The sequence below is a fragment of the Capricornis sumatraensis genome, chromosome 20 (genome assembly GCF_032405125.1).
Source record: "Capricornis sumatraensis isolate serow.1 chromosome 20, serow.2, whole genome shotgun sequence".
Taxonomy (NCBI): domain Eukaryota; kingdom Metazoa; phylum Chordata; class Mammalia; order Artiodactyla; family Bovidae; genus Capricornis; species Capricornis sumatraensis.
In genome coordinates, this window is record NC_091088.1 from 31,253,782 (window position 1) to 31,323,859 (window position 70,078).

General features: G+C 51.9%; 2 protein-coding genes across 2 annotated transcripts; one reads left to right on the forward strand and one right to left on the reverse strand.

Moving 5' to 3' along the window:
• Positions 1-3,629: 3,629 nt before the first annotated feature.
• Positions 3,630-24,996, reverse strand: CCDC102A (coiled-coil domain containing 102A). Its single transcript, XM_068992923.1, has 9 exons — positions 24,973-24,996; positions 16,772-17,535; positions 13,973-14,196; positions 12,157-12,265; positions 9,713-9,829; positions 9,201-9,410; positions 7,438-7,608; positions 6,326-6,429; positions 3,630-3,940 (listed from the first exon to the last, which is right to left on the reverse strand). Exons 2-9 carry the CDS (start codon positions 17,372-17,374, stop codon positions 3,811-3,813), a joined length of 1,668 nt encoding a protein of 555 aa, XP_068849024.1. The 5' UTR covers positions 17,375-17,535; positions 24,973-24,996; the 3' UTR covers positions 3,630-3,810.
• A 21,040-nt stretch (positions 24,997-46,036) lies between these two features.
• Positions 46,037-56,508, forward strand: ADGRG5 (adhesion G protein-coupled receptor G5). Its single transcript, XM_068993319.1, has 11 exons — positions 46,037-46,100; positions 46,316-46,394; positions 47,032-47,188; positions 47,967-48,083; positions 48,768-48,884; positions 50,511-50,663; positions 51,375-51,496; positions 51,774-52,042; positions 52,860-52,977; positions 55,754-56,031; positions 56,408-56,508. Exons 1-11 carry the CDS (start codon positions 46,037-46,039, stop codon positions 56,506-56,508), a joined length of 1,575 nt encoding a protein of 524 aa, XP_068849420.1.
• Positions 56,509-70,078: the final 13,570 nt, after the last annotated feature.

The following is a 70,078-nucleotide window of genomic DNA, read 5'->3' on the forward strand; positions in this document are numbered from 1 at the left end:
GGGCCCCCAGCCTCACGCTGCAGGGGGAGGAGGGGCCGGGCGGGACTGTCTGGCCCATCAGGTTCTGCAGCCTGTCCGGGCACTCCAGGTCTGTGAGAAGAGGCCCTGGCACTGCTGCTCCCAGGTTGCTGCAGCTTTCAGTGACGGGGAGACTTCTCAGCTGACCAGTAGAAAGTCATCTAGGACCGGTCCTGCAAGTATCGCAATGAAGCTGGAGTCAGAGTCGAGGGTGGGGAGCGGTGGTGGTGGCTCTGGCTTCAACCTTCTACCATCTCATTCATCCAGCCATCAATCCTTCCTTCTTTCCCTCTTTTAAAGATGCTCACTAGGCCCAGGGCACTGTGCTCACTGCTGGAAGGTTTCTCTGCCCTCCACAAGCATCTGGTGGGGCGGAAGCAGACAAATACACGGCCCAAATGAACGAAGTAGACTGAGCTTTGAAAGGCTGGTGGGACTTTGATGGGGAAGGGGGTTCAACATGGCTTGAGCTGCAGGGTCTGTGGAGTGGGGTGGGGCTGCAGAGAGCAAGGCCTGTACCACGTGGGGCCTGGCCTTGGAGGGGTGGGGGAAGGGGGTCATCATCAGGAGTGTGGGCGCTTGCCTCAGACTGCCTGACCTGGAATGCCAGGGTCACCACTAAGTAGCTGTGTGGCTTTGGGATAATTCCTATTTCTTTTTTAAAAATAATTTCTAAAATTTTTTATTTTTTGGCTGTGCTGGGTCTTCATTGCTGCATGAGGTTTTCTCTGGCTGCAGCAAGCGAGGGCTGCTCTTTGTTACTGCACAGGCTTCTCATTGCTGGGGCTTCTCTTGTTGCAGAGCACGGGCTCCAGGGCACACGAGCTTCAGTAGTTGCGACATGTGGGTGCAGTAGTTGCAGTTCCTGGGCTCTGCAGTGTGGGCTCATGGTTGTGGTGCACGGGTTTAGTTGCTCAGCAGCATGTGGAATCTTCCCAGACCAGGGATCGAACTTGTGTCTACTGCATTGGCAGGTGGATGCTTTACCACTGAGCCACTAGGGAAGCCCCCGGCTTTGCGATTGTTACTTGCTCCCTCTGAGTCCCTGCATCCTTGGTGTAGTGAGATGACACTGGGACGCCCTGCCTCACAGGGTCGTGAATCACACGGTGTGGCTCAATATACGTTAACTGCTCTTGGCACTCCTGCCATGGTGACAAGGAGCCTGCAGGAGTTCTGAGAGGGAGAGTGACATGTGAATGTGGCCTGGCTGTGCCTCAGTCTTCAGCCACCATCCCCGCTCGGTCACTCACTTTCCTCACTTGTTCAAATGCTTCTGGGGACCAGGCGGTGATAGAGGCAAGGAGGGTGCAGGTGAGGCTGCAAGGAGTGGTGGGGACTGTGGTTCGTGGGTGCCTGTGCGCCCCTCCAGGGAGCACCTACCTCTCACCTCCACAGCTGCAGCCATGCAGGTGTGAGCCCAGTGTGGTCTGATGTGCTGAGGTCTCAAGATGGGGAAACCCACTATTTATGAGGAAAATTCCCATTATTAATATCAGCAATGCATTAAAAATCATTTTTTAAGCACGATGTGAGACAAGTTGATGCTTCTTTTTGGCAGATGTTGCTGCCACGACCTCCAGGATGCAAGGGCTCTGAGCAACCCCTTGCTTAGAGACAGCACGAGTTCCAGGGCCAGAGAACCTTCCAGCCCTGTGTCTGTGGCTGTGCTTCCCTCCCAAGACTTCCTGGCTCCCTTGTACATGCGAGGTGGGAGGCCAGACCCTCTCCTTTCTGAGGTTCTCAGGAGCGGCCCCGCCTGCAGACAGGGGCTGTAATGGGGCCCCTGCTCCACGCTATCTCTCCAGAGGTGCCGGGGAGTCTGGGGGAGCCCGTCGGGCTGGACGGTCTGCTCTGTGTCTGGGAATGGCAGGTCCGCCTGGGTGCCTGGGGAGGCGGCTCTCGGGGCTGCTGTCTGTGAGCGCCTGGCTCCTGGCTCCCAGGGGTCAAAAGGCAGCGCTTTCAGCCTTTTCTGGGGCCCACTTCCTGTTTGGGAGAGAAAACAGCAAGACCCCCCACAAGAAATGTTCCTCTTCCCGCAGAGCCTTTTCACATTTCTGCTGGCTCTGGCTTGTGGGGAAAGGCCCATGTAGGGGGATCCATGTGGGGTTTCTCACACTCCTCTCTCTCCCCCTTGGAGCCCAGGAGGGGACCTGGGGCATGACAGCAAACCCCACCTTGCCAGCATGGTCAGTTCTGGCTTGCCAACAGGGGACCTATTGATTATCCCCTGCGGGACTCCTGGCCTGCTTGGTGCCTCCTATCAGCCCCCCAGGGCCTGTGGCAGCCGTGGGTCCTAGCACCATAGCCCCAAGGGTCCTCTAGACTGGGCCACAACAAGAGAGAAGTCCTTAACTGCAGCTGCCCACCCCAAGGCAGAGAGCCCCACCAGCTCGATCAATTGAATCTAACTTCTCTTAGGTGCCAGGCCCTTGCTCTGAGCCCAGCCTCTCCGTGCTCACCTCTGAACACAGGGAACTCGCTATGGCCTCTGGGCTAGGACAGTTCTGAGTGCCTGCTCCTGCAGAAAGCAGGCCCTGATGCCAGGAGTTCATGTCAAACTCTCATCAAGGGCAGGTGACTCAAACGCCACCTCAACTTGCGAAGATTCAACAACGTGTGCTACCATGATTTGAATAACCTTTCCTACCAGATTTAATATACACTGGCTGGTTATAGGTTTAGGAATTAAGAATCAAGAGATAAAATCTATAATGTCACTACGTAGAGCAGGGCTAGGAGAATGATGAAAGGGTTATAGGTTGTGTTCATATCCAGCTCTGGGTAAACGCCCACCAGTCAGTTGCCTGAATGTCATCCCTTACGGCCGAACCCAGCTGGCAAATCCCTCCTCTCCAGGGCATACCTTCAAGTATTTCAATTATAATTCACCTTTACTGAGCTCCAGGTGAACTCATCTAATTCTCCTGATGACTCTATGAGACAGTTTACAGATGGAGAAACTGAGGCTCAGAGAGGACAAGTAACTTCCCCAAGGTTGTACAGCCAGTAAGGGCCAGAGCAGATATCTGAATTCATCTGGAGTCAGAACTGAAGTCTCCTGCAGATTAAACATGCACCATCTCTTCTCATTCTCCTCACAGCAGCTGGATTCCAGACCATTCATCAGTCCCACTGTTCATTAATTCATTCTTTCTCACATTCATTCATTTATTAAGTCACTCAGGTGACTTCATATTGATATTCCCGAGCTCAGGTTTGGTGCAGGGCAAGCTGATCCTATCTGTCCCCCACATGCGTGCCTGCATCTGCCACACACTCAGGACTCCACCTGAGAACATGAACTCCATTTATTACAAAAGATAGGGTTATCACATTGTACTATGAACAGCCACAGCCCCTGCCAGACCTCCAAGGTCCAGAGAGGCAGCCTGGATGGAGGCCCCTAACAGCTCTCCTTTGACACCCCCTCCCCCAGCAAGAAAGTCCTGGGTGGGTGGGGGCACCTGACTGGGCCTTGGAGTGGTCCTGTGTCTATAAAACCAAATAAGTCCAAGGACCCCAGGCATATATACTAATATATATATGACATATATATATATATATATATAAATATATATATATAAAATGTAGGCCACGGCTTCCCTTCCATGGAGTGTCGCTAAAGTGGGACCACCAATGCCCACGGTGGGAGAGAAGGAAGTTGTCTGTGGCAGGGACTGGGGTCTGCTCCCAGAGTCAGCACACACAGCTGCATCAGTTCGAGTGGCTGGTCAGCCTGGGCACCCAGGGTTGGGGGGTGGCGCCCAGTCCTGCCTAGCCCTGGCAGCTCTAAGCCACCTGGATCTGCAGGTCCTCATCCTCGTCCAGGTCACTGGCTCCGTCCCCCGCCTCCTCGGCACCAAAGCGAGCGCTGCGGATCTTCCCAAAGAGGGGGGCATTCTGCTGCTGTCGGCGGAGCCTGTGGGATGGGGTGACAGGCGGGTCAGAGACAAGCCTGATCCGCTGGTGCTGACAGCAGCTAAGCCTCCCCTAGAGCTTCCCACTGCCAGGCACCAGACTGAGCCTTCCACAAACATTACCTCGTCTCACTTCATCCTTCCAGAAGCCCCCGAAGTGAGGGAGGTGCTCCTGTCACTCCCATTTTACAGATAGGGAAACTGAGGCACTAAGCCCCACAGACAGCAGCGGGCAGGGGCTGGGCTCTGAACTGGGTGGCTGGCTCTGGAGTAGGTAGGGGTGTAGGGGGGATGGCTTGAAGAGGTGAAGCAGCCGGCTCAAGGTAAAGCGGCTGGGATTTGAACCCAAGCCAGGCTCCAAAGCCCATAGGAAGAGAGTCCAGGGGTGGGGGTTCTGAGTCCCCTACATCCCTAATGTCAGGAGAAAGCCCTCCACCCTTGTTCTTCCCCACATTAAAATTCCTAAAGCCAAAATTTACGAGGCAGACTTGCCTCTAAGAAGAGCCAGTGGAGGAAATGCCCAACCCCCCTCCTCCCCGGCTCCTCGCGCCCACCCCCAGCGGAGTAGCCGCCTGGCTGCATCTTACTGGAAGACATGAATTATTAACACGGCGGGGAGGGGCGCGGGCGGGGGCCTCCATTACTGCATGGTGATTTAGTGAGCTGTCCCCGGAACATTAAAGCACAAAAAGTTGGGAAATAAGATGAGGCAGCGGTCCTGGGCAGCCCAGCCCTTCCCATGGAAGCACTTGAGAGCCTGGGCAGAGCCAGCCTGCCTGCCCATTTTGGGAGTTTATGGCTCCCAAAGAATGTGGCCAAGACTGCGGGAAGGCCCTGAGGCTAGGCGGCCTTGTGAGGGGCCCATGTGCTGGAGTGGGGGGGCGGGGTGGGGGGAGACGGGGACGGGGTGGGGGGGTGGAGTGGGCAGAGCTGGCCAGACACTGAGCTTGACTTGCACTCATGACTGGGCTCCTTGACGACACTTCATAGGCAACATCCCAAGCATCTGGGGAAACTGAGCCTTGGCTCCCCAGGTCACACAGCTATCAGGTCTGGCTCCACGGTCTGTGCTCTTAGCCACAGACACTCAGCACATAGATAACAGTACATGCTCTGTAAATAAGGGCTCCGGTGGCAGATGGCCGGGAAGGCAATCTGACCTGACCACCCGCCGCCTGTGCGGTGGTGAAAGGACTTAACCCTCTTGTGCCTTAGTTTCCTCGTTTGCCAGCCCCCTGGGGGTAGAAAAAAAATTTTCCTTCCTGTCTCTCCTAGGAGCGTGGTTCTTAAAGCACAATGTTGTTGACCAGTCGCTAAGTCATTTCTGACTCTTTGCGACCCCATGGACTGCAGCATGCCAGCCTTCCCAGTCCTTCACTCTCTATCAGAGTTTGCTTAAACTCGTGTCCATTGAGTTGGTGATGCTATCCAACCATGGCACAGTATCTGACCCCAATACTAAAGCTCTACTACTATTTGGCATTTATCACGGGCCTGGTCCTTTTATAAGCACAGATCGGCTCATTTAATTCCCACAATCAAGAAGTAATAAAAACTGTTATCAACCCCATGTTACAGATGAGGAAACTCTGAAAAAAAAAAAAAAAAGAGTTTAAGTAAGTGGCCCAAAATAACACAGCTACTTAGTGTCGAGCCAGAGTTCCCACCACCCAATCTTAGCAGCAGAGACTGGGCGCTGTCTATTCCATGAAATAAGAGGATGGAAGTAAGGGCCTGGCCTGGCACAGGAAATCAGTCTCAGGTGGAAGCTTGCGAAATGGGGCGGGGCTTGGACTAGACATACCCCAGCTCTAAGGGGAGTCCTGGGGAGAGAGCCACTCTCGGGGTGTTGGGATGGAGTGGGAGGCAGAGCATGCTGGGTGGGCCCCCAGACCTCCTGGTCCTCCCTCACTGAGGCGGATGGGTCCTGTCTGCAGCTGAGGGGTCCGGGCTGCCATCAGGGCCGAGATCCCACAGACCCCAGCTGGTCCAGAGTCACCCCAGCCGGAGGACCTTGCGGGCTGCTTGTCCTTCTCATCAGAGACTGCCCAGATCCACCCGCCCTCCCTGCTGCCCCACGTTGGGCCTGACCTCTTTGGCTGCTCTCTCTATATCCGCTGGCTGCAGGACACAACTCCAAGGCTCCCAGCTGGTCTTACTTCCTGCACTCCCTTCCCTGGTTTCCGAGCCCTGGCCCTTCCTGCTTGAAGGGGACAGGATTCTGGCCCCAGGACATCCGGATCTCTTCCTTCCCTGTCTTCCCCTCTAGGCGCATTCGGCTGGAGCCCCGACCCCGACCCTGGGCCTCCCTGGGCTAGAAGCGCCCCTGCTCTGTTTGTGCGTCCCAGCTGGGAGTCCTTGCCCCGGGGGCGGCACGCTGGGCCCACCTGGACTGCACATGTTCCAGCTGCACTTGCAGGTTCTCACTCTGCTCCGTCTGCTCATCCAGCGACCGCTGCAGCTTCCGCGCCTGGTTATGGGCCTCGTCCAACTGTGGGGGTGAACGGGGCCGAGAGCATAGGAGTCACCTTGGGTTGGGCCAGCCTGCCCTGCCGTCTGCTGAGGACCAGCCACTCCTGCTGTTCCTCTGTGAGAATGATCCTCCTCGAAAGCAATTCCTGTCTCTCCTTTGAGGCCTTTCAAATGCTATCATCTGAGGCCCAGCTCCTCCAGGAGAACATCCTTTTTTTGCCTCTTCTTGTGGCAAAAGAAGAGGGATCCTGTTGCCTCTCCCTTCCAAATCTACCCATCCTCCAACGCCCCAAGCTACTGATCCATCCATCAACCCATCTACCCGTATATTCCCATGAATCTGTCCATCTGACCATTCATCCATGGAAATATCCATCTGCCTATGGAGACATCCACCAACCCACTTACCATCCATTGATCTACTCAGCCACCCATTCATACTACCCTTGTGTCCTTCCACTCTTCCAAACCCATCTTCCCATCTACCCATCCTTCTGCCCTTCTTTCCTTCGGTCCAGTCACTCCTCCACCCACTGACAGTCAGCTGTCTCTCTACCTTTCCACTATCCACTCAGTCATCCATCTTTCCACATATCCATTCATCCACCCATCTATCTACCTACCCCTTCATCCATCCATCCATCCAACCACCCATCAGACATCTGTTGTTACATCCCATCCATCTCTCCTCTCTCCCAACCATCTGTCCATCTATCCCCTCATCCATCTGTTCATCCATCCATGGAGTTATCCTTCTGTCCGTTTAACCAACTCCACATCCACCCACTCATCCATTCATTAATCTACTCAACCACTCATCTACGTTATCTGTCCATTTCTCTTCCCATCTTCCTACCCACACACCACCTGTCACCCACCCACTCTCTCCTGAGTGCCTCCCGAGAGTCAGGCTTGTACCAGGCACTGGGGACCCAGCACGGAGCAACACGGGAGGGCCCTGCAGCTCCACCCCCACCGAGCCCAGCCGAGGTCTGCAGGCTGCATGCTGGGCCCTGCAGGTGCTCACCTCGTCCTCAGCCTGGGCCAGCTCCTTCTTGAGCTCTTCCACCCGCAGCCGCAGCTTCTTCACCTCGGCCTCGTGCTGCTCCACCCGCCGGTTGGCATGAGCCAGCTCCGCCACCTTCTCCTGGAACTGCTTCTTCAGTTTGCCGTGCACGTGCTTCAGGTCGGCCAGCTCCTGCAGGAGAGCGGAGATGGAGGAGGGCTCATGATGGGAAGTCCACGAGGTCAAGTGGTTCTGGGGGTACTGGAGTCCCTTCTCCCTGGAACCTCTCTGAAATGCCAGCAGTAGAGTTGGGGGAGGAGCTGGAGGCTAGAGGTGCCATCTAGTGAGGTGAGAAGGCCTGGGGGTGATGAGGGGGAGGTGGGTGGAGTGCTGGCTCCGTTCTGGACTTGGAACTCTGGGGTGCCTGCTGGAGACGACGTGAGGTGTGCAGTAGGCTACTTGAGCTGAGTCTCGTTTTCTGGGGAGGGACAAAGTCAGGGCTCTTTGATGTATAAATGGCATTAAAGCTCTGGGTCAGCTGAGGAGTGTGTTTCGGAAGCAAAGAGATCTGAAGCCAGAGTGGCTGGGAAGAAGATGAGCAGCCAGGAGAGGAGCTGTCCACACCTGAGCTCTGGGAGCTCTCTGAGCCCTCAGTCTTCATATCTGTGAAATGGCCTCTTGAATCCATTCTCTGTTCCATTTCCACCAACCTCAGCCTGGTCCTGGCCTCTATCATTTCCTGCTGCCCCCAGGAAATGGCCCAGACTCCCCATTCGCTTGCCTTCTTATCCGTCTTCTACCCAGCAGCCAGTGAGCGCTCAGAGCCACAACTTGCTTGCACCTACCTCTCACTTTTCAAAGGTGGCTCAGGCCTCCTGCCTCACCTACCACATCCCTCTTGTCTGCTCCCCTCCAACCACACCAGCCTCTCTTGTTCCTCCAAAGCTCCAGGTCCCTGTCACCATGGGACATTCATTCACATCATTTTCCAAATCTCCTCCTGGAATCAGCCCACTGTCAATGTCTGCTCTCCCCGGAGACCTGGGCTTAAACGCCACTGCCTCAGGAAAGCCTCCCCAGGACCTGGGCCTCAGCCAGGTGGCCGGGCATCCCCTTTTCTCTCTCCCTGCCAGAGCCACGGAGCTGTGTGACCAGCATAAGCGTGTGACGGAGTGAGCAACGTCTATATCCCCCTCAGCTATCAGCTCTACGAGGGGAGGCCACGTCCCTCCTGTCTGTTCACGGCTGTGTCCCCACCACCTAGAACAAGGCCTACGCGCAGCTGGAGCTCAATGAACATTTGTTGGACCAATGAAAGGGCTGTTGAAAGGATTAACTGATGTTGTTGTGTTTAGTTGCTCAGTTGTGTCTGACTCTTTGTGATCCCATGGACTGTACCCTGCCAGGCTCCTCTGTCCATGGGATTTCCTAGGCAAGAATACAGGAGTGGGTTGCCTTTCCTTTTTCCAGGGGATCTTCCTGACCCAAGGATCGAACCTGCATCTCCTGGTTGGCAGGTGGATTCTTTACCACTACGGCGCCAAGTATTCTCCATAACATGGGCAAAAAGCACCAGCCCGGAGCCTGGCCTACAGTGGTATCCCACAAACCCAGCTATAATGGTGGTATCACTGAGCCTGGCTTATGGCAGGTGCTGCCGCCAGGCAATCACCTCCTTGGTCTGTAGTTGTTACCTCAAGGGTCTCTGGCCCCCTGCGGTCTGGAGCTGGATGCCCAGGAGGTGGTCTGCCCCAGCCCTGGCTGCAGCCCCCTCACTACCCCACCTTGTTCTTCTCGAAGAGTGCAGCCTGGCTGGCCCGCAGGTCGCAGTCTAGCGCGCTGGCCGTCTGCCGCCGTCGTCGGGCCAGCGCCTCCTCCAGGTCCCCAACCTGCGCCCGCAGCTTCTTGTTCTCCCGCTCCAGGCCCAGTTTCTCCGTCTCCAGCCGCTCCCGGCGACCCCACTCAGCGGCGTTCTCCGCCTGCAGCCGCTCCATCTGCAGCAGGGCAGGACAGTGGGAGGGGTCCACAGGGAGGGGCCTGGCACGGCCGAGCGGGAGGTTCCCCCTCACCACCTCCTCCAGCAGTTGTTTTGGCTCCAGGAAGCAAGTCCAGCTGCAGCAGCTATAATTAACCCGGGCTTATTTGACACGCACAGGGTGTGAGCCACAGAGGCCCACCCCTTGCAGACTGGAGCACCCAGGGCTGTGGCTGGTTCCTGTCCTCCTGTGAGTGAATGACTGATGGAGGCAGGGCCCCCCGGGCGCCCCCAGACCCTGGGCCCTGCCGGTGGCCTCACCTCACCCCTCAGCTCCGCCATCTTCCTGTCCATGCTGGAACGCGCACCCAGCTCATCCTCCAAGTCTTCGGACATGCGGCCCAGCTCGTCCTGGTGGGCCTCCTTCAGTATGCTGAGCTGTGTGATACAGCACAGGCTGGTTAGGTGAGGACCACCAGCTCCAGGGAGGGGTGGGCGCTGGTGCCGGAGGGCTCAGCAAGGAGCCTCAGGTGGTGCCCAAATGGGCCACAGGGTATTCAGAACAGACTCTGAATCTGAACGCATCTGCCTCCTCCGACATCTCTCACCTCCCTGATTACCATCCAGCCTCCCAGTGTCCATTCTTGGGTGCCCTCCTCCTGCCCCCTGACTTTCTCTCGTCAACCCATTTTCCACAACAGTAGCCCTTTTATCTTAAAAAAAAAAAAAAAAAAAAGATAAACCCAGGGGAATTCCCTGGTGGTGCAGTGGTTAGGACTCTGAGCTTCCACTGCAGGGGGCACACGTTCCATCCCTGGTTGGGGAACTAAGATCCTATAAGTAAGCCAGTCTGTGTGGCCAAAAAATAAACTGATTAATTGAAAAGAGACACAGCCAATCATATCCCAACCCCAGGTTCCCTAAGAACTGACCTTTCCCTATGGTCCCACAAAGCCATCTCCGCTCAACCGCATCGCCCATCCCCCCTCCCCAGAGCTCTCTGAGCCTCCTCTCTAGTCCTCAAATTCGCAAGCTCCTGTCCATTGCAGGCTTCACACTTGTGCTTCCCTCTGCTTGCTGCCCTCTTTCCGAGGTATCTTGAAGGGCTGACTTTTCTCACTCTCAGGCCTTGGCCTAAATGCCCTCTCCTCAGGGAGGCCTCTCCTGTCCTCCCTGCCTAGAAGGGGTGCTTCTCCAGCCCCCCACCTCCCCAAGAACGTGAGCCTGGGAGACAGCATGTCTGTCTGCCCGCCTTCGTATCCGTGTATGGCCTGGGCACCCTCAGCGAACACTGGCTGAACACACCCAGGGGATCTGAATGCAGGTCTGCCTGTGGGTGTGAGGCTGGTCACATCAGAATTGTCTGGGGTGATGTGAAATAGTACAGAGTCCCTGTTGTAGAGCAGAGAAAATTGTCAGAGGAATGCTCATTGCAATGGCATGAATGAACCTTAAATATGCAATGTTGATGGAAAAAAAAAACCCAGATACCAATGAGAATCTTTATAGTTATGTATCTGTAAAATTGCACAATTGGGTCTCACAAATTCTTCAAATGATTACACGATTTGAAAAGATTAAAAAGGTTCCTGGACCTAAGCCCCAAAGATGCTGATTCAGGAGAGTGAGGGCAGGGTCTGGGAAGCTTTTTTTCAGGAGACTCCTTAAAGAGATTCTACTTAAAGACCAATCTTCCAGGGCAGTTTCAGGCTCGGGTCTGTGAGCTGCCCACCTTTTGGAAAAGCAGGGTGGCTGCGCCCCCTGGTGGCCATCAGGGTCTGCACAGGGAAGCAGTAAGGAAAGCCCAGTCTGACCCCAGCATGCTGCTGCTGCTGCTGCTGCGTCGCTTCAGTCGTGTCCGACTCTGTGCGACCCCATAGACAGCAGCCCACCAGGCTCCTCCGTCCCTGGGATTCTCCAGGCAAGAACACTGGAATGGGTTGCCGTTTCCTCCTCCAATGCATGAAAGTGAAAAGTCAAAGTGAAGTCGCTCAGTCATGTCTGACTCAGCGACCCCATGGACTGTATAGCCCACCAGGCTCCTCCATTAATGGGATTTTCCAGGCAAGAGTACTGGAGTGGGGTGCCATTGCCTTCTCCAGACCCCAGCATGCAGGAGTTTCCAAACTGCAGGGGTGGAATTTCCTCTCTGCCACCTAGAGTCTCAGTTTCCTCATCTGTAAGATGGGGACACCAAGTGTGTTCCCTTGACTGCTGTGAGGCTCTAGCAAGATCTCATACCCACTATGTGCCCAGTGAACATCCAGACTCCTTCCCTTTGTCTTGGTCTACAAGGCTGGTGGGATCCCCTTACAATCTCATCTCTCACTAACTACCCTCCAGCCACACTGGCCTCTATTTCTTGAACCCACTAGGCTTGTCCTGGCCTCAGGACATTTGCATTTGCTGTGCCCTCTGCCAGGAACTCTGCCTCCATCTCTTCTCAGCGGTGGCTTCTTCTAATCACTTTAGGTCTTGCCTTGAATGTAACCCTCTTAGAGAGACCTTTCTATGACCCACCACCTCATCTCTCTGATTGTGTTTTGAATTTCACAGTTTCTGAATTTATCTACCTGGTTACTGTTGGTGTTCTCCCCACAACCCCTCCTCCACCTCCTGCCCCAGTCCACAGATCACCACATGGCATAGGGCTGGTGCTTGACAGTGAATGATTGAATTCCCCTCTTTCTCCCATTCCCACTGCTGAAATTCAATGACACAGTACTGCTTTCTCCAGGAAGCCCACCCTGGTCTCCGAGACTCACTTGCTTGAGCATCTCCTGCTTGGTCTTGCTCAGTTCCTCGTACTTGATCTTCCACTGGCTGAGCTCTCCCTCCAGCTTCTCGATGTTCCTGCTCAGTGCCATTTTATCCCTGGGGAGGGGAGACGTGGGGGTGAGCCCACTGGGGCCCTCTGCTGAGTCCTCCAGTCCCTTCCAAGTCCAAGACCAAGGTGTCGTGAGAGGTAATCTGTTCTATGCCGCTTCCCTGGCTTCTGGTGGTTTGCTGCATACCCCAGGCCTTGGCACCCCTTTCCCCTGGCTTCCAGTGGTTTGCTGCATACCCCAGGCCTTGGCACCCCACTCTGTGGCAGGCAACCTGGTTGTGCAATCTCCTGGAGCTGCACCCTCCACACAGCTGTGGGAGTCCAGCCCCTGCTGTGGAGAGTGTCTGGTTCTCCAGGGCACCGGGCCCTGGGCTCATCCATCAAATAATATCCCCACTCCCCTCTATCTGTTTTATGCTGACTTGGTGTGAACACACAGCTCTGCAGTCGGAAAAGCTGGAAAGCACTTTCCAGTGACTCTCTGAAGGAGGAGTCCCTTCTTGTCACCATCACTGGGTGGGAGTCCCTTAAACTGCTCTCACGCCCCTCACCCTTCACTCTGCCCTGAATGTGCAGGAGGTGCAGTGGCTATTTGGCCACATGCAGTGTTTCATGACCAACCCCCACACCACGCTGGCCTCCCATTCTGAGAGTTTAGCATTACTTTACATTTCAGTTAGTACAACAGGTTGATTTTTGTTCACTGTGCTTAAACAGAAATGCAGCGTCTCAGTTCTGGAGGCTCCAAGTCCAAGACCGAGGTGTTGGTTCCACGGGAGGGCTGTGAGAGGGCATCTGTTCTATACCTCTTCCCTGGCTTCTGGTGGCAATATCTGGCGCTCCTTGGCTTGCAGGAGCATGGCCGTGATCTCTGCTTCTACCTTCACAAGGGCACTGTGTTGATTTTTAAAAGATTAATGTGTGTAGTTATCTTATGCCATCTTTGTGTTTAATTTCTGGATGGAAAAGGGGGTGTTACTATTCTCCATGATCAGGCAAAAATGACCAGTCAAGGTCACTGGTGACCTCCGAGCCCTAAACCCACTGGTCAGAGCTCAGTCCTCTTCTGACTTGACCAGCTGACTGCTCCCTCATCCACGAAACGGCTCCTCCTGCTTCCTCTTCCCCCTCACTGGCTCCCTTCTCCTGTATCCTTTGCTGCCTCCCTCTTCCTCTGATTCTATAGCTGGTGGGCTCCAGGGCCCCATCCTTTGACCTCTGCCCTATCCACTCTCAACCCCAGCTCATGGTTTTCAGCATCATCTATTCGCTGATGACTCCTGAATTTCTACTTCCAGCCCAGACCTGTCTTGTGAACTCTATAGACTCATTCACGTCCCCAAATGCCTTCCTGCTGAATCAAGCTCAACACGTCCAAAACCAAACTCCCAGCTTCCACCCCTCAGTCCCTGTATCCCTCCTTCCCTGCTAAGAATTTTTGCCCATGGCACTCTCCCTGCATGAAGGCAGGGATTGCTGGTCTCATGGATAACTGTATCCTCACCGAGCACAGTGCCTGACCCAGATCCCTGACACATATTAATTGAATTAATTTTAAAAAGCCCTCATGTTGGGTCCTTGGGTACAGTACCACTGTTCTCAAGTCCCGAGAATCAATGGGACTCAAAGGGAAAGTCCCATTCCCTTTCATTGAGTCTCAACTTCTGTGACACGGACTTTCATTCTGTGATTCCGAGGAGGCCCTGGTATGGCCTGGCCCACCCCCTAGCCCCTGCCTGCCTCCCGGGACTCACTCTCGTTCCTTGAGCAGCACCTTCTGGGACTCATCCAGCCGTAGCCGCAAAGCAGTCAGCTTCGAGGCATCTTCCTCGACGGTGGTGTCCTCCCAGGGCAGGCGGCTGCGCTCCTGGCGGCCTGAGCTGCCCCGTGGGGTCCCAGCCCCTGCACTGCGCACCTCCCAGCAGCCCTCAGGCTCCTCTGGTCTGCTCTTCAGCAGGCTCTCCACCAGCTCCAGCTCCTGTGGGGACCCAGGCAGAGGTTGGACTAATGATCGCTGAGCCCTCACCCTCTTGGCCTTCATCATAGCCTCTCCCAGGTCCAGGGTCTGGCATCAGCTTGGTGGGTAACTGTGGGCAAGTCACACAGTCCTCTGGACCCCCGTTTCCTCTTCTGCTGCCTGCCTCTCCACCCCTGGAGAGGGAGGGCCACACCCTCCCCCTTCGCTGCTTAGAACTGCACAGAGTCAGCCACTCAGATTCCCTGAATCCTGGAAGATCCCCCAGAAGAGGTGGTAAGCTCTCTGCTGCTGGAAGTATGCAAATATTTGGTGGGACACTGATGAATGCAGAAGCAGGGATTCCTACAAGGAATAAGGACTAGATTCCCTCAAAAGGGATTCCTGCTCAAAGATCCCACTTTTCAGTGGGATCACCTGAAACATGATAAGTGACGTGGTAAAAGATGCATGGACTTCCCTGGTGGCTCAGTGGCAAAGAATTTGCCTGCCAGTGCAAGAGACTCAGGTTCAATCCCTGGACTGGGAAGATCCCCTGGAAAAGGCAATGGCAACCGACTCCAGTATTCTTGCCTAGGAAATCCCATGGACAAGAAGCCTGGCGGGCTACAAGCCATGGGGTCACGAAAGAGTCAGACACCACTGAGCGACTATGCCACAACAGTGAAAGATGAACAGGAAGGCGGCCTCTGGCGCAGAACCAGCTCCCAGACAGAAAGCGGTGAGGGTCGGTTAACTCAGCCCTGAGCCCTCTTCCTCCCTGCCAGCCTCCTCTTCCCCGCTGCCCTTGTCTGCCCCCTGGCCTGCCTCTGACCACAGACCCAAGATGCCCATGGCCTCTGTCCCAGCCTGGCTTCTCCCACAGTCATTCCAGATGAGTTTGGGCTGGTCCCTTCCTCGACTGACCTTCAGTTTCCCTATCCAGACTAGGACAGTGGGCCTGAGGAGTGAAATTCTACTCCTCTTCTATCTCAGACTGTCTGGGTGGGGGCCTCTGAGGCCATCTGGTCCAAAGCTCCAACTCCCAACTGAGGAACCAGGGAGGGAAGAAGGGGATTGCTGGAGGGTCACAGAGCACAGACATGGCTGGGCTGGAGAACAAACTCAGGCTGCATCCTCCGAGCTCCTGCTGCGGTACCTGCCACCTCCTGGGGTGCCTCATAACCGAACACGGAGAGGACAGGAACAGTGTCCGAGGCTGGCTGATATACAGAGGCTCATCCTCTGCCCCAAAGAAGAGCAAGAAATGTCACCTGCAAGCACCAGTCAGGCCCTGGGGAAGAGGGCTTCAGCCACCAGGAGGCAGCAGTGCCCACTCTAGCCCACAGGTAGGAGAGGGGAGGGGGCATTGAAGAATCTTAGGAGCTGGCGTGACTGGGGATGGAGCTAGGAGCAACCTGAGCCTGGATTCGGTCCCTAGACGGCCTTCAGGTGAGTCTTGCTTGTTCAGGGGAGGCTGCCCTCCTCACATATGATTAATGTTCCGGATAGCCTAATTATTATCACCATGGGCTGAGAAGCTCATCTGGGGTCAACCCCCAGCGACTCCAGTCACCAGCTGGGAGCCACTGGTAATTGACGTCTCAGTGCCTCAGTGTCTTCATTTGTAAAGCCAGTATTTCCTGGGTTGCCCTGAGAATTAACTAGGTAGTGTGTATGCAGAGCCTAGCATTTTGTAAGGGTGCCCATGGAACGACGGAGGCTTTGCCCAGATTTACCAAGCACTCCCAGCCTCTCGCTATTTGCACAGAATTTCCATCACCTGTAATGCATTCCTGCACTTTTCACCATCAATTTCTCCTATCTCAGCTCAAACAGGACCGCTTCTAGAAAAGCTGCAGTGAAGCTCCCTCCTCAGAGCCTGGCTCAGGGACCTCCTTCTGTGCTCCCGTTGCCCTGACACCCGCCCCTCCCTCAGCTTTGATAGACACCTGTTAAAATGTTTACTCCTTTCTCTAAACTGACTAAATGAACGGATTCAGCTCTGGGACTAATGGATGCCTTTGAGGTAAGTTCTTACAACCTGCTCCTGCTCAGAGAGGATGATTTGTTGGTTTTGTTGATTACTCAGGTATGGGACGGAGAAGGCAACGGCACCCCACTCCAGTACTCTTGCCTGGGAAATCCCATGGATGGAGGAGCCTGGTAGGCTGCAGTCCATGGGGTCGCTAAAAGTGGGACACAACTGAGAGACTTCCCTTTCACTTTTCACTTTCATGCATTGGAGAAGGAAATGGCAACCCACTCCAGTGTTCTTGCCTGGAGAATCCCAGGGACGGGGGAGCCTGGTGGACTGCCGTCTATGGGGTCGCACACGATTGAAGTGACTTAGCAGCAGCGGCAGGACCACCATAATCAGGGACACTCTGCCCTTGGGGTCTGTGGGAGGAAGGTAACCTGGGGCCCTGCAGGGCAGAGCCTGAATCCCAGAAGGTGTGATACCTACCCACGTGCCAGGGGCCCTTACTTCCCTTTCTGAGACCTACAGCTACCGCTCCCGCCCGGGTCAATCGGCCCCTCCCACTTCCGGACCCCAGCGCGAAGCCCCCGCCCAGAAGCCCCGCCCCTCGCCGCGCACCTGGCTGCCCTGTGGTCTCTCGCATCCGGATCCGACGTCGCGCACCGGCACCGGCTCCTGTTCTCTTTCTGGCTCCGTCTCGGGCCCATCGGGAGTCCTGTCCGCGGTCCCCCGGGCGCCCCGCAGCCGCGCCAGCTCGCGACCCCGCGCTTCGCACTCGCCCTGCGCCTCTTGGCGCTCGCGCCGAGCGCCCGCCAGCTCCTTGGTGAGCGCGTCGAGGCGCTGGCGCAGCTGGCGCACCTCCTCGCGCGCTCGGTTGCGCTCGGCGCGCACCTTGCTCCACTTCTCGCGCCAGTTGGCGGTGCAGTCCGACCACCAGCGCATGGTCTTCTCCATCTGCGCCGCCCGCGCGCGCGCCTCCTCCAGCTCCCGCAGCCGCAGCTCCTCGCGGCTCTCCCAGTCCCCGTCGGCCAGCAGCGCGGGCGCCGGCGGCATGGGCAGCGCAGGCGGCGGCCCTGGCGAGGGCGTGCCGCTGGGAGGAGTCGGTGGAAGCGAGTCGGCTGGCCCCATGCGCTCGGGCGACGGGCTGCCCAGGATGGTCAGGAGGCTGCCCTTGGACAGCTGCGGGGACTCGGCCAGCCGGGGGCTTGGCCCGTGGCTCATGGCGTGGCCGCGGGGGGCGGGCAGGCTCGTGGGCGCTGGGCTGGAAGTCCCGGACTCAGAGGCGGCGCGGGGGACACGTGGCAGACGCGATATCACTGTGCATGATGGCCACTGCTACTGGGTGCTCTCCGGGCTACGGGGAGGGGGACGCTCCCTCTGACCTGTGGGAGAACACAACCATTATTTGGAGGTGGCCACCAACCGCCCATATCCTTAAGCTCAGCCACGGGAAGCAAAGGGAACGGCATCACCGGTAGAAGGAACAGCATGGCAAAGGGGGAAGGAGTGCAATTGGTCGCCTCCAGGAGCCCCAGGGAGGCTGGAATGGTGAGCCAGGGCCTGCAGCTGCTTCCTCACTGGCCTCCAGATAACCCCCTTGAGTCCCTTCACCCTGGAGCAGCCACCGCTGATCTGAAACCTTAATCTGCTGTCCCTGACCTTCAGGTCCCATCTCTCACATTGAATAGCTTATACTGCTCTCCACCTGGAATGCCCTGCTGCCACGAGTCCCCTCCCAGCCTCTTCCTGTGGTGGGCTGACTCTTCCCATCCTTAAAACTTAGGTGAAATAGTGTCTTCTCCAAGAGGTTTTCCGGGACCCTTCAGGCCAGGTGGTCAGCCCCTGCCCAGGTCTCCACCAGCCAGCCTCACTGTACTATTTTTCTGTGTCCCTGTGAGCAGCCCATCTTCACCCCAGGCTGTGAGTTTGCTGAGGGCAGGGGATGGCTGGCTCTTGGTCTTTGTCCCAGCACATGATGACAATAATAATGACATTTATGGAGGGCCAACTACAGGCCATGCCTATGTGAGCTATCCTCTCAACAGACTCGAGGGCAGCTATAGACATTTACTGAAGAGGAAAGGGAGACTCAGCAAAAGTAAGCCTTGGAGTTGATCCAGATACACCATCCAGAAGTCCAAACACTGGCGTGGGTCTGGTGAATACATGCACGCACTGGTGGTATGATGGAAGTAAGCTGGGGTTTAGATGGGGGAGCCGTGCAGTGTGGTGAGGTGTCCCCCCATGCCAACCACTGAGCTCTGCTGTTCATTGGCCACATCTCTTTTAAAATAAGTGAGACACATGCCCTGCTCTGTCCCCAGCCTGCCACACTCTCCCTCAGAGTGGCTTCATGCTGACCACTGACAGCTCCTTGGGCTATCTCATACTTCCTTCCCCATTCAGCTGGGCCTGACCCTCAGAGCCTCACTGCAGCCCCTAAGACCTGCCCTGATCGTTATTCCTTCCTTTTCTGGGTGACCCATCAGGGCACTGCTGGTGGGACTCTCAGCATCCTGGAAGAGTGTCCCAGTACTGTCTGGCTGTGTCCCTTCATCAGTCTTTTCCAGCCTCTAAGCCTCCCACTTGGCAGCACATCTAATGTCACAGTTTATGGTAAAAAGAGGAGCTGTCAGGCTGGCACTCCCTCCTTGTCCTGCCTTTAGCCCCACAGCCCCCTCCTCTCTGCCCTGAAGAGGATGGGGGGCTCTCCCCTCCTTGGGTCAAAGGCCTCCCCATCCAGCTTCTCCCACCCCAACCAATGATTCCCCTCCAAGGAGCCTGCTCCCTGCTGAAGTCTCTCCTGGCACTTTCACCTCCCTTCTCTGTCTCCTTCCTTTCCAGGCCCATCCAGAGTGGGCCACACTTGCTGTCTGCCCCCCCCCCCCCGACCCCCCGTGCACCTCCTTCACCCTCTCTCATCAAGCCTTACCAGCCTGGCCTCCAGCCCCCCTGCCCTACCCTCTGGGCATGTCTCAACTCTTGCATGTATGCCCTCTCTAGCTCTGGGCACCTTCCAGTCCTCCTTTCTTGCACCTCTCCTTCCCAGGATGTTCTCTGGGTTTTCCTCCTATTCTCCAGTGGTCCCCCATTAGCCTCCCTAGTTGGCAACCTGGGCTCATCCCTGCAGTGCTGGCATCACCCCAGTCCTGGCCGCCTTCTTTCTGGCTGCCCCTGCCTAAGCCACCTCTCCACGTCCGCAGTAACCCCCAGTCTCTCTCCCAGCCTGGGCTGCTCTCCAGAACCACTCACATGTCCCTCAGAGAACTCAGACTCAGCTTGGTCGAATGGGACGCCCTGTCTCCACTCCCTGCCCCCCGCCCCCAACTGGAGCCTCCTTCTGGATGCCCCCTCTGGGAGAAGGGTGCTTCTTTACTTCTTCACCTTGTGGGGAATATCCTGGAATTGGCTTTCTCTCCACCTCCAAGTCCTGCCAGTCCGTCTGCCACACATCACAGGGATCCACCTACCTTCCTCCTCAACCGCTAACCTGTCAAGGCCACCATCACTTCCCACTGGGGAGACGGCAGCCACCACTCTCCCTGTCCCATCCCCCTGTCCCCTTTTGCCTCCTTCAAATCCATCCTCAAGAGCAGCAGCCAGAGTGAGGTTTTAAAAACACAAACCGGATCGTGCCAGTGGCCACCACCTTTGTCATTACCAGTAGCTGTGACCCCTCCCCTCCCTACAGTCAATTCCAAACTCACTCTCTCAAAGGCTCCAACACCAAAAACGCATCGATTCCCCCACTTGTTCACTGTTCCCACTGCCCACCCTGTCCCTTCTCTCCTTGCTACACCCACCCAAACGCCCTCAGTGTTCCAGCTACCTCACTCGTTCTTGTCTCTCCAGGCAGAGCCGTCTCTGGTTGCTTTCACTGCTCTGCCTGCTCTTGCCTTCACCCGTATAACCAGGCATCACAGGTTTTCCACCACTGTGGACCAGTGTTCATTTAAATTAATGACTATTGCAGTCACAGTTCCTTAGCATGGTTCAGTGATCCTACTATTGGACTGGCCAAAAAGTTTACTTCAGTTTTTTCCCCTAAGATGTTATGGAAAAACCAGAACAAGACTTTTGGCCATTCCAATATATTTCTCCAGTGCGTTTGCCCTTAGTTTATCCTCTGTCTTCCTTCACCAGGCACCAGCTCTAGTCTCTGCTCTGTCATCAATCTCATGTAAACCACTGCCCCATACGGGGCCTCAGTTTCCCCCCTGGTAGAACTGCAGTGAGGGGTGAGGGAGGCCAGGGCTTCTAGAGCAAGAAGTCCTTCAGATTCACCTGGACATTAGCTTAAAATGCAGTTCCTGGACCTCACTCCTCAGAGAATCATGTTCAGTAGGGATTTGCATTTTAACCATCCAAGCGTGGGATATTTTGAGTAACTGGTGATGCTGTGTCACCACCCATAGTTCCATATGTACAAACATGTCTATCTCCACCCCAACACCTGCACAGACTAGGTTATGCCCCCAGACACAGCCCTCTGGGCTTAGGTTTCAGTTCCCTGTACACCCAACTCCCCAAGGGATCCCTGGAAGGCTGAGGACCCACTGTGACTATCTTTCCACCTGTGCAATGAGGTGACTGGCCTAGATCCCACGTGCATTCACAGACATGTGCACACTCAGACACATAAGCAATCCCATACACGTAAATATAAAGTCATGGGCAGGCACACACATACACGGAGGTGGCCCCATAGGCACACACAACAACTATGTATATGTTCAGAGAGATGCTTCCTTGTAGATACACAGTCACAGACACACCTGAAGACATACATATGCCCACATGGATACACACAGAGACACGCAAAAATACATACTCATGCCTGAGACAGGCAAATGCACACACGCATATACACAAACACACGAACGCATATACAGACACTCGCAGTCCTCTTTGCCCCAGTTTCCTGGCCCAGCTCCACATGGAGAAGCTCTTGGAAAAGAAAAACAATGTGAGAGCCTGCGGGGGAGGGGAAGGAGGCAGGAAATCTGAGTGCCAGTCCGGTGGCCTCGCTAGAGGCCAGAGCTGTGCTGGGAATGGGGGGTGGTGAGGCGGGGTTCCCTGGGGCCAGGCCCCTGTCTCCTGGGCCCTTCCTGCAGCCCCTAAACCGAGAGGGCGGCAGGGAGGGGGCTGCTGCCACATCCTCTCCGCCTCTGGGAGCTGCCAGGCGTGAATGGGGCTTGGGGAGGGGTGGCCCGCTCCTTCCAGGAATCCCAAGCCTGTCGTGCAGGGCCAGGGCGGGCGCCACCCAGGCCCCTAATGGCTTCCAGGCACCCACGCTTAAGGGAGGGGTGGGGGGGACTGGGGGAGGAGGGGGGTCAGAGAGGCTCTGGACAGGCCTCCTGCCTTTCTTCCTGCAGGCCCAGGTCCCCTGAAGGGTGTGTGTGCACACATGTGTAAATGGATGGGGGTGGGGGGTCCCAAGGTTGGTTTTCTGGAGAAGCCCACCCCTGGACACACCAGGAACCCTGCCTCACACTCAAAGGCAGCCTAGCAATGCTTCCCCTCACCTCTACCCCCACCCCACTGACATAACACAGCCTTAGGGGCAGACGCACACACACCAAGCCCTGGTAACATACACACTCATCAAGAGAGATGCAGCATGGAGGTTCAGCTGGCAGTTGTAGAGACTGCCTCCCGCTGCCTACCCCGCCTGCCCTTCGTCGCCAAGCTCAGTGTCTTCCTCCCCTGGGGTGTGCGTATGTGTGTGGGGTGGCCTCCCGATTCCTGCAGTGTGTCACCACTCTCCATGGAGCAGGTGGAGGAGGTACCAGCCTCCACAGGCCCAGAAAGTCCTTCCCACTCACCCTCCCCTCTCCTGTGCCCACCCCCCACCCCCAGCACCAGCCAGACGGGTCTATTCCTGCTCAAACCCTCAAGATCTCTGCTCAGCCTGATCCCCTACTCAGGATGCCCAGCTCAGACTCTGAAACTCCACCCATCCTTCAGGCTCAGTTCCACCACCTCCCGGAAATGCCTTGGTCTCCCCAGCCCCACTCTGCCAGGGGAGTATATCCCCACAGCCTTCCAGAACCAGACCTGGCCAGCTGCCCTCTCTCCTCTTGCAGTTCAATCCTTCCCTAACCCAGGCAGGACACCTGTGCCACCCGGAGCCACTAGCACAGGCCCTGCACACAGGAGGTGCTCAAAGTTGGCTGGTGGGGTGGAGAGCAGAAAGCAGAACCATGGCTTCACATCCCCTTAAATGGGTAGCAGAGCCACCTGGGAAGGCTTCCCATGTGGCACTAGTGGTAAAGAAGTGGAGGAGATGTAAAGTGGCCAGTGGAGGAGATGTAAAAGATGTGGGTTTGATCTCTGGGTTGGGAAGATCCCCTGGAGGAGGGAATGGCAACCCACTCCAGTATTCATGCCTGGAGAATCCCATGGACAGAGGAGCACAGTGGGCTTTGTACAGTCCATAGCATTGCAAAGAGTAGAACACCACTGAAGTGACTTAGCAAGCATGCACAGGTCCGCATGGGACTCAAGAGCTCCTGAACCCCAGCCCCACAGTCATCCTCACTGCTCCAGGCAGCTGCTGGCCAGGACAGGAGAATGTTTTGATTGGATATTTGCCTCAGGCAAGGCCTTCATCAGCCTTGTCTAGACAAAGTGACTGGTGGCTCTTGCTTCTAGTGGACCTGTTTGGAATGTTCTTTCTCCTTTCTCTAGCAGTACCTCCTACACATCCTTTAGGACCTACCCCTGGGTAACAATCCCCTGGGTAGCCTTCCCCAACCTCATACACAGAGTATGTTAGTGCTCCCAACATGGCACCTCCTGTTCTTTAGCAGTGGCCACACTGAGAAACCACAAGGGCATCCTGGACTCACTGGCTGTCAGCACAGGGCCCAGCATACAGCAGATGCTGCATTAATGCTTCCCAGGCTGATGGGTGGAAGATGGACAGCTAGGGGTTCCCCGTAATCAGGGAGGGTTGCACCATTCTAAGGATCACGAGTCACTTTAGGGTCAGGCTCTGAGACAGGTAGGTGTCAGAGCCTGTGGCCAAGGTTAAAGTCAGAGGTCATCTCATGGCCAGGTCAAGGATCAGGCCTCTTACCTGAGGGGGCCTGACTCGCAGGGGGACAAGTTTATTTTGTCCTTACTGTGTTTTGATGGCTCGTATCTAGTGAAAAGAGTAAGCAGTGCTGAGGCCTAGATGGGGCCCAGCTTAGGGGGCTGGGGTGGGTGTGGGATGGGATGGGATGGCCCAACTCCTCCCTCCAGCTCAGAAACCCTCTATAACCTCCCAGAACCTTTCAGGTGGGGCTGTGGGGCTGGCCTGTGGCCACAGGCCTGGCTGCGGGCAGGGAGCAGAGCCCAGCAGGAAACCACAGAGGACAGCCTGATTGGATAAGTGCAGGGCCCAAGGCTGGTCTGCCCACAAACTGGGCGCTTGTCCCTCTGACCTGTCACCCGTGTTCTCGTCACTGGACCTCCAGGAGAGGAGAGGGAGGCAAGCTGAGCCTGTAGGCTGAACCTGAGCCCTGGGGGGTAGGCACCCCTAATCCGTTCCCAGGTACCTCCATCTCAGAGAAGCCAAAGATATCCTGGACCACTAATCATAACTCGTTTTTTTACAAATGGGCCACCTGAGATCCAGAGGTACAGCTATTGGTCCCCATCAAGGACCAGCAGCAAAATTGGGTGTGTTTTGGCGGGGGGTGAGGGGGGGGACGCTGGATTGCTGGGATTGGATGCCTCCCCTCCTGGATCCTGATTACCTGAGGGGCAAGGTGCCCCTGGGACCACCTACACCATGGGGTCCTCAGTCATCAGGCCAAGCACAGCTGGGAGAGGATGGGAGGTTTTCATGAGGTGGACCCCAGCCCCGGGGCTCTGAGCAACCCCTTGAACTATACACTCTAGTACAGTGGACTTCTCAGGAGCCCCATCTGTACCTCTGTGACGCTGTTTGATACCTGCAAGGCCACGCCCTCACTGATGCTGTTTTCTTACTTGTAAGATGGAGAGAGGCACTAACAAGATACCTAAAAGCTTTGTCCAACCAGTGGGCAGAATCTGTGCCGACACGAAGTAATCCTACCTCCCCAACCAGCCCTACATAACCCACACTTAAGACAGAGAAACTGAAGCCGTGGTGGGGAAGGAGGCTTGCAGGACATCACCAGTTCTCACAATCGTAATAGTGGGACAACGGAGGCCCACTCCCTTCTCCTGACACTAAGCCGTCGCTCCACCTGTCCCAACTCCTTCCAGAAATTCCCTTTCTGCCCTCCCACGACCACGAGTCGCCTAAATCCTCACTTCCTCTCCCCCTCCCCAGCACAGCCGCGGCGGGATGAGGGAGGAGGGTCTCCAGGCCCAGCGAGACGCGGTCCCGCCCACTCCGCCGCGCGGCCCCCCATTGGCAGCCACCAGGGGCGCCGTGCTCCGATTGGCTCGCGCCGCCCGTCCGTCCCGCATTCGCCATGGTGACCACGTTGGGTCCCCCGGGAGAGGTCCAAATTCCGCCCCCGCCCGCCGCCGCCGCCGCCCCCCTGGGGTCTGGCCCCAGCCCGCTGCTTTTCAAGGGCAGCCCTGCTCTCCCCCCTCCCCCAACTCCCGAAGCCCCTTCCACTCCTGAGGCTGGGGCTCGGGAGGTAGGGGAGCTTGCGGAGGGGGCTAGGAAGTTCTGCTCGGAGTTTGGGGGTTGCTGCGGACGCGGGAGCTCCCGCTGCTCCTCTTCCAGCACGCCCCGCAACTTAACCCCTTCCCTCCCGCTGAAGGTTCCTGGCCTGGAGGGAGTTCCCGGGACGCCGTGGCTTTCGGCCCCCTGCACTACCGCCCCCGCTCACCTCGGCCGGCGACCAGCGGGCTCCGGACGTCCGATCCGCCGCGGCTGGGCGGAGCGGGCACGGGGCTTGCTGCGGCCGCCGCCGGGAGGGCCGAGGGAGGGCCGCGGAGTCTCCTCCTCCCTCCCGGGGGGAGGGGAGAGAGAGGAATCGGCGGGGCGGGGGCGGTGGGGCCCGGGCGGGATGCGGCCCCACTCTGACCCTGGCCCGCAGAGTTGGTTGGGTAGGGGACCCGCGCCTAACTTTGGGGAGAGGGGCGCGGGCTGAGTTGGTGGGATCGCCACCGAACGGGCCGGACCCCGACGGAGGCCCCACCGCGGCGTCGGGCCTAGAGAAGGGGGAAGGAAGGCCGGGTGTGGGGGCCCCGTGGGGTCGGCTTTCCCGCCTCATGTTTCCCTGAGCGGCAATGACGTACTAGGCGCCCAGCAGCCGAAGTGGGCACCGTCTGTCCCGGGCTCAGCACGTGCAGCTTGTATACCAAGCTTATATACTTTTGTTACCTACATTCTTCCCAGTGCTGGCTCTGCCACCGAGTGGATGCGGAGCAGCAAGTCCCTGCACCCCATCGGGCCTCAGTTTCCCCTTTGTGCAGCAGAAGGATGGACCACAGTAGCCTCGCGCATGTTGAGAAGCGTGGTGGAGCCGGGTGGAGGTTTTCTCGGATGTGCCAGGGTGCTTCCCGCGCAGAGCCGGCCTCGACTGGCTAGGGGAGGGGTGGGGCGGTCCCACGCAGTTACCTTGAGGGGTACTTGCGTGCGCCCTGCCACTTCGGGGCTTCCTCCCTTGAGAGTGAGTGTCTGTGGTTACTTCGAGAGAGGGGGAAGCGGTCGCCGTACAGCCCTCTTCTTACCACATCCTGTCCCCTGGAAGGCCGATGAGGTGAATTCGTGTTAGAGGAGGACCAGAAGTTCAGAGTTGTGGTGGAGGGAACCTTGCTGTATTGAGTCTTTACGTGGAAGAAACTAAAAATAAAGAAGATAAATTAGTTTGAATTGATAACTAACAATAGAGGCATATGTCTGTTTATTGCCCTTCGCAAGATGCTGTGTTTCTGTTTTTGTTTCGTACAAATTGAAGGTTTGTACAACTCTCATGTGGAAAGCGAGTCTGTTGGCACCAACAGCATTTGCTCACTTTGTGTCTCAGTGTCACATTTTGATAACCCTAAAAATATTTCACTAGCAAAAAGATTACCAGTTGCTGAAGGTGCAAGTGATAACATTATTTTAGCAATGTGCATGCGTGTTAAGTCGCTTGAGTCATGTCCAACTGTTTGGAACCCAATGGACTGTAGCCTGCCAGACTCCTCTGTCCATGGGATTCTCCAGGCAAGGATACTGAAGTGGGTTGCCATGCCCTCTTCCAGGGGATCTTCCCCACCCAGGGATCAAACCCCATCTCTTCTGTCTCCTACATTGACAGTCAGGTTCTTTACCTCTAGCACTACCTGGGAAGGCCCTTTTTAGCAATAAAGATTTTTTAATTAAGGTTTACGTACTTCTTAAAAGACATATGCTGTTGGCACACTTACTATACTAATATAGTGTAAACATAACCTTTACCTGCACTGGGAAACCAAAAAAATTCATGTAACTCAATACATTGTGAGCTTTGATTTACTGTGGTGCCTTCGAACTGAACTGGAAATATCTCTGAGGTATGCCTGTATTTGGGGGCTTCCCTGGTGGCTCAGATGGTAAAGATGGTAAAGAACCTGTATTTAGATTATGGTTACTATCATGCATGCAGTAGCATCAATGAAGAATTGGCTCTTTGCAGCAAGAGGATCATTTTTGCAAACATATTTGAGAGTTTCACACCTGAGTTCACTCAATCCTGTGACAGTCAAACAGTTCTCTCTGCAAGTTCTTGGTCCGTTCTTTTACAGAAGCTCTCTTCCTCTGTGGTCAGTGGCTGCTCCTTTTCCACAGCATCACTTAACACCCACTTCATGAAATCCCACGCTTTTTTGCAGGATTTGTAGTTTCACTCATAACCATGTGCTTTGTCTTGGCATGGTTGAATGTTGATAGCATCTGACAATCAACTTGGGACAGATTTTGCTGGCACTATGTGGGGTTTGAGAGGGAACTGACTTGTGAATATTGTAGTGGCTGACCTTTGCTTACTGTGTACTTTGGACCTGTGAGATTCAGATATTGAGTACTCAGACAGCTGGAACACCCTGATTTTAAACTTGGGGAAATGCTCACCGAGGCTCTTGGCTGAGACTTACCCAGAGTTTCACAACCAGTAAGGACAGTTGTGGACCAAGATCCCAGAGTTCTTTCCTAGAGTTTCTAAAGGTGGGGATATGCATTAAGAAGACGGAGGAGGCTGAGTTGATGGTGAACCTAACCTCCAGTTGTTATTTTACAGCTTATTTTATTATTATTATTGGCCACATCATGTGGTATAGGGGATCTTAGTACACCGACAAGGGATTGAAGCCATGCCCCCTGCATTTGGGAGCCCGGAGTCTTAACCACTGGACCACCAGCTAAGTCCCCTAAACTCCTGTTATAAAATCATCATGATAGAGCTATCTGTCTCAAAGAGAAGAACCAAAAATATTGTCCCCGGCATGTCTGTTGCAGGGGTTGAGGGAGGGAGAGCTAGCCACTCATAGAACCAAGCTGTGTCCTGACCATAGGCTTGGAAGTTCATATGAATTAGCTCAGTGTTATAGCCAGGGCTTCCCAGGTGGTGCTAGTGGTAAAGAATCCACCTGCCAAAGCAGGGGAGGCAAGAGATGTGGGTTCAATCCCTGGGTCGGGAAGATTGCCTAGAGTGGGAAGGGACAACCCACTCCAGTATTCTTGCCTGGAAAATTCCATGGACAAGGGAGCCTGGTAGGCTACAGTCCATGGGGTTGCAAAGAGTAGGACAGGACTGACTGAGCGAGCGTGCACACATAGCCATCCTATGAGCTGGTGGTGTTACCATCATCTCATAGTGAGAAAAGTGGGGATTAGAAGCCAAGCGACAGACTCCAGTCACACACTGGGAGGTCTTAAAGCCCAGATCTGACTTGCAACTTTAGCATTTCATTCCTGTTGCTAAAACCGCACCTCCTGGCAGCCTACTGGTTGCAGCACTAATCTGGTTTAGTTTCCCAGTGCCCCCGCTAGGGGTTTCTTTCCCCAGTTTAGGGTTTTCCATTGAGGCTTGTGTTAGTATTTGCCACACATCAGCAGTTCTCTGTCCTGTGTCTCTGCCACCACTTTTTGCCATCAACACATAACTCTTATGCTATTATTTACTTGGCATTTTTCCTTAAACCATTTCACTTTTTTTTTTTTTAGAACAGATGTATATTTTAGGCTAAATAAGAAATGTTATCAGTTGCTGTAAATAGAAGAAAGTCATAAAAATAAATGTCATGTAAATAAGCAACATCCTCAATCAAGCTAGAAACCCTCACTTTGTTAAGAAAGGAATACAACTTGTACACCCGCGTTCGTAGCAGCATAGTCACAATACCCAAAAGATAGAAGCAACCTAAGTGTCTCTTGGTGGATGAATGGATAAACAATGTGGTCTATACATTCAAAAGAATATTATTCAGCCTTGAGAGGAGGCTAAAGGAAATTCTGACATATGTTTAACAGCATAGCTTGACCATAAAGACATCATGTTAAGTTAACAAGCTACACACAAAAGGAAACATATCGTATGATTCCACTGAGAGGAGGTTCCCGGAGTAGTCAAACAGAGACTGAGAGTAGACCAGTGGTTACTTGGGGCTGTAGGGGGTGGGGAATGGGGAATTAGTGTTTAATGGGTGCAAAGTTTCAGTTTCCAGAGACTGAAAAGCTTTGAGGGTGGTGATGGTAATTATAAAGGTACTGAATGCCACTGAACTGTACTCTTAAAAATGGCTAATATGGTAAACTTCATGTATATTTTTGCCACAATAAAAGAATCACTAAAAATCAGATGTCCTGTTTTCTACGTCCAATATAAGTGTGAAGAATGAAAATCAAAAGGGCCGAAGGCGGTGGTAGAAAGGGGTTAGAGATAATTTAGTTCTAAATAGACACGTCTCCTGGATGTCACTGGGATTGAGAGAGATTGAAAAGTAAATTACTTTTTCCTGGTGTGACTCAGTATATCTAATGTCCTGTCAGGGGTGCCACTTACTGCCCTCCTGCAGATCACCAGGGGGAGCAGCCCCCATAGTGAGAGGCATCACTAGGGCTGGGCATGGCTCTCTCAGGGTGGGGAGTGAGAGGTGGCTTGCCTTCCTCCCTGCCTGGGAGACTGAACAAGGGCCAGGCATGCTTCCCAAAGTAGAAGCATCTGGAATGTTCCATAGGGGAACCGGAAGCAGGGAAGGCTTGCTAGAGTAGGCAGGACTTGAGATGGGCCCTAATGGAAGGAGAGGAGCTGGTGTGCCCAGGTATGTGTGTGTCATAGCAGGATAAGAGCAGGGAGACTGGGATGAATAAGCTGAAGCTCCAATACTTTGGCCACCTGATACGAGAAGCCAACTCACTGGAAAAGACCCTGATGCTGGGAAAGATTGAGAACAGGAGAAGAAGCCGGCAGCAGAGGATGAGATGGTTGGATATCATCACCGACTCATTGGACACGGGTTCGAGCAAACTCCGGGAGACGGCAAGGACGGGGAAACCTGGTGTGCTGTAGTCCATGGGGTTGAAAAGAGTCAGATACGACCGAGCGATTAAACAACAACAATGGCAAACACATCCTGAACTGGGTGGAAGTAGTGACTGGATGGGGCTAGACAACAAATGTAATGGGAGCCACTGCTGGCCCCTTGGGTGTCTTGGCAGTGAGTTCCAGGATCTGGAGTGCAGGGCTATGTAACCGGCACCCCCAAAAGGCAGGGCGTAGTGAGGCAGGCCCAGATCCAAAATGAAAAATGGGCTTTTGGGGTGAACAGAGCTTCCTCCTAGGCCCTGAGAGCAGCTGCTGGTGATGCAACCCTAGAGGTGGCCAGGAGAACTCAGAAAGGAAGGAAGAGCCTAGAGGTCAAGGGCTGGGTCATGGGCACAGAAAACCAAAGTGCAGAGGAGGGTGAGAATTTGTCCGAGTCACCCAGCAGGAATGCGGGCAAGGGGTCAAGCATACAGGTGTCCCTGCAAAGTCACTGCACTGCAGCTGGGGTGGGAGCCTGTATGATGGCCTGCGCCTCCCTGAAGTCTCCCTGTCCTGCAAGGAGCAGCTCCCTTCCTTCCTCCCACCAAGGCCACCTGAACTCCCTATGAGCTGTGCTTGGTGGAGGCCGCAGGGGCCCCAGCGTGGGGGCAGAGAGGAGGGAGACCGTGTTGGAACCTGCCTGTTTCTCTCTGTTGCTGCATCCCTGTCTCATCCCTGGGGGTAGAAAAGCTTGTTCCTGAGTCAGAATTTTCCCAGGGAGTCCGGCTGGGCCCATGGCAAGAGAGAGCACCCTGTCTTCTCTCCGACACACACTGACAATTCTTCCTGTTGCTCAGGGTTCTGCGGAGGAAGCGGCAGATGTCGGATAGGCTTGTCCAGACCCCAGGCTCAAGGAGCAGCTGGCTACCTTCCAGCCCCCCAGTTCTGGCCACATCTTCTGATCTGTACTCTCAGTGAGGCCTTTCTCCAGAGGGCTCTGGACTGGGTAACTCTGGGTCAGGCCTTTGTCCTCCCCCCACACCCCCAGGCCCCAGGCACCCCTCCTCTATGAAACCAGAGGGCTTCACGAACACTTCCAGGGACTCTGCAGCACTACCCTTGATAAGCCCCACATGACCCCATGACGTGGTACTGTCGCTGTCTCCATTGTGCAGAGGGGAAAGTGACGCTCAGAGAGTTTCCATCACTTGCACCAAGTTACTCAGCCAGGAAATGGTGGGCCCAGGGTTGGAACCCAGGCAGTGTGACCCCGTGCCTGCCTGAGGTCTTTACCATCATCCGCCTCATTGATCCTTGGCTCAGGCAGGGATCATTCTCCTTTTCCTGCTCCTGGGGAAACTGAGACCCAGAGAGCCCTCATCTCTGGCCCAAGGGTACAGAGCCGAGTGGGTCTTGAACCCTGACGGGTGGCCCTGACATTCGCCTCCTCCCTCTCTCTCCACTGACGCCCAGTATCTCTGCAAATGTGCCGCTGCCTCCAGGAAGTGCTGCAGGTTCTGGGGGGGTTTGCTATCAAAGGGTGAGCTGGGCGTGGCTGTCAGCTCGGATGAAACAAACGGGCCTCTTCTAGTGAAAGAAGAAGTGCAGGGAGCATGTGCTGTGCTGGAGTCGGGTGAACGAGCAGAGGCCGCCTGCCCGCAGCGCAAAGGTTCCCAACTTCCCCTTCTTCCTGCAGAAGGCCGTGGGCCGGTCAGCGAGACGGCAGCAGCCACACAGGTCAGCCCCTCTGTCTGTGTCTCTCCATGACCTGCTCTTCCTAGACTCTGTCCTGACCCTTGGGTCCCCAGCGGGCACTGGGCGCACCCCTGCCTGGGTGGTTGTTGGGCTGGTGACATCCCCGGAGCAGCAAGGTGGGGCTCACCTGCCTTCCCTTCACCGGTTCCTGGGCCTCTGATGGCAACTCCTAATCTCAGGACTGTAGCCATCTATGTTTTTGGCTTTCTTTTGTTTTCCAGTGGTGGTGGGGACATATTTCTTTTTTTTTTAACTTGAAGTATATTTGATTTACAATGTCATGTTAACTTTTGTTATACAGCAAAGTGATTCTGTTACAGCTATATATGCATTCTTTTTCAAGTATTCTTTTCCATTATGGTTTTTAAAAGTTAATTAATTAATCAGTTCGTTTTTGGCTGCGCGTGGGCTTTCTCTAGTTGAAGTGAGCAGGGGCTACTCTGGTTGTGGTACGCAAGTTTCTCATTGCGGTGGCTTCCCTTGTTGGAGAGCATGGGCTTTGGGACGCATGAGCCTCAGTAGTTGCGGTACACCAGCTTAGTTGACCCCCAGGCATGCGGGATCTTCCGGGGCCAGGAATCAAACCTGTGTCCCCTACATTGGCAGGCAGATTCTTAACCAGCAGACATCAAGGAAGTTCCCAAGATGGTTTATCATAGGATTTTGAATATAGTTCCCTGTGTTATAAATGAGTATCTTGTTGTTGAGATCTATGTTTTTGAAAAATAGATGATTCAATTAAGAAGTAGTTAGGCTCTGGGTTCAAACCTTTACTCCCCTTACCCGCTTTGTGGCCTGGGGCAAGTCATTGAACTTTGCTTTTCTCGACCTCAGTTTCCTCATCTGTAAAATGGGGCTAGTCCAGTAGCCTGCATCTCAGGTGACAGGGGTGAGGGGCTGGCACAGAGTTGATGTTGGGCAGATCAGAGCAGGCGCAGTTCCTCTGAGTGCCCTGGACTGGAGCCTGGGGACAGTGTGTCTCAGGCAAAGGCTCTGGATCTGATTGGGTCATAGACCCCCCTGTTGGGCCCTTGTGGGACCTCCTGTTGGGAAATAATAGCACCTGTCAGGACTTCCCTGCAGAGACCACAGGTTCACTTTCACCCAGGCCGTGGGGGATGCGGAGGTGGGAATTCCAGTCTGTGGTTGGCAGGAGCAGCTGTTGGGAGGAGCACGTGGGGCCCTACCCAGGAGCACACTGGCTCAGTGGGCTCTGGTACCGTTGGGGAGAGGGTGGGCTTTGGGGTACACAGCCAGCTCTGGAGAGGGAGAGGAAGGCACGGATTCTCTTGCTCAGTGTATTCCTGGCTGGGAATCTGGGTCAGAGCCTCAGATTCCCAGGAGTGTGCATCATCGATATGGTCGTTTGAGTCTCTCTCCCTGGGAAACGTGCTTCTCAGGTGGTGCCAGAAGTAAAGAACTTGCCTCCCAATGCAAGAGACATAAGAGACGTGGATTCAACCCCTGGGTCGGGAAGATCCCCTGGAGGAGGGCATAGGCAATCCAATATTCTTGCCTGGAGAATCCCATGGACAGAGAAACCTGGTAGGCTACAGTCCACAGGGTCTCAAAGAGTCAGACACGACTGAAGCAACTTAGCACGCGTGCCCTAGGAAATAGATGACCTTGGCCTCATTTTACAGTTGAGAAAACGTGCAGCACAGAAAGGTCAAGTTCCTTGCCTAACCTCACAGCTCAGGCGTTGAATACTGGAACTAGTTATAGAATTTACATCTCCCAAAGTCTCTGTTCTGCGCGCCACTTGTCCCCTCATGTTCTGTTGACCTGATTAGGGTTTTGTTCTTCCTGGTAGCAACTCAGCCCCCCAGCCAGCTTTTGGAAGCTGCATCATATCTCAGGGGAGAGCACTTGACTTGGAGTTTGGGTTTGTGTTTCAGCTTACCCACTGGCCGCAGAAGAACGCCAGGCAAATGCTTGTGTGGTATTCAGTTTTGCCACTGTCAAGCAGAACCTTCCTGGGACTCAGGTAAGGGAGTCCTATTTCCTGTGCTGTGTGCTAAGTCGCTTCAGTCGTGTTTAACTCTGTGCACACTTATAGACTGTAGCCCAGCAGGCTCCTCTGTCCATGGGGTTCTCCAGGCAAGGATACTGGAGTGGGTTGCCATGCCTTCCTCTAGGGTATCTTCCCCTCCCAGGGATCGAACCTGAGTCTCCTGCATTGGCAGGTGGGTTCTTTACCTCTGGCGCCATGTGGGAAGCCCCCTCTTATTTCCTATAAGGCCTCAAATGGTGAATTGTGCTATTTGAGATGGCTGAATGAGAATGAGATGGCTGAGGGTGTGGGGTAATGGTGAGTGGTGGTCTCTCTGAAAGGATGGGGAGGGGGATGATGGAGGTTGCAAGCAGAAGTGAAGATTGTGGTTTGCTCCTGGGAAAGGGGATGGAAACCACAGCTGCTATTTGGGTGCTTGGGGGAGGGATCGCTTCTGCTTTGGCCTTAATTTCCTTAAACTCCTCTTCCCTCTGTCTGTCTGGCAGCAGCATGACCAAGGGCCTGGGGACCCAGTCTTAGGGTCCAGACCCTGGAGGTCAAGTCCACATCACTGGCTGAGCCTGTTTCCCCATCTGTACCCCAAGGGAATCTTTTCTGCATTCTTGGGTTCTCAGTTTTCTCACCAGAAATATTCCAGATGATCTTATTCAGTGGTTTCCTTTGTCCCCCTAAATCATTTCTTTCAATCTCTGAGGTTCTGCGAGGGTAAGTGAATTGCCCAAAAGAAAATAAAAAAATGAAACATTAAAAGTATTAGTATTAGCAGGAACTTAGGAGAATTCCTTTATAATGTTGGAATGGGGAAGGTCTTTCTACCTAAAACTCAAATATTAACCTAATAGCCAAACAAATAAGAACCCAATGCTCTGACTCCATAGTCTTTATTCTCTTTTAAAACAAAAATAAACATACATATTCATATATAGCATTAAGGGAATTCCCCAGGGGTCCAGTGGTTAGGACTCTGTGCTTCCACTGCAGGGGCATAGGTTGGCGAATTAAGATCATACAAGTCAAGCCACGTGATGCAGCAAAAAAAATGTGTTAAGACAAATGGGTAACCACCAGGAAAAAATTTGAATCTATATTGCATACTCTAGGATCAACACAAATGGACTGGGGATTCCAGTATAAAAAAAAATGAAACCTTAAAAGTATTAGAAGAATCTTAGGCGAATTCCTTTATGATGTTGGAATGAGGAAGGTCTTTCTACCTAAAACTCAAAATCCAGAAGCCCAAGGAGAAAACACTGGTAATTTTTATTATAGGAAATTTTTATATTAAATAAAGAGAGATACCTGGCAAAAAAAAAAAAAAAAAAAAAGAGACCATATATAACGTCAAAAGGCAAATGATGAATGAGGAAAGATATTTGCAACTCATATAATAGACAAAGAGCTAATTTTCCTATTATGTAAAGAGTTTCTAGAGGTTGATAAGGAAAAGTCTAACCCAATACAAAAATGGGCAGATAATGAAGTTGCACATGCAGCAAGTAAGGCAGGTGTTAATAACATCTGGAGGTATTGGAGTTTCAGCATCAGCATCAGTCCTTCCAATGAATATTCAGGACTGATTTCCTTTAGGATGGACTGGTTGGATCTCCTTGCTGTCCAAGGGACTCTCAAGAGTCTTCTCCAACACCACAGTTCAAATACCTCAGTGAAGAAGTTCAAATACCACAGTGATTATGTTACACGAGCTATTTTTAACTTGTCCTTTCCATTCAATGGGCTCTCCAGGTGGCACAGTGGTAAAGAATCCGCCTGCCAGTGCAGGAGACACAGGAGTTGAGGGTTCAATCCTTGGGTTGGGAAGATCCCCAGGAGAGGGAAATGGCAACCCTCTCCAGTATTCTTGCCTGGGGAATTCCATGAACAGAGGAGCCTGGTGGGCTACAGTCCATGGGATTGCAAATGAGTCGAATACAGCTGAGCAGCAGGCATGGCATCCCACTCAATGATATTCTGTGCTCCTTGTCTATGTGGCTGTTTACATCACAATTCTTAGTATGAAATGGCAATCCATTGTACTATATTTAACTTTTAATTCTGAAAAAGTGATAAATTAGCAAGAAGTTGCAAAAAATGTACACAAAAATTTTTGTGTACATTTCACCCAATCTTCTTCAATGGTAACATCGTTCATACCTAAGGTACAACATCAGAGGCAGGAAATAGATTTTGGTACAATTCACAACCTTTATTCAGATTTAATCAGTTTTTATACTCTGACGTGTGTGTGTGTTTAATTCTATGCAATTTTATGAAGTGTAGATTCTTGTATAACAACGAAGATACAAAACCTCCCGTCACCACAAGGCTTCTTAGTGCTCCCTGTTTACAGAAACATCGCCAGTCCCTAAACCACTGGCAACTACTGATCTGTTCTCCATCTCTGTAATTTTTTTATTTCAAGGATGTCAAATAAATCAAATTATAGAATATGCAGCATTTTTAGACTGGCTTCCCGCCCCTGCCCCCCGCACCCCAGCGTGATTCCTTAGAGACCCATCCAAGTTATGTGTCAATATATTTTTCTAATTGCTGAGTTGTTGTTCATGGTACAAATGTACCTGAGCTTGTTTAACCATTCACTCATTGAAGGCACATTGGGATTGCTTCCAATTTGAGGCTATGGCAAATAAGCCCTCCTATGCAAGTTTTGGTGCGAACATGAGTTTTGATTTCTCTGGGTTAAATGCCCAAAAGTGTGATTGCTGGGTCATATGGTACATGTTTAGTTTTATAAGATATTACCAAACTTTTCCAGAGTGGCATTGGATTGTAATTTTTGTAACTATTGCTCTATTGAGAAATAACATTTACATAGTTTTTGCTTTTTTATGATTAACAATGGTATGATAAATACTTTTCTATGTATTTTACCTGGCTTGCCCTCTTATTTACATGGTATAAATTCACAAAAATGAGTTTCCTGGATCAGAGGCTATTCAGATTGAAAAGCATGTGTTGTCAAATGATTCTCTTGCAAAGGCTGAACTCTTGACACTCTCATGGGGAGTGGGGCGTGCTTGCCTCTCACTGGGTAACACGGCGTTTGCAGATCCAATGGTGGAAAAGGTAAAGGTCATGGGGATGCCCCTGGTGGTCCAGTGGTTGAGACTGCGCTTCCATCAGGGTGCGCAAGTTTGATCCCTGGGGAACTAGGATCCCACAGGCCAAGCGGTACGGCCAAAAGATTAAAAAAAAGAAAGAAAACAAAATTAAAGGTCATGCTCTTCACTACTTCTCTCTGCCGTTACCATCAAACAGGTCTAGAAGCTCTGTGTTTGAGTTCTGTGGTTCTCCCTTCCTGGAACTCTGTGGGGCCTTTCTGGTGACTTTCTCCCTCCGTGAAGGAGGAAGGTTGGCTTTCTTATCCTCTCCACACCTTTCCACTTCCTCTCCCCTATATTCTCACTATATTTTTGGCTTGACTCTCAAAAATTTGGTTTATGGACGGATGCTTCACCTACTAGTTTTCTATTTGTTTAGTTGATTTATTTTATTTATTAAACTCATACTTTTGGAGAGTAGTTTGATGAGTTTTGACAAATACATAGAGTCCTACATACATGTCTATTCCAATCCAGATATAGAGGATTTCCATCCCCACTTTCCAGGTAGCTCAGTGGTAAAGAACCTGCTTGCCAAGGCAGGAGACGCAGGAGACTCGGGTTCAATCCCTGCGTCGGGAATATCCTCTGGAGAAGGGAATGGCAGCCCACTCCAGTATTCTTGCCTAGAGAATTCCAGAGACAGAACAGCCTGGTGAGTTTTAGTCCGTGGAGTCACAAAGAGGTGGACACGACTGAGCCATTGAGTGGAGCACATCCCCCTGAAAAGTTGCTTTGGCTCCTTTTATAGTCAGTTACTTTTTTCCCACCCCATGGAAACTATGGATGTGTTCTCTAACAGGAAGTTTTTACTTTTCTGGAAGATCATATAAGTGGAATCATAAAATACATAATCCTTTTTGTCTGGCTTCTTTCACTTATCATAATGATTTTGAGACTCAGCCATTTGTTGCCTGTGTCAGCAGCCCACTCTTTTCTATTGTTGAGTAATATTCCACAGCATGGATATACCACAGTTTGTTTATCTTTCACCATTGGATGCAATTTTTTTTGGCTGTGCTGTGCAGCTTGTAGGATCTTAGTTTCCCAACCAGGATTGAACCCATGCCCTTGACAGTGAAAGCACCGAGTCCTAACCACTGGACCAGCAGGGAATTCTCTTGATAGAAGTTGGTATTGTTTTCAGATTTCTCAAAGTGCCTGCCTGCGTGCATACTAAATTGCTTCAGTCATGTGCAACCCTTTGTGACCCCTTGGACTGTAGCCCACCAAACTCTTCTGTCCATGGGATTTTCTAGCAAGAATACTGGAGTGGGTTGCCATGCCCTCCTCCAGGGGATCTTTCCAAACCAGGGACTGAACCAGTGTCTCCTAAGACTCCTACTTTGCAGGCAGATTCTTTACTGCTGAGCCACCAGGAAAGCCCTTTTTCAAAGTAGCTGTCCCATTCTACATTCCTTCCATTAATGCATGAGAATTCAGCTGTTGTATATTCTCGGTAACACAAGATATTACCGGTCGTTTTGATTTTAGCTACACCAGAAGGTGTGTAGTGACTTCTCTTTGTGGTTTTATTTCCCTTTCCATGGAGAAGGCAATGGCACCCCACTCCGGTACTCTTGCCTGGAAAATCCCATGGATGGAGGAGCCTGGTAGGCTGCAGTCCATGGGGTCGCTAAGAGTCAGACACGACTGAGCGACTTCACTTTTGATTTTCGCTTTCATGCATTGGAGAAGGAAATGGCGACCCATTCCAGTGTTCTTGCCTGGAGAATCCCAGGGATGGGGGAGCCTGGTGGGCTGCCGTCTATGGGGTTGCACAGAGTTGGACATGACTGAAGCAACTTAGCAGCGGCAGCAACAATGACTAGTGATACTGAATATCTTTTCCTGTGCTTATTTGCCATCTATGTATCTTCTTTGGCTGAGTGACTGTTTAAATACTTTGCCATTTTTTATTGGGTTATTTGTCTTCTTGTTTAGTTTTATGAATTCTCAATATAGTCCAGATGCACTTTTTTTTCAAATTTGTGTTTTCAAATATTTCTTCTCAGTCTATAATTTGTATTCTCACTCTCTTAGCAATGATCTTCAAAGATTATAAGTTTTAATTTTTGATGAAATTCAAGCTATCCACTTTTTCCTTATATAGATGATTTTTTGGTGTTGTTTCTGCCCATAGTGCTATTTTTTTGTGGTGCATTAAAATTTCTACATGTATTATGAGCCCTCACAATATAGTGTCGCCATTTTTACATTAGACAGATGTTAAAATTGAGAAAATTCATTCTGTATTTGACATATTTTTGTCAGTTTCAACACTCCATTTCTCTGTGTAGGTCCATGTTTTCATTTGGTATAAATTTTCTTCTGCCAAAAGAATTTCCTTTAATATTTCTTTTAGTGCAGGTCTGCTGGAAATGGGGCTTTTTGATAGCTCACCTGGTTAAGAATCCGCCTGCAATGCAGGAGACCCTGGTTCAGTTCTTGGGTTGGGAAGGTCCCCTGGAGAAGGGAGAGGCTACCAACTCCAGTATTCTTAAGCTTCCCTGGTGGCTCAGATGGTAAAGAATCCACCCTCAGTGCAGGAGACCTGAATTTGATCCCTGGGTTGGGAAGATCTCCTGGAGGAGGGTATGGCATTCCAGTCCAGTACTCTTGCCTGGAGAATCCCCATGGACAGAGGAGGCTGGTGGGCTACAGTCCATGGGGTTGCAAAGAGTCAGACATGACTGAGCGACTAAGCACAGCACAGCTGCTGGAAATGAATTTTTTAAGCCATTGGTCATCTGAAATAGTCCTTATTTGGTTTTCATTTTTGAAACATATTTCCACTGGACATCAAATTCTAGTCTGACACGTTTTTCTTGAAATATGTAGTTGTGTTATCTTCTGGTTTGTATAGTTTCTTGAGAACTCTCTTGTAGTTCTTATTTCTTATCTTCTGTATCTATTGTTTCATTTTCTCTCTGCCTTCAAGATTTTTTTAATCTTTGGTTTTGCATCAGTTTGACTATGATGTGTCTAGGTATGGTTTCTTTATATTTATTCTGCTGAGTTTTGTAGAGCTTCTTAAGTCTGTAGTATGTTGTCTTTCACTAATTTTGGAAAAAATTTAAGCCATTATCTCTTCAAATATTTCTTCTATGTTCTTTCTCTTCCTTTTGGGACTCAAATTACATGTTTATTAGACCATCTGCTCTTGTCCTACTGTTTTGAGTTTTATTTTGACTCTTCTTACTCTTTGTGTTTCAATTCAGATTATTTATATTGTTCTATCTTCAAATTCACTGATTACTTTGCTGTATCTGGTTTGCTGATTAATAGGCCTTCAATGGCTCAGATGGCAAAGAATCTTCCTGCAATGCAGGAGACCTGGGTTCCATCCCTGGGTCGGGAAGATCCCCTGCAAAAGGGAATGGCAATCCACTCAAGAATTCTTGCCTGGAGAATTCCATGGACAGAAGAGCCTGGCAGGCTACAGTCCATGAGGTCTCAAAGAGGTGGACACAGTTGAGCAACTAACACTTTTACTTTTTTTCACTTCACAATTGAAGAAATTCTTTATCAATGATATTGAGTATTTCATTTCTACCTGATTCTCCTTAATAGTTTCCATTGCTCTCCTGAAATTTCCCATCTGTCCTTAGGAGCATACCTTTCCACCCCCTGCTTTCCCATACTCATGTATCTTTAAGTCCCTATCTGATAGTTTTAACATTTTGGTCATCTCTGGCTCTGCTTCTCTTGTCTCTTTTATCTTTTGACAAAGAGTATTTTCTTTCTTCTTGATTTATAAGCTTTGACTGAATACCAAGGCATTGTGTGAAAGCACAGTAGTGAGGAAAATGATAATTATGCCTAGAAGTGGGCGTATTTCCTATGTCATGGCTAAGTAGAGGCATTCACTGAGTCAGTCCAGTCTGTGGTCGATCTGGGTTACAGTTTTGTTGTTGCAGGTACCTCTCTGCAGCATAAGCATCGTATTTCTCCATTACTCTGTGCTTAGTGTGAGCCCTTGAGTCCCACATGGATTTCCTCGGTAATCCTACTCCACTTTCACCCTTGCATGCATGCAACCCAGAGGGAATCTGCCCCTTTGCCAGTGGTAGACAGCTGTTGCTTATTACTTGGTGCAAAATTTTTGATGGAAGCAGTAGATTTCTGGTTCTCTTGCTCTAAGTTTCAGTCTTAGATAGCCTTCTGCCTGAGCCCCACGACCGGGGCTTTCTTAGCTTTCCTGTTTCTCATTCAGTGACTGGCTACTTCTGCCTCTTCTTCAGTGCTGGCTGACTTCTTCTCCTTCACCCTCATGGAGCCCAAACCCTGCCATGTATTGGTGGAGGCGTCCTAGGTGTGAATGAAGGTCCTGCCTTTCTCACAGCAGGAGCAGCCCCTTGTTTTATAACAGTGCAGAATCCTGGGCACTAGTGGGTTTGGCCACTCCGTACCAGTGGCAGCTTTTGCTTAGTGTCCGTGAAGGGTCTGGGGTAGGTGGTTTTTATTTGGCTGCACTGCGCTGCATGTGGAATCTTAGTTTCCTGAGCAGGGGTCACATTTGTGCCCCCTGCATTGGAAGTGTGGAGTCTTAACCACTGGACCGCCAGAGAAAACTCTTGTTGGGTTTTTTTCACTTCTCCGTGAGGCAGCAGACCTTCTCCTTATAACAAGTCAGGACCTATGGATGAGGGTCTCATCACGGCAAGGCCAGGGCACCGATGTCTGTCTGTCGCAGCAGCCAGTCACCATCACATACTCACGCTTGGCCTGGGGCTCGTATAGGCTTCACCCTCAAACCTGAGCACGCCCATGTCACCACAGGGGCTGTCTCAGGTCCCTGCCCCACCCCCAGTCATTCTCACGAGCACCAGCAGAGGACTGTGGGAAAGAAATGGTCAAGCGGACATAGACCCCCCTTGTGTCTGGGGCTCTCAGTGGTTTTAAACTGGCATCCTCATGCATACTCAGCCTTTAAGAATTCACTAAGATCATATGCCACCCCTTATATTCAGAATCTAAAAAGAAATTATACAAATGAACTTACTTAAAAACCAGAAAGAGACTCAGGTTAGGGAATGAACTTGTGGTTACCAGAGGCGAAGGAAAGGGAGAAGGGCTAGTTAGGGAGTTTGAGATGGACACGTATACACTGCTATATTTGAAATGGATAAAGTGTGTTAACTGCTCAGTTGTGTCCAACTCTTTGCAACCCCATGGACTGTAGCCCACCAGGCTCCTCTGTCCATGGAGTTCTCTAGGCGAGAATACTGGAGTGGGTTGCCATTCCCTTTTCCAGGGGATCTTCCTGACCCAAAGATCGAGCCTAGGTTTCCTGCATTGCAGACAGATCCTTTACTGCCTGCGCCACCAGGAAACCCAAGTGATAGCATGATTTGTGAACTTTTCTGTAAGCTTTATTTTGATAAGAATATTATTAAACAATGTTTCTGAATGATTGAAAAAATAAAATGGATAACCAATATGGACCTACCATACAGCACAGGGGAGAAGGCAATGGCACCCCACTCCAGTACTCTTGCCTGGAAAATCCCATGGACAGAGGAGCCTGGTAGGCTGCAGTCCATGGGGTCGCTAAGAGTCAGACACGACTGAGCGACTTCACTTTCACTTTTCACTTTCATGCATTGGAGAAGGAAACGGCAACCCACTCCAGCATTCTTGCCTGGAGAATCCCAGGGACGGGGGAGCCTAGTGGGCTGCTGTCTATGGGGTCGCACAGAGTCGGACATGACTGAAGTGACTTAGCTCAGCAGATATAGCACAGGGAACTCTGCTCAGTGTTATGTGGCAGCCTGGATGGGAGGGGAGTTTAGGGAAGAATGGATACATGTATATGTATAGCTGAGTCCCTTTGCTGTCCACCTGAATCTATCACAACACTGTTAATTGGCGATACTCCAATATAAAATAAAAAGTTAAAAAAAGAATCCATTATGGTATCAGTTGTTCTCATCTGCTCTTTTGGCAACCACTGAAGTGAAACACCTCATCCTTGAAGGGCTTATCAACCACTGGAAACCAGTTTATCTGATTATTTTGTGACTTCAGTTCTCGAACAGACTCAAAAAACCAGTTTTGTACATCATTTGGCTTTTTCCATGGTCAAGATGGGAGTGATGTTCTCTTGTGGCTCTCTACATCATAAATGGAAGTCAAAATCATTTTTATATGGTTTTTATACAATTTTTAAAATATAGTGAATTCCCTGGCAGTTCAGGGGTTAAGACTTTGCACTTTCCCTGCTAGAGCCTGGGGTTCAATCCCTGGTCAAGGAACTAAGATCTGGCATGCAGAGTGGCACAGCCAAATTTAAAAAAAGTTTTTATGATGCTATAAACGTCTTGTACTTTATGTCAATTTGTGTAGCAAGATTACGTTTTCTCTCCTGTACAACTTGGTTTTCCTGAAGTTAATTGCTTTTTTTAACTTTTCATTTGCAAGCTTTCTGTAAGATATTTCTCAAAATAATTTTCCTATGTCTTCAGACCTGTCAGACAATCTGTATATTTGCCTCCTTCTTTTACCCATTGAGACCTCCCTCCTGGAAACTTTCTGTCTTCTGCTTCCATCTGGATGGCATGCACCCTAGGCCTGCTGTCCAGCCATCAGCCTGGGCCTTCTCATCATGCATGTTCTGGAGAGTAGCTTCACGTCTCTTCTGGCGGGTTTTCCTGTACCCTACGTGTTCTTTCATGATTTACTCTCTCATTTTGTGGAACACATCCTCCAGCAGCTTCCTGAGAAAGGTGTACGTTTAAAAATCCTGGAGAAATATCAATAACCTCAGATATGCAGATGACACCACTCTTATGGCAGAAAGTGAAGAGGAACTAAAAAACTTCTTGTTGAAAGTGAAAGAGGAGAGTGAAAAAGTTGGCTTAAAGCTCGACATTCAGAAAACTAAGATCATGGCATCTGGTCCCATCACTTCATGGCAAATAGATGGGGAAACAGTGGAAACCATGGCTGACTTTATTTTTTTGGTCTCCAAAATCACTGCAGATGGTGATTGCAGCCATGAAATTAAAAGATGCTTACTCCTTGGAAGGAAAGTTATAACCAACCTAGATAGCATATTCAAAAGCAGAGACAGTACTTTGCCAACAGAGGTCCATCTAGTCAAGGCTATGGTTTTTCCAGTGGTCATGTATGGATGTGACAGTTGGACTGTGAAGAAAGCTGAGCGCCAAAGAATTGATGCTTTTGAACTGTGGTGCTGGAGAAGACTCTTGAGAATCCCTTGGGCTGCAAGGAGATCCAACCAATTCATCCTAAAGGAGATCAGTCCTGGGCGTTCATTGGAAGGAATGATGCTAAAGCTGAAACTCCAGTACTTTGGCCACCTCATGCAAAGAACTGACTCATTGGAAAAGACTCTGATGCTGGGAGAGATTGGGGGCAGGAGGAGAAGGGGACGACAGAGGATGAGATGGCTGGATGGCATCACCGACTTGATGGACATGAATTTGAGTAAACTTCGGGAGTTGGTGATGGACAGGGAGGCCTGGTGTGCTGCAATTCATGGGGTCGCAAAAAGTCCGACATGACTGAGTGACTGAACTGAACTTGACTGAACTGTACTTAACTGAACTGAGGGATTCTTGGTTGAGCACTAAGGACTTAGTTTCCTGGTAGGGCTTGGTGACTGGTGAAGCTTCACCTTAAGTTTGGTCTTGGCCGTTATATTAAGGAGCTCCAAAATGTCAGTAACTAGAGGATAATTTTCTTGGCATGATTGGTTCTTCAGAGAAAAATTTTCTCCTGCCTTGGAGCATCATTACCTGGCTGCTGCAGTCTTCTGGAAGCTGATTGGAGGAGGCGGTGGAGAGGGCTTATGGCTTCATTTTCCTGTACCAGAATGGCACTCCACAGAATGGGACCCTTCCGATTTTCTCTGGTGCACTGTCTCCAGGGAATGTTCTTTGAGTTGGGACAGGGTTGGGGAGGGGAAGGTGGTGAGGATGTTCCAGGTGACAGAGGAGATATGGAGACCCAGCTGGTCGTTTTAAAGATTCACAACCAACAACCCCCACCCCACACCCCCTCCCACCCCGGTTAGCCTCACCCTCCATCCCACCTTCAGAGATTCCAAAGCCTCTAGTTCCTAAGTTCCCCCGTAGCTGACTTCGCTGCCTTCTCCCTGTCCCTCACTGATCCCACACCGCCTGTACTCACTTCTCCCTGATGCAAGCACTTGGGTTCAACATTTCATGGCCTGCTTTTGTTTTTTTAAAACCAGGCAGCCACCTGCTTCGTGACTGCCAAAGTCTTACTGAGATCTCTCATCTGCTGCTGTCTTCTTTCCCATTGTCCTGTGTTTTGTGGCTTTGTGTCTGTTTTATTCATTCTCTCTCACTTTTTTTTTTTTAGTTTTTAGAAATTTGTTTTCTTTTTTTTCTTAATTAAAACAAATATTTGGCCTCACTATACAACATGTGGGATCTTAGTTCCCAACCAGGGATTGAACTCATGTCCCCTGCATTGGAAGCACAGAGTCTCAACCACTGCACCAGCAGGGATGTCCCATTCAGTCTCATTTTAGTGGAGCTTCAGGGGCAGACATAAATTTGCTATGTTTAAGCAGAAATTGGTCCATTCATTTTATTTTATTTTATTTTTCTCGATATTATTAAAATTTTTTTTTAATTGATAAAATTTCAAACAGAGAAACATTGCAAGAAAAGTACAAATAATTCCCGTATACTCTTGATTGTTTACATTTTGCACCATTCATTTTAAAACTGAAGGAATTATGGCAGAAAGGGACAGGATCCTTTTTTTTTAAAAAAAAAACAAATCGTTGGATTTATTTTCAAAAATTTGAGCCTGACATCTTAATTCATAACTAGCAGCTGCTGTGGTTTCTGGCAGTCACAAAAATAGGTGAAAAGGAAGATGAGGTTTCAAAGCAAATGTTGAATAGAGTACTTAACAATATGTTCGAATCACATTCTACTTTAAAATGGGCATTGGAGGAATTCTTTGCGGACAAAGGCAGTGGTTCTCCTGTTGTCCTCCAGCTGTCGTGATTCTTGGTGGCCTCTGACCATCCATGATTATCATCAAAACTATCCTTCTCCCCAGACTCTTCGTTCTTGTTTTTTCCCTTCTAACTTTCCAATTCCCCACAGTGGCTGCTGCTGGCAGTTTCATCAGAGAGGGACAGATTCTTGCTCAAAGTCACATGGTGGGTGAATGACAGGGCTGGACAGGGTTAATGACAAGCAACTCCCAACTTTCCCATGGGTGAGGTCAGAGTCCTGGGGAGGCCCCCAGAGAGACCATTTTTGGGGAGGAGGGAGTGACTCAGACAGAGTTGCAAATGGCAGGGTTTGGTAAAAATGGTCCAGGATTCAGGTTTCAAGGAGATCTGGCTTCAGGCAGCCTCACTCGAAGTAAGCCCCTTGCTCTGTGAGCTGCGGTTTCCGCATCTGTGGAGTGCAGGAGTGTGAGGATCAGGTAAGATGCTGCCCTACTAATCTAGGGACAGGCCAGATGCCTAGGGTGAGAGGAGGCTCATTTACTGTGGTCACAGAGACATGCACGTTTTCCAGTGTGGGAGCCAGTTCCTGGAGGAGATTTGATACACAACATGGATTGCTGCTGGGCCCCTTTCCTCTACCTGTGCCTCTTGGCGTCTCAGAGCAGGATGGCAGGTAAGAGGGCTTCCCTGAGGTGCAGGAAACATCCTAGCCGGGACTTCTGACTTTGATGTGAAGCTGGGGTGGCCTCAAACCAAGGGAGATTGAAAAGAGGGCACTTCTGCCCTGGGGCAGAAGAGCCAGAGGCCATGGGATGGCCAGGGGTGGAGGATGCTGGGGGGACAGCTGTGGACAGAGGCTGAGGCGGTTGTTGGACTCGTTCCTCGCAGAGGCATCCCAGGAGACCCTGGAGTGGATGAAGAGAATGGAGGCGGCAGCTAAGAGGAGGAGCAACACGTCTTTTGCTGAGTGAGTTGGGCATCCCTCCTCGCCTGCTCAGAGTCCCCTCTGCCTCCACCCCCAGCCTGTATCTTGACTCGGTGGCCCAGGGGCACTCCAGTGTAGACTGCTCATTCATTTATTCAATGCTCATTTACTGAGTACCTGCTGTGTGCCAGGCACCAAGCTCTGGAGCTGTGGGATGGACGCGCCCCTGTTCTCACTGAGTTTACTGCCTGGCTGGGGGCCCTTAGCCGTGGGCGCCATGAGACCAGTGCAGAATCGTGGGTCTCTGTGCATTTTTCTGGGAAGGGGCTCCAAGAATGGACTGGGCTCTCCGAGGTCTCTGACTCAAAACCCTAGGTGCTCAGGGTGACAGGCCAATGCTGATAACCTAACAGGGAAGTGTAGGGACTGTGGGGCATTTCAGCCAGTGGGGAGCAGCCAGGGAAGACTTCTTGGAGGAGGTGGCGATAAAATGGGACCCAAGCAAGAGTTAATGGGAGAAGGAGATGGGCAGGGTGGAGAGGTAAGGGTGTGCCAGGAACACTGTGTGTGCAGATATTTGGAGGTGGGAGTGACAGGGGTGTGGGATTCGGGGAGGCTGTGGAGGGTCCCTCTTGCTTCCATCCTTACCTGGGGCTCTGGCTGTCTCTCTCACCCTCAGGCTCATTCATGGCCTAGAGTTGAGGCTGTTCAATGCCAGCTTCGGGGGCCACAACCTCACCTTGCAGACGCACATCATCCAGGCACTGGCCTTCAAGCTGAACTGCAACTTCACTGGCCTCTCTCTGAGCAGTGCCACTCTGGAGAAGGTCCCCCAGGTCAGAGATGCCCAGGGATTGAGGGTACTCAGAGCCTCTACCCCAGAAATGCTCCAGGGGTTGAAGGTCTAGACTTTCCCCAGGGCCCATCACCCACCTTCCCACCAGTCTGGGCTCTGGACTCTGCCTTAATAGCTGTGAGTTGTTGTTCAGTCACCCAGTCGTGTCCAACTCTTTGTGACCCCATGGACTGCAGCACGCCAGGCTTCCCTGTCCTTCACTGTCCCCCGGAATTTGCTCAAACTCATGTCCCTTGAGTCAGTGATGCCATCCAACCATCTTGTCCTCTCATCCCCTTCTCCTCCTGCCCTCAATCTTTCCCAGCATCAGGGTCTTTTCCAATGAATCAGTTCTTCACACCATGTGGCCAAAGTACTGGAGCTTCAGCTTCAGCATCAGTCCTTCCAATGAATATTCAGGGTTGATTTCCTGCTTTTGCAGGTTCCTGGGGTGAGGTAGCCCTCTTTGAGGGCCCTGGTGTGATTCCTGCAGAATGCCTGGGTGTTGGGTGCTGATGTTCCATCCTCAGGGCCCCACTTGAGTGGGAGAAAAGACCCCAGCTCAAGACCAGAACAGCCTGAAGGGAAGGCCTAGGCTCTCGGGAAGTTTGGGTGGAGGTGCAGCCTGGCAGGAGAGGGTTCTGTGGGTGGAGGCTCCAAGATAGGAAGTGCTTGGGGGCAAGGCCGGGAGGGCTCCCCAGGGAGTGGGGAACAGTGAAGGTGTTGTGGGTCTGGAGGACTGTGGACACAGGGCCCAGCCTGTCTCTGGCCCTCTGCAGGCCCAGCCCCAGCACGCCATGGAGTTCCCGGCCGAGCTGACCCGGAATGCCTGCAGGACACACTCTGGGGATCTTCGTCTCATCTGTATCTACTTCTCCAGCACCCGCTTTTTCCAGGTCAGCCCCAGCTGGTGGGCCATGCAGGGTGGGTGCTGGCCCCTTCCTGGGGGCAGTGCAGGCATCCATGTCTCCTCCTGGCCTTCTGCAACCTCAGCCAGTCAGCGCCCCTCTCTGGGCCTCCGTTTGAGTAGAATAGTAGGAAGGCACTATTATAATATGCAAATGAGACTTAAGAAATCTGTGTGTGCGCGCCTGTCCCTAAACGGGAGGCAGACAAGTAGGTCACAAGATCTTTGTCCTCAGAGAACTCTCTATCTCAACAATTAGACCAGGACCTTAGAGACTTAATTTTAGCTCAAGGTTAAGTATAATCATAGATTCAAAGGGATGAATGAGTCAGGGTGGGGTCAGGACGGTTCCCAATTAGCAATCCAGGAGGGCTTCCAGAGGAGGTGCCTTTTAAGCTTGGCTTTGAAAGTGAGTTGGGGTAGGGTGAGGTGGAGGGTACAAGGCTGGAATCCATTTAACAAATGGGAAGTGAGGGTGGAGGTGATGAGAGATGGGGCTCCACGAGAAAGGGGCAGCACGTGCAAAGCCTAGCAGGTTGGCACAGCTGTGCACATGAATGCCATGCTGCTTGTTCTCATCCAGGGAGGAGGGGCTGGGGAAGGGGGCTCTCGGACCTCATCCAGGATCTCCTTCTGTTCCCTCCAGTCAGCCCTCCTTCTCTTGCCCTTCCAGAAAGACATCAACTCATCTCTGCTCAGCAACTATGTTCTGGGGGCCCAGCTGAGCCATGGATACGTGAGCAACCTCAGCGAACCAGTGAACATCAGCTTCTGGCACAACCAAAGCCTGGTATTGTTGGGGGACACCCCCATTTCCAGCCCATCCCTATCCTCTTGTAGCTATCTCGTTGAATGTTGGTTTGAGCAAACCCAGCCCTGTGGAACTATCTTAGAAACAAACTGCTTTAAATTTTGAAATGTTTTGAAAATTCCTGCCAAAGAAATGAGAGAGAAGCTTTTAGTCACTCATTGGTCAGGATTCTTTGAATCACAAATGATAGAAAACCAGCTCAAGCCAGGTTGAACACAAAAGGGAATTTATTGCCTCCTGTACATGAAATGTCCATGACTGCTTCAGGTACAGCTGGATCCAGGAGCGGATACGATGCCGTAATGGCTCAGTGTCCATTTCTCAGCAGTGGTTTCCTGCCTTGGCTTTCCATTCTGTGGCAAGATGGCAGCTGAAGTGCTGGACCTCCTTCCCCTCTTCTCAGGGGGCTCTTTCTTGCCAGTGCAAATCAGGATCCCATAACAGATCCAAAAGGTCCAGTCACATCATGCGTCCATCCCTGAACCATCACTGTTCCCAGGGGGATGGGGTGGACTAGCCAGGCTGTGTTCACATGGCCCAGGGACTGGGCTGGATTTATATGACCTGTCACTGGGAGAGGGGTGGGTCCTCAAGGAAAGTACAGATGTTGATGCCAAAAGAAGGAAGAAGGGCTGCTGGGTGGGCACAAGCCCTGATGGCATTCCTGCAAAGCCCAGAGCTCCTACACTCTGGCCCTGTCTTCACCCAGTCTCATCAGAACTGCTCTGCACTCCCAATTTCTCCATCATCATTTCATTTCATTCTTCTGAGCTTTTGCCCCTGCAGTTCCCTCCACCTGGTATGTCCTTGCTCTACTTAGAGAAAATCTGATGTGTCCTTTAAGGCCTCAGTCCTCATTGTCCCTTCCCTTCTCAGGACCCCTCCACCCCTTCCTCTGCGGGTCTCCATGGCATGCCTGTTTCACTTCCCTCACCTCTCCAACCACACAGCTTGTCATCAGGGTTGTCTGTAAACGACTCTCTCCCTCACTGGGACGGGTCTGGACCATCATTGTTCCCCATGGGGAGGAGGGGAAATGGGAGAGTTGATCATAGAGCACCTGCTGTATTGGCCAGAGCTGGGTACTCAAGATTCCTTATTGTCTGATGACCCCACCATCCGTGTGACTTGAGTGTGCGTGCTAAATTGCTTCAGTCATGTCTGACTCTTTGCGACTCTATGGACTATAGCCTGCCAGGTTCCTCTGTCCATGGGATTTTCCAGGCAAGAATATTGGAGTGGGTTGCCATGCCCACCTCTAGGGGATCTTCCTGACCCAAGGATTGAACCTGCATCTTTTATGTCTCCTGCATTAGCCACTAACACCACCCGGGAAGCCTGTATCTTGAGTATAAATGACCCCATTTTGCAGATGAATAAACTGAGGTTCAGAGAACCTCTGTGACTTTCCCAGGTCTCTCTCAGAGTCCAGGGTGGAGGTGGGGCTGGAATCTGGGTCTGTCTGATGCTAAAGCACAGCTGGTGCCTGGTAAAATGTTGACAAGGGTGCAGCTGAGTCACGTTTGACCCCACAATTTCCAGACCCTGATCCATGCCCTTCCCCGCCACCCCTTGGATGCTCCCAACTCCAGCATTTCCCCTTAGGAAGGCTACACAGTGACCTGTGTCTTCTGGAAGGAGAGAGCCAGCAAGCACCAGTGGGGGGCCTGGAGCCCCGAGGGCTGTCGCACGGAGCGGCCCACACCTTCCCAGGTGCTCTGCCGCTGCAACCACCTCACCTACTTTGCTGTTCTTATGGTATGTGTGCATCCAGTCTGGATGAGGGTGGTCAGAGGTGCAGAGGACCCCACATCTAGGACAGAGCAGAAAGGTAAAAGCTGGCGCAAGGGACAGAAATCCAACTCAAAGGGACTTAATTGGGGAGGGGGGAGGAAACTTATGAGTTCATGTTCCCTGAAAGGCTGGGTTAGGCTTCAGGCATGGCTTGATCCAGGGACTCAATATCACCAAGACAGGACACTACCTCAGTCTCTCCACTGCGCTTGCTTTGTCCTAGCTTAGTTCTCAGACAGGCTCTCCCCACGGAATAATAATACGGCTGCTAGTGTTTCCTGTTGTAGGTCCTACTAGGGTTCAGGTTTCTTACCAATTCTGCCAGCCAAAATCTTGGGACTGAGTCCCATAGGCCTAGAGTGTGTCACATGCCCATCCCTTAACCAATCACTGTGGGCTCTGGGAGGGCTCTGATAGGCCAGGCCTGGTGCCCTGACTGCACACAGCAGGAGCAGGGGAGGGCCCACCTCAGTGCCTAAGAGAGGGAAGGTGGGGAGGAAGGAGAGGTGGGAGTCGAGAGACAGAAAATCCGCTGTGTCTGCCACGACTGTTTTCAAATCAGGATCGCGGATGGGATTGTAGGGGATGGAGGCTTGGAGCTTAAATCTTGGCAGGTCTTTGATTCAGGCAGGGGAGGGCATTTCCATGCTTCTGCCCCTGCCTTTTCCCCCACAGCAAATCTCCCAGGCCCCTATCCCTGCAGAGCTGCTGGCGCCTCTCACCTACATCTCTCTGGTGGGTTGCAGCATCTCCATCGTGGCCTCGCTGCTCACTGTCTTGCTGCACCTCCAGGCCAGGTATTCCCCTGCCCTCATGCTGGGCCTGCCCACCCACTGCTGCCCAGAATGCCTCCTTCTTTTCTACTTGGCCCCGCGAGAGTCAGGTGGGCTTTCCCGGAAGGCAGAAGGCGGGATGGGGGTGGAGTGGAGGCAGGAGACCAGCCTCACTGTGTGGGGCTGCTGTTGGGTCCCTGCCCCTCTTGACCTGTGTCCCGGTCATTAAGTGTCTGTGAGCCCAGGGAGCGGCGCTGCCCGGTGACATCCAGGTCGCGGAAGGCCATGCTCCCACCCGCAGGAAGCAGAGTGACTCGGTCACGCGCATCCACATGAACCTGCATGCCTCCGTGCTGCTCCTCAACATCGCCTTCCTGCTGAGCCCTGTGCTGGCCACGCCCCCAGCGCCCGGGGCGGCGTGCGTGGCGCTGGCCGCCACCCTGCACTTCGCGCTGCTCAGCTGCCTCACCTGGATGGCCATTGAAGGCTTCAACCTCTACCTCCTACTGGGGCGCGTCTACAACATCTACATCCGCCGATACGTGCTCAAGCTCTGTGCGGTGGGCTGGGGTGAGCACCGCCTCCCTGCCCTCTTGCTTCCTGAGGCTTCCCGCAGGTCTAGGGTGTCTGTCCCCTCTGTCCTTTTCTTTCTCCTCCATTGCCATGACCACGGTCACCATCCCTGCCAACGCCCACCACCACTTCCTACGTGACTATTATCACCACTTCCACCTCCAGAACGACTCTGCTTACCATCTCCCGTACCATCATCAATCACCTCCGCCGTCGCCTCCACCGCCGTCACCACCACCATCCTCATCCTTGTGTTCACCACCATCTCGTACCACCGTCATCAGCATCCCTAGCCTCTCTGTTTCCTCACCAGTTCCCAAATCCTCTCTCCAATTACCTCCCAGCCACACCCTCTCAGCAGGACCACTGCTGCTACAGCTGCAATCCCACCCTAGAGCCTTCACTCATATCAGCCTTCTCTAAGTGTGTGTGCGAGCATGGGCGCTCAGTTGTGTCCGACTCTTTTGTGACTCCATGGACTGTAGCCCACCAGGCTCCTCTGTCCGTGGGGTTTTCCAGGCAAGGATACTACAGTGGGTTGCCATTTCCTTATCCAGGGGATCTTCCTGACCCGGGGATCGAATCCACGTCTCCTGCATTGGCAGACAGATTCTTTACCACTGCACTCCCTGGGAAGATCGCCTTCTCTAAGGCCACTAGGCGGGCTAATTCCTCTGAGTCTGGACCACACTGACAGCGGCTGGGGGCTCAGAGCAGTCTCCTTCCTTCCCCACTACTTGCGCAGTAGAACTGTTATAGCAGCGCATCTCTGGGATCTCCTGACAGGACTCTGAGCCTCTGTCCCACTCCTCAGGGGTCCCGGCCTTCCTAGTGCTGCTCCTTCTTGCCGTCAAGAGCTCAGTTTACGGACCCTGCAGGATCCAGCTCTCCGACAGCCAGGGAAACAGCACGGGCTTCAAGACCATGTCAATGTGAGTGCGCTCAAGGCTGCAGCAGGCTCCCTGGCTCTGGCAGCAGGGTGACTAGGTCCTGTGGGCGGGGCGCTGGCTGCAGGGGCCGGGAGGGGACTGCGGCTTCCAGAGGGCGTGGTTTCCAGGGGGCTTTGCCTCGCCCCTTCTGCTGGATCCTCAAGGTCTCTGGCTGGATGAGATATTACATTGCCGCCAGCTAACTTTAGGAAGCATCTGCCTCCTGGCAGCTGTCGGCCAGACACGCTCCGGCGGCTCTCAGGCTCTGCGGTGGAGCTCAGCTTGTACCCGGCTCTCCTTTCTCCTCATCACCTTGCTTCACTCACTCTCTTGGCTCCTCCCCACCCCCGACCTGGGCGTAGGATGGCACCGCCAGCCCTCAAACCCTCCTGGTCGGAGAAGAGAGTGTTGTGGGGGCCGGGAACAACCCAGGGACCGGGCACAGCGTATGTGTGTGGGGGAGGGGGGTCTCTGGGGGGCTCTGAGGAACAGACTCTGCCCCTCCTTCCTGTGCCCTAGGACATTAATCTTTTCCTTGTGATGAAATGTTTCTAACAGGCGACATGGAAGGAACAGCTTAATAACCCCCTGTAGACCCATCACCAGCAGATGGCCATGTGGCCTTTCTCCTCTCCTGACTGAGATCAGCTCAGGCCTGCTCAGGGCTGACTGATCCTCGCAGCGGGAGCAGGTGGTATTGTCAGCCTTGTTTACTGTCAGGGAAACCGAGGCACAGGCAGCTGAGGAGCCCTGCCCACGGAGACCCAGTGGGGGCAGGCAGAGGTGGGACTTGGTCACAGGCAGCCTGACTCCCTGCTCCCCAACCTCTGCCCACCCCAGCCTCCGGGAAGTGAGGGTTCTGGGCACAGTGCGGGGCTTTTTAATTCAGTTCAGTCGCTCAGTCATGTCTGACTCTTTGCGACCCCATGAATCGCAGCACGCCAGGCCTCCTTGTCCATCACCAACTCCTGGAGTTCACTCAAGCTCATGTCCATCGAGTCGGTGATGCCATCCAGCCATCTCATCCTCTGTTGTCCCTTCTCCTCCTGCCTTCATTTCTTCCCAGCATCGAGGTCTTTTCCAAAGAGTCAGTTCTTCACATCAGGTGGCCAAAGTATTGGAGCGTCAGCATCAGTCCTTCCAATGAACACCCAGGACTGATCTCCTTTAGGATGGACTGGTTGGATCTCCTTGCAGTCCAAGGGACTCTCAAGAGTCTTCTCCAACACCACAGTTCAAAAAAAAGAAAGCTGAATGCCAAAGAATTGATGCTTTTGAACTGTGGTGTTGGAGAGGACTTTTGAGAGTGAGGCTGAGGTGAGGTTAATTCCTCTCACTGTGAGGGTCGGGTGGTTTCTCTGAGGAAGTGTGACTTAGGACTCTTTGAATGTGTGTTTTATTATATAATTTGCTGACATGGGCAAAATAACTGAAGTGACACTTCCATAGGACAGGAGGTGGGTCAATGCAGAGGTGTTAGTGAGCCCCCCCAACTAAGAACTGGCTTCTCCTGAGTCTTCCTCACCTCTCCCCCACTCCTCTTACCCTGGATTTTGCAACTTTCATTCACTTGCATTTAAAAAACCCTTACTACATATGTATGTATTCTTACAAAAATTTTTTACATGTTTTATTTTTAAAGTTGAAGTATGATTGACATATAGTGAAAGTGAACGTCGCTCAGTCGTGCCCGACTCTGCTATAACCATGGACTCTAAAGTCCATGGACTTCTCCAGGCCAGAATACTGGAGTGGGTAGTCTTTCCCTTCTCCAGGGGATCTTCCCAACCTAGGGATCAAACCAAGGTCTCCCAGATTGCAGGTGGATTCTTTACCAGCTGAGCCACAGGGAAGCCCAAGAATACTGGAGTGGGTAGCCTATCCCTTCTCCGGTGGATCTTCCTAACCCAGGAATTGAATCGGGGTCTCCTGCATGGCAGGCAGATTCTTTACCAACTGAGCTACCAGGGAAGCCCATATAACACTTGACATATAACACTGTATTAATTACAGGTACACAGCATAAGTTAACATCCGTCACCATATGTAGTTATAGAATTTATTTTTCTGTGGTAAGAACTCTACTCTCTTAGCAACTTTCAAATATGCAATGCAGTATTATTTATTTTTATTTTATTTTTAACTTTTTGTCCGCACTGCACAGCACGTGGGATCTTAGTTCATGGACCAGGGATTGAACCTGTGCCCCCTGCAGTGGAAGCATGGAGTCTTAACAGCTGGTGGTTGTTGTTGTTTAGTGGCCCAGTCATGTCCAGCTCTTTGCAACCCCATGGACTGTGGCATGCCAGGCTTCCCTGTCCTTCACTGTCTTTGGGAGTTTGCTCAGACTTGTGTCCATTGAGTCAATGATGCCATCCAACCATCTCATCCTCTGTCACCCGCTTCTCCTTCTGCCCTCAATCTTTCCCAGCATCAGGGTCTTTTCCAAGAAAGACCCTTAATGGCTGGACTGCCAGGGAATTCCCCTGCAATGCAGTATTACTAATGATAGTCATCATACAGTACATTAGATCCCCAAGACTTACTTATTTTATAACTGGAAGTTTGTACCTTTGACCCACTTCACCCATTTTTTACCCACCCCCACGCCCTGTGGCCTGGCTGGAAAGCCAGGTTCAGGATTTTGCCATGTGTGCAGTCAGGCAAGAAATGATGGGGACAGGATTCAGGAGACAGTCCAGAGGCCTAGGAGACCGTGGCTTCCCCGCCTCGGGCCTTGGGAGCTGTACTCACCCCGGCACTTACCCCTCCCCTGCAGATGCTGGGTGCAGAGCCCCTGGGTGCACGGTGTCCTGGTCATGGGCTATGGTGGCCTCACGTCCCTTTTCAACCTGGTGGTGCTGGCCTGGGCGCTGAGGGTCCTGAATAAACTGCGGGCACAGGAGAAGGCACCGGGCAACCGGGCCTGCCGGGACGCCATCACCGTGCTGGGCCTCACCGTGCTGCTGGGCACCACCTGGGCCTTGGCCTTCTTCTCCTTCAGCGTCTTCCTGCTGCCCCAGCTCTTCCTCTTCACCATCTTCAACTCGCTCTATGGTAGGGCCTGTGGACGGCGAGGAGGAAACCCCTGGGGGCTGGGTGGTGGACAGCAGGTACTGGTCTACTGCTGAAGGGCTCCAGGTCGAGGGGGCAAGTCAGGGGCTGAAGTTTGGCCCCAAACAGGCTGGTTTGGGGCTACGCCAGCCCACAGAGAGGGGGCACCACCTTGTAATTTGCACAAAGGCAACCTATGGGCTTGCAGCTGGTCCTCCAGCTCCTGCACTCCATCCCTTTTGACTTCTAGAGTGAGGGCTTCTGAGGCATGACTCCTGGGCCTCAGGGAGGCCCAGCTCACCCTGACCGAGAAGGCGCCTGGGTTTGGAGGGAGGCCCCAGGCGGCTCCGTGGTCCCGCTGACCCGTCTTTTCTTGCAGGTTTCTTCCTCTTCCTGTGGTTCTGCTCTCAGAGGTGCCGCTCAGAGGCAGAGGCCGAGGCAGAGATGGAGGTGTTCACCTCCTCCCAGATGGTGCAGTAGCCTGGACGACCTGGACTTCTGGCCCGGAGCTCCCAGCCTCTCTGGCTGCCTGCAGAAGAGAAAATGGCAGGCCCGCTGCTGGAGGCCAGAGGCCACTGTCGCCTCTTGGGGGCCTTTTCCACCTCCGTGGCTTCCCCAGGCCCAGAGGGCAGGATGCTGCTCTGCCTCCTCTGGCATTCTGCTCCGAGGCAGGTCAGCCCCACGTGGGGGCAGCCAGCTCGCCCCTGGTGCCTCGGCCCAGCTGGCCAGGCCTGTGACCAGAGCACTGGTTGCGGAGTCAAAAGGTCATGTTTCAGCGCCTGGCTCTGAGTCTCACTATCTGACCTTGGACCTGTCACTTCTCACTGACCCTCGGTTTGCACATCTGTGACCTGGGGACAGATGGCTCTGGTCTTGCCCTGTCCCAGAGCTCTATGCAGATTGAATGAGACCAGGGAGGAAGAGGTCATAGTAGGGTGGGGCAGCTGGCCTAGGGCAGCTGGGGGCAGGGTCTTGACCAGCTGGAAAGGCTCTGCTTCCTTCCTTGGGGAGAGGGTCATCCCAGGCCGGGAGTCCCCAGCCCATTGCTTAGAGACCCACCTAGTGCTTGAGACCTCATCAGCCTGTGTCCGAAGTTTCTTTTCCGTTTGCTCCCAGAGTATGTGGACTAACTCCAAGCCCACCTTTCCCGAAGATCAGAAGATCCTGTCCTTCCCAGAGGCTCTTCCTCCAGTGCCCCCCAGGCCACTATAGGCCATTTAGACTAGTGACTGGGGCCATAGGACTTCCTGGAGGTGGGAGGAGAGTGCCTCGTTCCCCTCCCCCTGAGCTCCAGTGGCCAGGCATTTTGAGGACTGGGCAGGTTTGAATTTCCCCTGGTAGGTGTGAGGATGTATGTTCTAAATCTCACATTTGTTGGTCTATACTCTTGGAGCTGGGAGGTGCCTACAGTATTTATAAATTGGTATAAATTATGCAAGTCTCTTGTCATGCGGCACATTCTTGTTTTCTCCTTATTTGTTATGTTAGCTGTCACTGTTGTAGAGAATCACCATTGCGCTTGACCGGTCCTGATAGACGAAGACCACTCCTGAAGCCAGCGCATTTCCCAGGCTTCCCACCAGGGGGCGATGTTGGCCCACATCAGAAGCTGGTGGGTCCAAAACCAATGGAGATGCTGTGGTCGCCTGTCTGTGGAGATGACACACCAGATGGAGAGGCCCTGCCTCCAGAACTGTGCGTGCTGAGTGACCAGCAGGAGGAATGCCAGTCCTGCCTACATAGCCACTTCTCTTTCCCAGCACAGCCGCCCGCTCTGGCTCTTGGTGTCTTGTGCTCTGGGCGTATCTGGAGCAGTGGGCTGGGATGGGGTCTCAGTGACTGGCTCCAGGCCATCAGACAGATTTTGGTGACTTTGAACATCACAGGGCGGGAACTGGAGCCAGATCCCTTTTCTCCCAGGGGGGACCTCTGCCCTCTGTTCATTTCTTACACAAATAATGGTTCAATTCCAGAGCTGGACGGCCGGAGCTCAAATGCCAGCCCTGCCACTTGACAGCTGTGTGACCACGGACAAACCATTCCACCTGTCTGTGCCTGAGTTTTCCCTCTGTAAGACAGGGGCAATAGTAATACCTGTTTAGGAGGGTAAATAAAATAACCCATATAAAGAGGCTTCAGTTCAGTTCAGTCACTCATTCGTGTCTGACTCTTTCCAACCCCATGAATCGCAGCACGCCAGACCTCCCTGTCCATCACCAACTCTCGGAGTTCACCCAAACTCACGTCCATCGAGTCGGTGATGCCATCCAGCCATCTCATCCTCTGTTGTCCCCTTCTCCTCCTGCCCCCAATCCCTCCCAGCATCAGAGTCTTTTCCAATGAGTCAAGTCTTCGCATGAGGTGGCCAAAGTACTGGAGTTTCAGCTTTAGCATCAGTCCTTCCAGTGAACACCCAGGACTGATCTCCTTTAGAATGGACTGGTTATAAAGAGGCTCAGCAGAGGGTAAGTAAGTGCTCAGTGCATGGTTACCGCTATCATTCATATTTGTTATTATTGTTAGCAGTGCCACCTGAGTTTCGGAGGCTGATCCATCTAAGGTCCAGCTCCTCTCTGGGCACATCTTGTGTCCCTTGGCTTTGCCACTTTCCCCAGAGCTGCCTCTGCCCCAGCCTTGCTGGCCTTTGGTCATTTTAGGAACATTCTCCACGTGGTACAGCCTCCAGGCCATTGCCACCGATCACCCTACCCCTCTGTTCCCCAATTCTCTGATCTAGTGATATTCTCAGGGGCTCAGTTATCGTGTCTCCCATGAAATCTCTCCAATTTTCCCACAGAGACGGTCTCTCTCCCACCTTACTCCAGGCAGAGTGTCCCCCTGCCTCTATCAGGGTGCTGTGAGCCCCCATCAAAGCTCCCCTGGTTTGGCCAGCTCTGGCTTGTACCCAGCTCCCCAGGCCTTGGGATGAGTCCCCATTCCAATGAGGGTCCCGAGGATCATGGGAATCTCCAGCCCCTCTCTTGGGCAGCTCCAGGGAGTGGTGTCCCAGGCTGACTCCGCAGCCCAGTAAAGCAGGGCCTTGCCTGGGAGCTCCCTCCCCCATCCCCACCCCAGCGTGGACCTGGCCCATTAGATCCTACCAAGCCTGGGCTGCCGACGGAGGATTTGGCCACAGTGACACGGAATGGGGCTAGTAAATCTAGGAGACAGCCCCAGGTGTGTGGCCCTGAGCCCGGTTGGGGTTCATGCTCTGGGCAGGGACCACTTCCCAGAAATGCCCCAGCTGGGTGTGGGGGCAGAGATGAGGGAGCCCTTGCGGGGCCTCCGTGTCCTCCTCTCACTCCCAGCAGGGTCCTGGCCTTGCCCGGACTCCACATCGGGCGCAGCGCTCAGGGGCTTCCAGACTTAGCAGGAAGATGGCGGGGGTCGTGTCTGGGCAGGGCCGCTGCTCAGGGCCAGAGACTCCGAGGAGGCACCTGGTGAGGGATGACAAGTCGATGCCAGAAGGGCCGCAGACTAGCAATTTCTGTGTTGCTTTGCTGCTGTTTTTTCAGAAAGGCATAGCGTGTGTACGGGGGGGAGGAGTGTTGAATGAGGGTTGCCCAATAAAGCACAAGATGCTCGATTTGGGGGACAGATACAAAAAAAGTTCACTGTTTATCCGAAATTCAAACTTCATCCTATAGATCTCCATCTGCCTATTTTTCCTTTAGTTCTTTGGCTAAGCCTGGCCACATGCTCTTTTTAAGCATAATTTTTGGCCGCTCTGGGTCTCGTTACTGTGCACACTCGTTGCAGAGCACTAGGATTAGCTGTGCACGGGCTTCTCGCTGGAGACTTTTGCTGCGGGGCACGGGCTCTAGAGCTCTTGGGCTTCAGTAGCTGTAGCGCACAGGCTTAGTTTATGCTGCTTAGGAAGGAGCACGGCTCGGGGGTCTGGGGCGTGCAGACTTTATCCTTCAATCTATCCACCGTGTGCCAACTGCGGAACCCTCTGCCCCCCGGGGTGAGTCCTGAGCCCCACTCAGGGCTTCTCTTCCCGGGCTCCCCTTGCCAGTCGAGGCTGCCACCAGGATGCTCGAGGGCTCTGCCTTCTGGTGCTCCTCCCATCGACCGTGGTCCAGACCCGGCCTCCGTCCTCCTCTCCACAGCCCTCCCTGGCTTCCCACTCCCAGTCTGAGCTTTACTCAGAAGCCAGAGGGAATTTTTTCATCCTGTAAGCTGACATGTTTTTCTCTGCTGACACCTTTCCATACCCTCCCCCTCCTCGTAGTCAAACTTCCCACTGGAGCTCGAAAGGCCCTGGGGGTCCTACCTGTGCTCATTTCTCCCACCATTCCTTCCTTGTCCTCCTTGTTCCTGCCATACTCAACTACTTCACGTTCTCTGAACAGGTCCTTTCTCACCTCCAGGCCTTGTACAAGCTTCCCAGAACACTGTCCCTCGGGTCCTTCATTTGCAGAAAGATGACAACACACCCTAATGGTCTCAGTCTGGCAGCCTCTCCTGATTTCTCTGTCTGGACCAGGAAGCTGCCCTTGACTGGTAAAGCTGATTTTGGAGAGATAGCAGTGAGCAGTCCTGAAGAGAGATCTTAGTTCCCTGCCCAGGAATTGAACCTGGGTAAGCCTGGATGAAAACCAGGAATCCTAGTCCCCAGGGGTAGAGGTGAGATGCAAAGTGACCCTGGCTCTTTCCTCCCATTTGAAAGCAAGAATGTTTCAAGAAGACAAAAACTGTAAAAACAGGTACAAAGTTTATTATTAGAGACACAGCATAAGGTGTGGGAGTGCACACAGAAGCAGTTTGTTTATTCAAGACAGAAGCAAGGCAGAGATACACGCCTGGAGTGCTGGCGTCCTGAATGAGGGGCGTGGTAAAGAGGCGATTCAGATCACTTCTACAGGACAGTCCTTCCGGGTCTTTGTTTACATTTGGCCAGTTGTTTCATTTTTTTTCTTTATACCTGACTGGTCCTAGCACCCTCCCCAAGATGCCTGTGCAATTGTTTGCTAAGGTGGATCCTACAGCAGAGGTCTGTGGGTGCATTCCATGCGTCTTACGGAGGGTGCCCCCTTCCTTTTCGACCCCCAGGGAGCCTTCCTGCTCCTTCCTGCTCCCCAGTGTCCTTCCTGGACATTACACACATGCACGTGTGCAGATAGGAAAGTTTTTCTGGCCTGAGGAGCAGGCACCTTATCTCTTTACTTTAGCAGAGCTCAGCTTTTGCAACTAGCTTTGCCCTTGGAGTGCCTGGGTGAGAACAAAGCTTCAGTTTTACTCCACTTGACAAACACCAGCTGTCCAGCCCAGGGGCCCTATCTATCTCCTACCTCAAAAGCTAGGATGGCTTCTTTTGGCTCCACAGCCTTTGCCCTTCCCTCATGACAGTAGTTATGGATATCCATATCATTTAAAAAGTAAATGTTATCATCTGCCAGTTTCCTTTGACCAATCTGACTTTTAAAAATTGATAGACTAGAGAGAAGTTGACAAATCCTCCAGCAACGTGGAATGTTTCAAATGCTTCTCTCTTTTATTAAAAAATTTTTTTTATTTTATTTGGCTTTGCTGGATCTTAGTTGGAGCACGTGGGATCTAATTACCTAACCAGGGAACATGGAGTTTTAGCCGCTGGACCATCAAGGAGGTCCCTCAGATGCTTCTCTTAATTACGGATGGCAAAGCTGAACAAACTAGCCAAGATACAAAAGATCTGAATGACATAAGAAACAGATTTGATGTAACGGACATTAATTGAATTTTGTCTCCCGTGATCAGATTCTCCTTAAGCCCTTAAGGGCTATCTTTAAAACCTGACAGTTGACTAGATTAGAAAGCAAGCTTCAAAAAAAACTGCAAATAATTGCTATTAGACCACATTCTTTGAACTCGATGAAGTGGAGCTAGTAATAACAAAAATGTAATTTAAAAATCCCCATGTGTTTGGAAATTTGTCACTGGAATAAACAAATTGACCAAAGGAATGGAAAGGAGAGCCTGGAAGCAGGAGAAGGCATATGTGGGACTCTGGTATATGACAGTGAAAGCTGGCAGACCAGGGAAGGGGGGACCATGTGGAGCGGGTGACACGTGTGGGGAAGAAGTCCTCTCAAATCTCAGCCTGACACTGGACTCAAGAATCAGCTCTAGGGACTTCCCTGGTGGTCCAGTGGTTAAAACTCGGGGTTCCACTGCAGGGGGCACAGGTTCAATCTCTGGTTGGGGAACTAAGATCCCACATGCCTTGCCAAATGGGCAAAAATCTGAAAAAAAGAAAAACAACCCACCCAAAACCAAAAATAAAAACAAAACCCCAAAAAACAAGAATCAGCTCTAGATGAATTAAGGGTTTACATGTCAAAAGCACACCTTTAATACTATTTGAAGAAAATATAGATTAACATCTTTCTGACTTCAAGATGGGGCAAGAATCTTTAAAGAAAACATCAAAAAAGTGTTAACCATGATGAAAAGCCAGATACAATTGACCACATGCTAATCTGTGTTTGAGACAGAAGCCATGGGGCTTCTTTTCTACATCTGTGATGTAGAAAACAAACATGGTTACCAGGGGGACAGGCAGGGGAGGGATAAATGGGAGACTGGATTGACATACACACACTACTACATAGATTCAAGAGAACTAAGAAGAATCTACTGTAAAGCACAGGGAACTCCCCTCAATATTCTGTAATGACCTATATGGGGAAAGAATCTGAAAAAAGGAGTGGCTATATGTTATGTGGGCTTCCCAGATAGTGCTAAAGAATCCACCTGCCAATGCAGGAGCCACAAGAAACCTGGGTTCGATCCCTGGATCGGGAAGATCCCCTGGAGGAGGGCATGACAGCATTCTTGCCTGGAGAATCCCTATGGACGGAGGAGCCTGGTGGGGTACAGTCCATGGGGTCTCAAAGAGTCGGGTATGACTGAAGTAGCTGAGCACGCACATGTATGTATATGTACAACCGATCACTTTACTGTACAGCAGAAATTAGCACAACATTTTAAATCAACTATACTCCAATAAAAAATTCTATTTCCCAAAATACACCTTAAAGGAAGTGAAAAGACAAGCCATATTTGGGAAAAGATGTAAGCACAGAGTTGGTATCAAGATCCCCTATGGATCAGTAAGAAAAGATAAACAACTTGGGAGAAAAATGAGCAAAACCCATGGACAGGCATTTCCAAAAAACTGAAAAAGCTCTGGCCGGATAACATGCCATGGCTTCAGCTTACAAACCCTGAAATACATAATCAGCGGCCACATGCTCTGAAAGGAAAGTCAGGTCGAAGTCAGGTCATTAAAGTAATGGTAGCCTAGGGTCACGTAATGCATTTTCTCTAATAAACTCTGAGATTTCCATTTACTCACTTCTTTATACCTTAGAAACTCTTTGCTATGTTCCCACAAATCTTGGGTCTCTTCCTTAGTCATATGTTTGTCCAGGTTACATACATTAGGTTCTGGGAATATAACTTAAGCAGGGGTCCCCAACCTCTGGGATCTAACATGTGATGATCTCAGGGCCGGGGGGCTGCTGATGTAATAATGATTGAAGTAATGTGCACAATAAATGTAACGTACCCTGGTGGCTCAGTGGTAAAGAATCTGCCTGCAATGCAGGAGACCTGGTTTCGACCCCTGGGTTGGGATGATACCCTGGAGAAGGGAATACTCCAGTAGTCTGGCTTGGAGAAATCCATGGACAAAGGAGCCTCGTGGGCTATAGCCCATGGGGTCACAAAGAGTTGGACACGACTGAGTGACTAACACTTTCACTTTTTCACTGGTTGAGTCATCTCCAAACCATACCTCCCCACCCCGGTCTGTGGAAAAGTTGTCCTCCATGAAACCAGTCCCTGGAGCCAGATAGGCTGGAGATCGTTGACCTAGAGGGAGTGCCTTATGCAGTGCCACTGGCAACCTGGGAAGGAGTGTGGGATAAAAAGAGCTCCAAGACAGGCTTGCCGTCCAAAGGCTCGCCACTTGCTGACCGGCTGAAGTCTTGCTCCGCATGCCCCGTGGTCACTGACTGGGGACACACTGAGCTGAGATTTGACCACCTTGTGGGCACCAGGCCCTGTGCTGCGGGTGTGAGCTGGCGGGAAGTCGATGTCCCCTCCCAGGTCTGCGGTCCCCGGGGGGGCTCTGTAGGTAGAAGCAGAAAAGCTTCTGGAAGACGTCCTCCACTGCCGCCATCGCCATAGAGCCCACAGCCACCATCTTCCCCATTTTGCTGCCCAGCCTCGTCTCCATCTTGCTTCTGAAATACAATGGAAGTAAGCATGCCATTGCTACACTTGTGAGTTTTCAGGCTTTTCTTCCTCTGAGCCCGATGCCGCTCACCGGAATACTGGTGAGAAGGAGCCCTTACTATGTACCTGATACTTCCTATGTATGTTAGCTCACTTAATTTTCACAACAAGCCTGTGATGTAATTTTGATTATTATCAGATTCTTTCCACCCATGAGGAAACTGAAGCACAGAAAGGTTAAGTGACTTGCCCAAGGTAGCACAGTACTCAGTGCTGGAGCTGAGATTCAAATCAGCCTCTGACTCCTTATCAGAATCATGGAGGGGTGGGAACAAGCCCATCAGACGGTGAGTTCTGCAGAGCCAGGGGCTGTGTGTATTTGTGCTGTGGACCCACCGGGGATGCTCAGAAAGTCAGCCACAATTGTCCCAGCAGGATCTGTCAGGGAGGCAGGGAGCTAGCCTAGGAGGAAATCTGAGACAGTCTGAGTTCAAATCCTGGCTCTGTAACGCACTCATCACAGACCTTGGCAAGCCTCTCAAGGCCCCTCTGAGACTTAGGTTTCTCACCTGTAAAATGGAGGCCTAGTAGCTATTTCCAAGGCTGCTCTGAGGGGCCAGGGAGAGGTGAGTGTGACTTGGTTAGGAGTAGGCCCTTCAGAAAGGCAGAGCAACCAGAGATCAAATTGCCAACATCTGCTGGACCATCAAAAAAGCAAGAGAGTTCCAGAAAAACATTAATTTCTGCTTTATTGACTATTCCAAAGCTTTTGACTGTGTGAATCACAATAAACTGTGGCAAATTCTAAAAGAGATGGGAACACCAGACCACCTGACCTGCCTCTTGAGAAACCTGTATGCAGGTCAGGAAGCAACAGTTAGAACTGGACATGGAACAACAGACTGGTTCCAAATCGGAAAAGGAGTACGTCAAGGCTGCATATTGTCACCCTGCTTATTTAACTTATATGCAGAGTACATCATGAGAAACGATGGGCTGGAAGAAACACAAGCTGGAATCAAGATTGCCGGGAGAGATATCAATAACCTCAGATATGCAGATGACACCACCCTTATGGCAGAAAATGAAGAGGAACTAAAAAGCCTCTTGATGAAAGTGAAAGAGGAGAATGAAAAAGTTGGCTTAAAGCTCAACATTCAGAAAACGAAGATCATGGCATCTGATCCCATCATTTCATGGGAAATAGATGGGGAAATAGTGGAAACAGTGTCAGACTTTATTTTTTGGGGCTCCAAAATCACTGCAGATGGTGACTGCAGCCATGAAATTAAGACGCTTACTCCTTGGAAGAAAAGTTATGACCAACCTAGATAGCATATTCAAAAGCAGATATTACTTTGCCAACAAAGGTCTGTCTAGTCAAGGCTATGGTTTTTCCAGTGGTCATGTATGGATGTGAGAGTTGGACTGTGAAGAAAGCTGAGAACTGAAGAATTGATGCTTTTGAACTGTGGTGTTGGAGAAGACTTGTGAGAGTCCCTTGGACTGCAAGGAGATCCAACCAGTCCATTCTGAAGGAGATCAGCCCTGGGTGTTCTTTGGAAGGAATGATGCTAAAGCTGAAACTCCAATACTTTGGTCACCTCATGCGAAGAATTAACTCATTGGAAAAGACTGTGATGCTGGGAGGGATTGGGGGCAGGAGGAAAAGGGGACGACAGAGAATGAGATGGCTGGATGGCATCACTGACTCAATGGGCATGAGTTTGCGTGAACTCAGCGAGTTGGTGATGGACAGGGAGGCCTGGCGTGCTGCAATTCATAGAGGCGCAAAGAGTCAGACACGACTGAGTGACTGAACTGAACTGAACTGAACTGAGGCCCTTCAGAGTGTGAGTGAACGCCTGGCCTGCTGCCTCGCACACCATTCGTGCTGTGAGCTGTCCGAGGACATTTAGATGGGAACCTCAGCCTATAGGCCAGAAGGTCAGCACCTGGAATTAGGGTGAAGGTAGGCTCCTTAGCAGGGCCAGGAAGGCCAGAGCTGCCAAACCAGGCCAGGGGGCGGTCATTCCTATCCTGACCACCAGGGGTCGCGGTTGACCACTCCTGCCTTTCTGCCTGGTCCCAGAGCCCAGAGGCAGCCTGCAGAGTACTTGGGGGAACCCGACATTCCTGCCAACTGCAAGATGGGAACATTTCCAGCAAGAGTGCATCTGAGGCCCTGACCTGGCTTTCCCAGATCTGTTAAAGAAGAAAACTGGTAGATTTTCCCGTCCTTCTGTGGGAATGTCTGCTGTTCTTTTATCCACCCATCTGTCTCTGTTCATTCACGCGTCTGTCCATCCATTCATCGTTCTACCTGTCCATCTGTTCATTTTTCCTTTATTTTCCTTAAATTTGTTCATGAATACACTTATCTGTCCTTTTATCCAGCCACCACCTGGCCATCCGTCGATTCATCCTCCCATCCCCCCAGTACCCAACCTCTGTCTCCCTGTCCTCTATCTGTCCCACATGCGCAGAGACTACGCTGGGGCAGGTTTGCTCAGCCTGGGGCTCCCCATGCAGGGAGGAGGCCCAGCTGCCACTGGCACCACCTTTCTCCCCCAGGCTCACCATCTGGTGGGACCAGGGATATACCAGGCAATGGTAACAAGATGATATGTGTGGACAAAATTGGGGTAGCAAAAATGTCACATTTCATTATTAATTTTTATATCACATTAGACTCCAAGGTTTTCCCACCTTCTGCATGGGGATTGACATTGGTGGAGAAGGCCTATGAACTAAACAAAAACGAGAGGCTTATGTTGCTCCTGGAAGGAAAATGGGGAAAGGGCCTCTGGTTCAACTTCAGCCTCATAGTCACTACTTTGATGACCTTGCATTGGAGCCCATGGAGTCTCATAGTCAGCTGGCTCCCTGATCCTCCCCAGGGTTTGCTGGGATGCTTTGATGAGAAGTTACCTGTTAAAAGACATCCCAGACCTTCCTCTCCAGCCATGGGAGCTTCTCATCTCAGGCGGGTCCTGGCTTCGCCCTATCACCCCAGGAACCCAGGCTGCAGAAGCACAAACTAACCCAGATCCTGGAGCCTGTGGGCTGGGCTGCTTCCTTCGGTGGGCTGTTAGAGGAGGGTGAGGAGTTTAACCCAGGGTGGCAGGAAGTCTTCTTTTTATAATTTATTTTTACTTTTGGTCGCCCTGGGTCTTTGTTGCTGCATGTGGGCTTTCTTTGGTTGCAGTGAGCAGGGGCTATTCTTTGCTGCAGAGCACAGGCTTCAGTAGTTGTGGCCCATGGGCTTAGTTGCTCTGTGGCGTGTGGAATCTTCCCAGAGCAGGAACCGAACCCGTGTCCCCTGCATTGGCAGGTGGGTTTTAACCACTGAGGCGCCAGAGAAGTCCAGCAGGAAGGTTTCTTATGAGAGGCGGCTTCTAGCTGAATCGAGTAGCAGAGGGGAAGGGGGGAGGTCTGGGGGTAAAAGGAAGAGAGAGAGTGCAGACACATGGGCTTGGTGGGGAAGATAGGGGAGGCAAGAGAGAAACCAGAGGGCTAAGGGCCCCACCGTGGAGCTTGGGCAGTAGGGAGGCATTGAAGCTCTTTGACCAGGTGAGTCCTCCATCTGAGTGGTGTTTCCAAAGGGCCACTAGCAGTGGGTGGAGGCAGGTTGGAGGGTCATCCAGGGAGGCATAGCCGGCTCTGGTTGTCCTTGGGCGGGCCTGAAATGCATCCAGAGTTGTGCTGACAGCAGGAATGAGGGAGGGGCGAGGCTCAGAGGGGCGCCGGGAGGGGGAGCCATAGGATGGAAAGCTTGCCTGGCCACCAGGTGGGCGGGAGTCATCAGGTCTGATGGTGAGTCCTGAATGGTCGGGTGGCCTGTCTGTAACTGCGGCGGGGAACTCACAGAGGGAGAACAGGTGGTGTGTGTGCGTCAGTTTTGTTGATGTAATCCTTTATTGGTGAACATTAATAAATTGTAAACTATAGAGAGTTCACAGGATATACACAATTTAGCCAAAATTATAGAGCAAATCGCCATGTAACTCCCCATCTCTGCCCCCTGAAACCTCCATCCTCCTTTCTCCACCCCACACCTTCCTGCGCAGGGCAGGAAAACATCCTGATGTCTAGAGGCATCACTTCCTTACTAGTACTGACAGTTTTACCACCTGTATCTGCATCTCTGAACAACATAGTTTTGCTTTTTCTTATTTTGGAAATTTATATAAACAAAATCCACGTTTCTTCACCTTATCATTAAATTTGTGGGATTCATCTGTGTTGTTGGATGTAAACACGTTTTATTCAAGTTCATTGCTGTATGCTATTCCAGCACGGGGCAACACTACAGCTCTGAACCCTTTCTCCTGTGGACGGATGTTTGGGATGTTTGCAGGCTGAGGTATTGTAAGCGATGAGTGTTCTTGTATGTAGATAGAGGTGCGTATTAATGTTTGTGTTGCTCCAAGCTATGTATCTAGGAGTGGAATTTCAGGGCTACAGGTCATCTGCGTCTTCAACTTTACTAGACTATGCCATTTTTCTGAAGTGGTTGAGCAAATTTTCAGTTCCACTCTGCTCAGATGAGTATCCCCGTGGCTCTCTGGTGCCACACGTGCATGCCTGCTAAGTCGCTTCAGTTGTGTCTGACTCTTTGTGATCCTATCTATGGATTCTAGTCCCCTAGGCTCCTCTGTCCATGAGATTCTCTAGGCATGAAACCTGGAGTGGGTTGCCATGCCCTCTTCCAGGGGATCTTCCTGATCCAGGGATTGAACCTGCATCTCTTAAGTCTCTTGCACTGGCAGGTGGTTTTTTTTTTTACCACTGGCACCACCTGGGAAGCCCTTGCTTAATCTGCTGGGTGTGTAGTGGTATCTCATTGTTACTGTAAGTTGCATTTCCAAGGCAATTTAATGAGGTAGAGCATCTCTTCATATATTTATTGTCTGGTTGGATTCGTCCCTCCCCTTTTAAAAGCATCTGTTTAAATCTTTTGCCTATTTTCTATTGGGTTGCTTGTAACATATGGCCCTGGTGCCAGCATCCCTCTAATTTTGGCCATTGTGCAGGGTACAAAGCTCCCACTGCTAGAGAGCCAGTCTGTCAATCTTCTATCCAGGGTCTTTTCCAACACTGTGGAAAAGACTGGAATGGGGGCATGATAGCTGATGGACAGGCGCCCCAGCTCCTGACCTTCACAGAGACTGCTCTTGACTGTCTCAGGAGTCCTGGAGGTCCCACCGATTACAGCAGTGACCTTGATAATGTCCTGGTACTGGGATGTCCACCTGCCCTGTCTCACTCTCTCTACCCCTCACTCCTGCCTTGAGCATCATCTTCTGGACACCCAAGCCCTTGTCTCAGTCTCCCTTCTCCTGTTGTTCTTATTGATTTTTAGGGGATATTTATATATTCTGGATATGGCTTCTTTGTCGGTTAAATGATTGCCATTATATTCTCCCACTCGGTGATCTTATTCACTTTTTTCCCCTACAGTCTTTTTAAAAAAATAGTTATTTTTGGCCGTGCTGGTCTCCACTGCTGCACGGGCTTTCCTCTAGCTGCAGACAGTGGGGGCGTGCTCTAGTTGTGGTGCAGAGGGCTCTCATGGCGGTGACCTTGTTACGGTTCCTGGGCTCTAGAGCTCGGACTCCGTAGTTGTGGCACATGGGCTTAGTTGCTCCAGGCATATGGGATCAGGGATCAAACCTGTGTCTCCTGCATTGGCAGGTGGATTCCTTATCACTAAGCCACCAGGGAAGCCCCAACCCCCCACCCCACCTATCGTCTTTTTATGAACAGAGATTCTTCAGCTTATTATGTTCTAGGTGATTAAATATTTATCTGATGGCCAGTG

Excerpts from the sequence above, each read along its gene's own strand:
- CCDC102A (XM_068992923.1), bottom strand. The coding sequence starts at position 17,374 with ATGAGCCACGGGCCAAGCCCCCGGCTGGCCGAGTCCCCGCAGCTGTCC. Across the intron at positions 9,411-9,712 it reads TGGCGGAGCTGAGGGGTGAG|ATGGAGCGGCTGCAGGCGGA; the intron begins GTGAGGCCACCG and ends GCCCTGCTGCAG. Across the intron at positions 3,941-6,325 it reads CTGGAACATGTGCAGTCCAG|GCTCCGCCGACAGCAGCAGA; the intron begins GTGGGCCCAGCG and ends CCCATCCCACAG.
- ADGRG5 (XM_068993319.1), top strand. The coding sequence starts at position 46,037 with ATGGATTGCTGCTGGGCCCCTTTCCTCTACCTGTGCCTCTTGGCGTCT. Across the intron at positions 46,395-47,031 it reads AGCAACACGTCTTTTGCTGA|GCTCATTCATGGCCTAGAGT; the intron begins GTGAGTTGGGCA and ends TCTCACCCTCAG. Across the intron at positions 48,084-48,767 it reads CCAGCACCCGCTTTTTCCAG|AAAGACATCAACTCATCTCT; the intron begins GTCAGCCCCAGC and ends TTGCCCTTCCAG.